Raw genomic sequence first — 72,089 nt, 5'->3', positions numbered from 1 at the left:
AATTCTATATCTTTTCTTTTAATGTCCGCGTAGCTCTTTTGTCGACTTTGGGCGGTTTTCAACCGTTGTTGAATTTGGATGATCTTCTCGGTAGTTTCTTGAATTATCTCCGGATCCGTAATTTGTCTATCCCCAACTTCATTCCAACAAATCGGAGACCTACACTTTCTACCATAAAGTGCCTCAAACGGTGCCATCTCAATACTCGAATGGTAACTGTTGTTGTAGGAAAACTCTGCTAATGGTAGATGTCGATCCCAACTGTTTCCAAAATAAATAACACATGCTCGTAGCATGTCTTCAAGGGTCGGTATCATCCTTTCACTCTACCCATCAGTTTGTGGATGATAGGCATTACTCATGTCTAGACGAGTTCCCAATGCTTGTTGTAATGTCTGCCAAAACCTTGAAACAAATCTGCCATCCCTATCAGAGATAATAGAGATTGGTATGTCATGTCTGGAGACAACTTCCTTCAAGTATAATTCGCGCCAACTTCTCCATTTTGTCATCTTCTCTTATTGGCAGAAAGTGGACTGATTTGGTGAGACGATCGACTATTACCCAAATAGTATCATAACCACTTGCAGTCTTTGGCAATTTAGTAATGAAATCCATGGTAATGTTTTCCCATTTTCATTCTGGGATTTCAGGATGTTGAAGTAGACCTGATGTTCTCTGATATTCAGCTTTGATCTTAGAACACGTCAAACATTCTCCTACATATCTAGCAATATCGGCTTTCATACCCGGCCACCAAAAAGTGTTTCTTGAGATCTTTGTACATCTTTCCCGCTCCGGGATGTATTGAATATCTGGTTTTATGGGCTTCCTTAAGTACTATTTCTCTCACATTTCCAAACTTTGGCACCCAAATTCTTTCAGCCCTATATCGAGTTCCGTCTTCCTGAATATTAAGATGTTTCTCCGATCCTTTGGGTATTTCATTCTTCAATTTTCCTTCTTTTAAAACTCCCTATTGCGCCTCCTTTATTTGAGTAGTAAGGTTAGTACGAATAATTATATTCATAGCTTTTACCCGTATAGGTTCTCTGTCCTTTCTACTCAAAGCGTCTGCTACCACATTCGCCTTCCCCGGGTGGTAACGAATCTCAAAGTTGTAATCATTCAACAATTCAATCTACCTACGTTGCCTCATGTTCAATTGTTTCTGATCAAATATATGTTGGAGACTTTTGTGATCGGTATGTATGATAATTTTGACCCCATATAAGTAGTGCCTCCAAGTCTTTAATGCAAAAACAACAGCGCCCAATTCTAAATCATGTGTCGTATAATTCTGCTCGTGAATCTTCAATTGTCTAGACGCATAAGCAATTACCTTCGTTCGTTGCATTAATACACCACCGAGGCCTTGCTTTGAGGCATCACAATATATCACAAAATCATCGTTCCCTTCAGGCAATGACAATATAGGTGCCGTAGTTAACTTTTTCTTCAACAATTGAAACGCTTTCTCCTGCTCATCCTTCCATTCAAATTTCTTCCCTTTATGCGTTAATGCAGTCAAGGGTTTTGCTATTTTGGAAAAATCTTGGATGAACCTTCTGTAGTAACCAGCCAGTCCTAAAAATTGGCGTATATGCTTCGGAGTTTTTGGGGTTTTCCACTTTTCAACGGTTTCAATCTTTGCCGGATCTACTTGAATACCTTCTTTGTTCACTATGTGACCGAGGAATTGAACTTCTTCCAACCAAAATGCACACTTTGAAAATTTTGCGTACAGATGTTTCTTCCTCAATAATTCTAGAACTTTTCTCAAATGTTCTTCGTGCTCTTGATCATTCTTTGAGTAAATGAGTATGTCATCGATGAAAACAATGACAAACTTGTCAAGATATGGCCCACACACTCGGTTCATGAGGTCCATGAACACAGCTGGTGCGTTAGTCAATCCAAACGGCATAACCATAAACTCGTAATGACCGTAACGTGTTCTGAAAGCAGTCTTTAGAATATCATCCTCCTTCACCCGCATTTGATGATACTTGGAACGTAAATCGATCTTCGAATAAACCGACGAGCCTTGTAGTTGATCAAATAAGTCGTCGATTCTCGGTAGTGGATAAAGGTTCTTGATGGTAAGTTTGTTCAACTCTAGGTAGTCGATACACAATCTGAATGTACCATCCTTCTTTTTGACAAACAAAATAGGAGCTCCCCACGGTGATGTGTTTGGTCGAATGAAACCACGTTCTAACAGTTCTTGTAGTTGACTTTGTAATTCCTTCATTTTGCTGGGTGTGAGTCTGTACGGAGCACGAGCTATTGGTGCATCTCCCGATATAAGATCTATTTGAAATTCAACGGATCGATGTGGGGGTAGTCCCGGTAATTCTTTCGGAAATACGCCGGCAAATTCTTTTGCGATGGAAACATCACTGATGTTCTTTTCTTCAGTTTTGACTTCTTCATTGTGTGCTAGAATGACATAGCAACCTTTTCTTATTAGTTTTTGCACCTTCAAACTACTAATAAGATTTAACTTTGCATTGTTCTTTTCACCGTACACCATTAAAGGTTTTCCTTTTTTGCGCATAATGCGAATCGCATTTTTGTAACAAACGACCTCTGCTCTCACCTTTTTCAACCAGTCCATGCCAATTATTATGTCAAAACTCCCTAACTCGACTGGTATTAAGTCAATCTTAAACGTTTCGTCAACCAGTTTAATTTCTCTATCCCGACATACTTTATCTGCTGTAATTAGTTTACCGTTTGCTAATTCGAGTAAAAATTTATTATCTAAAGGCATTAATGGACAATTTAATTTGGCACAAAAATCTCTACTCATATAGCTTCTATCCGCACCCGAATAAAATAAAACATAAGCAGATTTATCGTCAATAAGAAACGTACCCGTAACAAGCTTCGGGTCTTCCTGCGCTTCTGTCGAATTAATGTTGAAGACTCGTCCACGGCCTTGCCCATTATTATTCCCTTGATTATGGCATGCTTTGCTGAAATGGCCCGACTTTCTGCATCCGTAACAAATAATGGAATTATTTGTTCTATTATTTTTATATGCCTTTGGTCCATAGACATCACACTTCGTTACACTATGTTCGGTTCTGTTACACTTGGTACACACTACTATACAGAACTTATCTGGATGATACCCTCCACACCTTAGACATTTATTGTTCTTATTGTTGTTGCCATTGTTGTTATTGATTTGGTTGTTGTTGCGATTGTTATTGTTGTTAGGACGGTTATTGTGGTTGTTGTTGTTATTGGGATAGTTGTTGTTGCGTTTGTTTTTGCGAAAAATGGGGCGATTGTAGTTGTGATTGCTGTGTTGGTTGTTGCAGCGATAGTTACTGTTGTTTTGTTGGTGACTCTTGTCACTGTTTTCTTCCCACTTCCTCTTGACTTGTTTCGTGTTAGCTTCTTCAGCCGTCTGCTCTTTAATTCTTCCCTCAATCTAATTTATGAGTTTATGAGTCATTCGACTTGCCTTTTACAAACGCGTCAATCTTCTCTTGAATCCTTTCAGGTAACCCTTTTACAAACGTGTCGATCTTCTCTTCTTCATCTTCGAAACGCTCCCAGACACAATAGGCACAACCCTGTGAATCGTCGTTCGTACGTGGTAATATCAAATCCTTGTGTTTGTAACCCTCTAATCTCTACCTTGAGCTTATTGACATCATTTCTAGGACGGTATTGCTCGTTCATCAAGTGCTTAAATGCTGACCACGATAATACGTAAGCAGCATCTTATCCCACCTGCTCGAGATAGGTGTTCCACCATGTTAACGTAGTACCAGTGAAGGTATGCGTAGCATACTTTACTTTGTCTTCTTCAATACATTTACTTATGGCAAACATCGATTCAACCTTTTCAGTCCACCATTTTAATCCGATTGGACCCTCGGTTCCATCGAATTCCAAAGGTTTGCAGGCAGTGAATTCTTTGTAGGAGCATCCTACACTATTTCTTATGGAATTAGTTCCACTGCTAGAACCAGAGTTATTGTTGTTATTTTGCATTGCAGCCTGCACTGCGGCTATGTTCGCAGCAAGGAAAACACGAAAGTCTTCCTCGCTCATGTTCAAGTTCTGATGAGTAGTCGGTGCCATTTCCTTCAAAAATAGCCAAAAGAATTAAGTTAATCATATAGAATATTAAGAGTAGTCAATAGTATTTCGTAGCATAATATGAACTTATTTATAAAAGCTTTTTCTTCATATTAGCGTTTTATAATTTTCCATTCGGGTAGTACCTACCCGTTAAGTTCACACTTAGTAGCTAATATACAATTCAACTACTACAATTCTATATGAAAAACTGATTACAATAATATTTCGCGTTCAAACTTATATACAATATTTTACAAACTTACAATACCGCTATTTTACATATAGCATAAAATATAGCACACAATATCTTTGATACAAGGCAATTGTGAAGACAATTCTAGTTAATACGCAAGTCGTTCAGCAAAAGCAATAAAGACAAGTAATTCATAAGTCCAGAAACAAGTCATGCATTCGAATTTTACTAGTATTATTTCCCATCCTTGGTCTTGCGGAAAATAACCGTTGTGGTTGTTGGCAAGATAGCATGTTGTAACGTCGTCAAAAGGACGAGGGTTACGTAATGCCCAACAGTCCCGTAACAATCTAAAAACCTTATTTCTCACCCCAACTATAGAATTCGTCACTTGTGGGAATGTTTTATTTAACAGTTGCAATCCGATGTTCTTTTTCTCCATTTGGTGAGAAGCGAACATCACTAACCCATAAACATAACATGCTTCTTTATGTTGCATGTTTGAAGCTCTTTCTAAAGAACGAAGTCCTATGTTGGGATATGTGGAGTCAAAATAGGTTCTCAACCCGTAGCTTAAAATTGCATCTGGGTTTCCCGCATTTAATGCCTTAAAGAAAACACGGCGTAACTTAAAGTCTCCCCAATGTGATATACCCCATCTTTCAAAAGAAAGCCTTTTATAAACTAAGGCATGCTTGGAACGTCTTTCAAATGTTTGACAAACTGATTTCGCCATAAATAATTGTGCCGATGAATTCTGGCCTACTCTAGACAAGATTTCATCAATCATTTCCCCGGGTAGATCTTCTAAAATATCCAGTTGTCTATCCTTAACGTCCATTGTGTGTTTTATACTGTAAAATAGACAAGGATTAGATTTGTAAAAGATAGTTAACAAGCAATACAAGCAATTTTTACATATATCATCAAAGTACAAGCACACTACAATACATATATTACACAACATGATTACTCCTCTTCATTCTGACTCACTTGTTTCTTCCTCTTCAGACTTGGTTCGTTTCGCTAATTTCCTTGGGATATATGATGTTCCTCTAATACGAGCCGTTGTTTTCACAAATGGTTTAGAAAAACCTGGTGGCTTAGATGTCCCCGGGTTATAGGTAAAACTTAAGAAATACGGGTGTTGACGGTATTTCTCATCGGGATATTTCATGTTAACATAAATTTCATCGGGGTTGGAATTAGATTTCTCTATTTTGATACCTTTTCCCTTATTGTTTTCTTTTGCTTTTTCAAATTGGGTCGGGGTAATTTCTATAACATCATCGGAATCCTCATCGGGATCCGATTCATAAGAAAATTGATCATTTTCCCAATATTTTTCCTCCTCCGCGGAGACACCACAAACCATTTTTAACTTTGGACCATTTGTTGATGATTTTCTTTTATTTAATCGTTTTTATGTAGTTATTATTATTTCTTCCTCCGGAACCTCTTCTTCCGGTTCCTCTTCGGGAATTTGTGAATCTTCCCAAAGTATATTCGACTCTTCATTGTTATTAGGTGAGTCGATGGGATTGGTACTGGAAGTAGACATCTATTACACATTAACTAACACATTAGTAATATACCACATAATATTTTCATGAAAAAATATATAGTTTCTAACAAAAATATTAAGCAATCTTTTTTAAAGTAAACACGGTCGAAGTCTGGACTTACTAATGCATCCTAACAAACTCGGTTAGACACACTAATGCAAATTTTTGGTTCTCTAAGACCAACGCTCTGATACCAACTGAAATGTCCCGTCCATATCGATTATAAACGTTCCATATTAATTGATTTCGTTACGAAGTTTTGACCTCTATATGAGACGTTTTTCAAAGACTGCATTCGATTTTTAAAACAAACCATAACCTTTATTTTTATCGATAAAGTTTTAAACATATTACGACGATTATCAAATAATGATAATAAAAAATATAGCGTTTTCACATGACCATTGCATAATGGTTTACAATAATAATACACAACAATATATGTCTTTGAATGCAGTTTTTAAACAATATTCTACAAGCATGGACTCCAAATCTTGTCCTTAATTTAGTATGCAACAGCGGAAGCTCTTAACAATCACCTAAGAATAAACATGCTTTAAACGTCAACAAAAATGTTGGTGAGTTATAGGTTTAACCTATATATTTATCAATCGTAATAATAGACCACGAGATTTCATCTTTTAATAACATGCAATCTGCATAAAAATCATTCATATGATTGAACACCTGGTAACCGACATTAACAAAATGCATCTAGAATATCCCCATATATAAACATTGAAGTACTAAAGCAGTTCAAATTCTCTGACTGGGGCGTGTCAAAGCCCATAGATCTATCTTTAGGATTCGCGTCAATTGGTGGCAATTATAATAAACACCAATTTTTAGGTTACCAAGTTCAACAAGGGCGATATCCGGTATAACGATTCAACATAGAATGTAGTTTCAATTACTTGTGTCTATTTTGTAAATCATTTTAAAAACTGCATGTATTCTCATCTCAAAAATATTAGATAGTAAAAATGGGACTATAACTCACTTTTACATATTTTCACTTCGTCGGAAAATAAGACTTGGCCACGGGTCAATTCACGAACCTATAACAAATATGTACATATATATCAAAGTATGATCGAAATATATTCACAATATATTTTATTTACGTTTTTAACGATTTAAGTTGTTAAGTCAGCAGTCCACGTTAGTAGTTCACAATTAATTGTCCACAGTTAGTAGTATAGAAATAAATCAATATAATTTCTCGAATCAATCCATGACCCAGTGCATACAAGTCTCAGACTCGATCACAACTCAAAGTATATATATTATTTTGGAATCAACCTCAACCCTGTACCGCATATAGAGTGCCTATGGTTGTTCCAAATAATATATATAGATGACGTCGATATAATATGTCAAAACATTGTATACGTGTCTATGGTCTATCAAGACATGTATAGTACAATATAAGTTAGTTAAGTTATGGTTAGTATGGATTTGTTATAAAATTCACGTAGCTACAACAAGTAAAATTTTCCAATTTTGGTTTACCCATAACTTCTTCGTTTTAAATCTGTTTTGAGTGAATCAACTTGCTATGGTTTCATATTGAACTGTAATTTATGAAACTAAACAGAAAAAGTATAATTTTATAGTCAGAATTATAAGTTACAAGTCATTTTTGTAAGAGGTAGTCATTTCAGTCGAAAGAACGACGTCCTGATGACCATTTTGAAAAACATACTTCCACTTTGATTTTAACCATGATTTTTGGATATAGTTTCATGTTCATAAGAAAAATAATTTTCCCAGAAAAACAACTTTTAAATCAAAGTTTATCATAGTTTTAAATTAACTAACCCAAAACAGCCCGCGGTTTTACTACGACGGCGTATGTCCGGTTTTACGGTGTTCTTCGTGTTTCCAGGTTTTAAATCATTAAGTTAGCATATCATATAGATATAGAACATGTGTTTAGCTGATTTTAAAAGTTAAGTTAGAGGGATTAACTTTGTTTGCGAACAAGTTTAGAATTAACTAAACTATGTTCTAGTGATTACAAGTTATAATCTTCGAATAAGATAGTTTTATATATATGAATCGAATGATGTTATGAACATCACTACTACCTCAAGTTTAGTAGGTAAACCTACTAGAAGTGATAAGAAATAATCTAGCTTCAAAGGATCTTGGGTGGCTTGAAAGTTCTTGAAGTAGAATCATGACACGAAAACAAGTTCAAGTAAGATTATCACTCGAATTAAGATAGTTTATAGTTATAGAAATCGAATCAAAGTTTGGATATGAATATTACCTTGAATAAGAAAGATAACCTACTGTAAATAACAAAGGTTTCTTGATCTTAGATGATTACTTGGAATGAATTTGCAAGATTGAAAGTAAACTAGCAAACTTGAAAGGATTTTCGAAGTGTTCTTGAAGTGTTCTTCCTATGATGATTACAGCTTGATTCTTGAAGTAATTTTTTGATGAAGATGACGATTAGTTTACTGGAAATTTCGTTCCTAAGAGTGTGTGTGTATTTAGAGAGAATTAGAAAGAGAATTGGAAGTGAAATGGATTGAGTGGTGAGTGGTGAATGGTGAGTGGTGAGTGGGGTTAAAAGGAGTTCTAGTTAGTTGACTAGTTCATGGTAGAAGTTAAATTTGATTATTCATGCATGAAATAATCAAGAGTGGAATTCCATGCTCGTTCCTATTTGTATATACCCACAGTAAGTACGTCTAGAAGCTGTGTATAATACGGGTACGAATACTGAATGACTACGAGTAGAATTGTTGATGAAAATGAATGAGGATGTAATTGTAAGCACTTTTGTTAAGTAGAAGTACTTTGATATGTGTCTTGAAGTCTTTCAAAAGTGTATGAACACATCTTAAAATACTACATGTATATGCATTTTAACTGAGTCGTTAAGTCATCGTTAGTCGTTACATGTAGGTGTTGTTTTGAAACCTTTAAGTTAACGATCATGTTAAATGTAATTAATCCATTGTTATTATACTTAAATGAGATGTTCAATTGTTATGTTAACATGATAATATGATGTATGAATATATCTTAATATCATATATATATATATGTTAAAATACAATTACAACGATAATCGTTACATATATATATTGTTTCGAATTCCTTAAGTTTGTAGCCTCATCTTACTTGTGTAGTTCATTGTTAATACACTTAATGATATAATTAATTACCATTTTATCATGTTAAATATAGTGTAACAATGTCTTAATATGATACATATTTATTTAGTAAGACGTTTTTACAACGATAAACGTTATATATATCGTTTCGAGTTTTTTAACTTAGTAGTCTCATTTTTATGTATATAACTCATTGTTAATATATCTAGTGAGATACTTACTTATCATGATATCATGTTAACTATATATATATATATATATATATATATATATATATATATATATATATATATATATATATATATATATATATATATATATATATATATATATATATATATATATATATATATATATATATATATATATATATATATATATCATATAGTTTTTACAAGTTTTAACGTTCGTGAATCGCCGGTCAACTTGGGTGGTCAATTGTCTACATGAAACCTATTTCAATTAATCAAGTCTTAACAAGTTTTATTGATTAACATGTTGGAAACATTTAATCATGTAAATATCAACTTCATTTAATATATATAAACATGGAAAAGTTCGGGTCACTACATATACTTTGCTGGATAGAATGCAATAAATGCGCAACCAGTCTGTGCGCTTACCACATTAAAATGAGCACAATCTTACATAATCTGAAACATAAGATGCATATTAGAGTGCGCATGCACACATACTCGCGCTTTCGTTGATTTGTAACACTATTTGACTGGTATCCACAGATCTGAAGTTATCAAGTCAAGGCAAAGGCGAAGAAAGATGGGACCAACTCTTCTGGAGCTGGAATTGACGAGGGAGACGAGATTGCCAGTGTGGACTACGAGTTCGAAGAATACAAGGATGAGAAGTTGAGAGAGGGTAGAGCATGCTTCAACAATGATTACTGGTTTGAGGAATTTTGAAATTTGTAAGCACGTCTTGTTTTAAGCGCATGATTGAAAGTTTGTAATGACAATCCTAAAGCGCGTTACGCGCATTATTTATACATGTTTAACTAATTGTCTCCAAGTTATTGTCTGCAAAAATCTTTGTACCATTTTTTGTAAAGTAGCTCTGTAACTTGAAAATGGTTCGCACAATCTCTTAGGCAGCGCACTCCTGCCTTTGAAGGGTTGCTTTCTCCGGCACCCGTGCGGCAGAAGCTTGTTTGGCGACAAGCTAGTCTATTATAACCAGACAGTTAAGCGTCATTGGATTGACCTAACCAACTCACGCAGAACTCGAGATCTGCAAGTCATAACTATAAACGATGACGTTGGTCGTACCTGACCTCAATCCTAAGTGTTGGCGCACTTAGAAGACTCCCGATGCACGCACACGGATGCTTAACTTAAGCATATATTGTGTGTACAACAATATATATGATAGGTTAAGTGTTGACATGCCTCGAGTATAATTACGATGAAAATCGAGAAATACTTAGCCAAACATTTTAACGAACGATCTAACGCGCATGATCATACAATAATCGCTAACATCACCCATGTACTTGGCCACATTGATTTAACAATTTTAACTTAGAAAATTACTAGCAAAGGACAGATTCAAGTCTAGCGCGCATACACAACTTATGGTTGACAACACAGTACACTTAAAGTATAAATTGCTAGCGCACGTATAAACTATTAATGCGTTACAACATGGAAATTACGCGCAACATAGACAAGTAAACAAGATAAACTTTCATTATCATCAAAAGAGTAATTACATTGTTAAAAGAAAATTACAAATTTACAACGGGTCTTTTAATAAACGATCAGCATCAGCAGTGGGGTCTTCGGATAAGGCCACCAGTGAAGGGAACCTGAAGTTTGTCAGCGTCGGCTCCATAGCCCTGCTCTTCTGTGCGGAAAGAGGATCCACATCCTTGGCAATAAGAGCATCCAAGGCCTCAGAGGGTTGGACGAGAGGCTGAATATTTCTCTAAAAAATGAGTCTCTCCTCCACCTTGAAAGAGAGAACAGCGTCGACAAAAAGATCGCTCACATATTTTGAGTCAATGGCACGATCGACGAGCTCAGGGAGACCCCTCTTCAACGTCTCAAATTGACACTTGGCCGTGTCACGGTCGACCTGACAAGAAGTTAAGCGATCAGTCAAGTCCTCGCGCTCTTTTTCCCAAGCGCTCTTCTCAGACTCAAGGGGCTTGACCTTTTTAGCCAACTCCTCAACCTTAGATGCCAAGGACGCCTTCTCCTCAGCTAGGACTAATGAGGCGATGGCCGCCTCATTACGAGCCTTTTCTGAATGCTCGAGATCAGAAGTCAGATGCACAATACGGTCGTGCATCTGCTCAGCAGTCAGCGCACCCGGCGAGGAAGAGCCGACGCAATCTAGGCGCGCCTTCGCCTTCTTAAGATAGCTTTTAGCACGCATCAAGTTCAGCATGGCCAACTGAACGTTAAAACGCCATGCTGCCATGGGTGAGAGATGCCCAAAGTAGTTAGGAAGCTTGATGTCTTCCAAGTAGTCGAACTGACAGGCCGCCGTAGCCTCCGAAATAGACAACTGATCGTTCATGCCATAGAACTGCAGGAGAGCTTCTATAAATAAGAAGACAACTGGTTAGTAACAAAAAAGGTAGTGCAATGCCCTGGCACGTGAAGACAACTGGTTATTACCTTTTCCCTTTTTAGCGCGCTTGTGCTTACTCCCACCCTTAGTTGAGGGCTCACTAGCCTTGCCCCCTTCAACATTCGCCTGGCGAGAGTCCTCGTCTACATGACTCTCGCGCTGATTTGCGCTACCAGACCCATTGGCGCCAATAGCGGCATCACCTTGGTCTTGCCCATCGATGTCCATGTCTTGGTCACCCTGATTCTCCACATCAGGCGTCTCAGTATGAACGCCCTCAATGTCGCGCAAAGCTAGAAGCCTGTCTAGACCCATCTCTGCAAATAAAACATGCTAAGTTAGACACAAGTGATAAAGAGAAAACAATTGTAAAAATAACGCCCATCTGCCACCTACCATTATCATCGGCATCTACGATAACTGGAATGGCAGGCGGATAGGGACACATATTAGCAACCCTTAAAATATCGGAGCTATATGGACGGATAGGGAGTTCGCGGTAATAAAAATTATCAAGTCTCTGCTGCTCATCAGGGGAAAGGGGAGGCCTAACGTTTAACTTCGCGCTGATAGCACCGGTATGCCACACGCAGATATTTCTATATGCAAGCGGGATAAATGAATCGTCAATAAAGAAGAACGAGTTCTTCCACTTCCTGCGCACCCCAGCTTTCGTGCACCGTACAAACATAATCCTGTCATTGAAAGAATACCAGCTCTGTTGATTCTTATGACATGAAAACGTGTTCTTGAACAAGTTTAGCGAGGGAGGAAATTGGTAATGACGGCAAATCATTTCGAAGAAAATAACGCGACATGCACTGTAAGGATGCAACTGTCCGATGCTAATATTAAAGTGACTAAGAACCTCCAGGAAGAAAGAAGTAGGGGATAACGCACGTTCCCGTCCAGCATAACCTGCCTATACACAGTAACTTTACCGTCGACAACATCATTAGCGCGTTGGTCAGCTAGGGGCGCTATCGGGTTCAAACCAGCCAAAGGTGGGTACCATTCCACCAGAAGCCCAACTTTGCGTCGCGTCATAATAGACTTAATCACCTCACAATTCGGAGGCTCAGAAGTAGAAGAGGAAGACGCCATCTATTAACAACAAAAATCAAAGAATTGTAAGAAGAAAAACTAAGTAGGCGCTAACCTGAAGAAGCTAAAGTACGAGATCGAAGTAGTAAGCTGGTAAAATTTGCACGAGAACGAAGAGCACAAACGGAGTAAAAAACTGAGAGAGGTGATTATGAGGTATTTATAGGAGAGTAAAAACATGGAAGAGGCCCTAAGGGAAGTTGAAAATGGGCGGTTAAAATATCAAGGGCGGAGATTGAGCCACGTGTCGAAAGATGGAAAGGGAAGAGTACGAGGAAACAAAAGGCGGCAAAATCGGCGGGAATACAACTGTAGCATCTGACAAACCGTCGCTTCGGTTTTCCTGCATTTAATGCAACAGGACAAAATACTTTTTAAATATAAAAAATAAGAAGATGGCGGCGCGCAGTAAAAAGCAGTTGAACGACAGTTACGAGTTGAGTTCAACGCCACGCGCTGCACCTGCGCGCACCATTGAACGACAGTTACAAGTTGAGTTCAATGCCACACGCCGCACCTATGTGCACCATTGAACGACAGTTACGAGTTGAGTTCAATGCCACGCGCCGCATCTACGCGCACCATTGAACGACAGTTACGAGTTGAGTTCAACGCCACGCGCCGCACCTACGCGCACCATTGAACGACAGTTACGAGTTGAGTTCAACGCCATGCGCCGCACCTATGTGCACTAATGAACGATAGCTACAAGTTGAGTTCAACTCCATGCGCCGTAACTGCGCATACCATTGAACTGGGGGGACTTAATGATACGCATACCTCATCAGCTCGTGTAGCGTATCAAATGTGATGACCCGGAAATTTTCGACCAAATTTAAACTTTAATCTTTATATGTTTACGACAAGATAAGCAAAATCTGTAATGTTAAGTCTTGAAAATTTTGAAATATATACTCATGTAATCAATTGACCTTTGACTATTCTCGGCGATTCACGAACAATATTTTTGTTAATAGATAAGTATGTATTTAAATATATATATATATATATATATATATATATATATATATATATATATATATATATATATATATATACATATAACAATAATAAATTGTAATATTATATGATTTAGTATTTTTTTAGTACATAAGATAAAATAATATGTAATATTATAATTTCTATGCATAAACATATATAATTATAGTAACATGGGTAATTTGTAAATAATATATATATATAGAAATTTATAATATTTCATTTCACATAAATAATTATGTGGTAATATTGTTTTGTTGTATTATTCTTTTTAAGAATTAACGTTATTATTATTGTTTTATCAATTCTTATTATCATTATTAATGAAATTATTATTTCTATTAAAATTATAAAAATTATTATAATTATTGTTATTGTTATGATAAAATAACTTATTATTGTTGTCATTAATTTTATTATTGTTATTAATATCATTATAATTATTATGAAACAACACAAGTTATTATTTTAATGATTATTAATATTATTATTATTATTGTTAATAATATAATCATTATTATTATCATTATTATAATTAGTTTATTTAATATACTTAAATGTTTAATAAAATTAGTTATTTACAAAATACAAATGCAGACATATAGATACCACGAATTCAGATTTCATAATTCAACATAACTGTATATGATTGATTATCAGTACAAATCAAATCCCATTAAGAAAAAATTTATTAACTATCAGAATCAATCGTACATATTTTTTTTACTTTATTTTCTTCTCCATTTTTGTCTTTGTCGAATTTATCTGAATTCTGTTAGAGGTCATTTTCACAAATCAATTATGAACAAAGTATTACTGTATCACTTCCTCAAACACGTAATATATGTTATACACTGCAATTAGAATTAAAAAGGGAAATAGAAAGAAACCCAGTTTGGTTCCTCTGTTCTTCAACTTTTTAGCAAATATTCGAATTCGAACCAATTGTCAAAAAGTAATAATGCAAAGTTGTTAGGAATTATTCACTCAAACTACCTGCAAAATCTCAACTTCCAATTCCTCATAACGAACCCAAATTCTTGAGTCAAAGTTTTTAATTTAAAAAGTCAACAAATTTGTTCATGAGAAATTCGTGTTTGATTTTATGTTTTTGGATAAATCGATGATCCATAAGGTTACAGAAACGATTTATAACGTATTTCATGTTATAGTCATAGCCTATAACGATCTCAAAATCAAAAACCAAATTATTATTTTTTATATAGCATCGACGTACAGCAGCTTTTATTTTTATTTTTTTTATTATTTTTTTTACTTCTTTAATCCTATTCTTACATCTTCTGATTTATTTCAATCACCTTTACATTCGTTCTGCTTTAAAACCATGTCCAATTCAAATCTATAAGTGTTCATACGATTTCCAGTTAGTTATAAGAAGAAGATGAAATAGAGAGGAAACAGAAATACGGTTTAAGTAAGTTAGGATCTGATAATAATTAGAAAAATTAGTATTGGAGGAATGGCTGTGTGGGTGATAGGGTGAACGGAAGGTCCTGGGTTCGAAACCAGGTTACAGCGTAAATTTTTTTTAATTTGAAACTGTCAAACTTGGGCTGGATATAAAGCATTGATGATGGGCCGTGGGTTTACAAATGGATTTGTGTGCAATGGACTTCTAGCGTTGGACTATTGTTTGTTGGGCCGGATTTGGAAACTCATCAGTTCCTAGATGTTAATTAGATTTAAATTACAAATTAGAAAACAAATGAGGTAGCAGAGGAATGGTTTGGTTGAGTATACATTGAACGAGAGGTCATGGGTTTGAGACCGGTTCAAGGCGTTTATTTCTTAGAAATAGCTTATTTGAGGTAGTTATCCTATTTTTATTACTATCATTTCCTTATCTTTATTAGTATTATCATTATTATTAATATTAATATTCTAATTATTGTTATTATTAGTGATTGTTCTTTGTACAAGTATTATGGTTATTATTATTATTATTATTACTAAAATAAGTATTAGTTACCATGTATTATTTATCATAATTAAAAATTACAAATATGATTAATACTATTGTTATTACTAATAGTATTATCATTCTAGTTTTATTATTAAGTAGTAATGTTATTAATATAATCATAGTATTATTATAAGTATTACGAAAAAAACATGACTTTTATCACTTAGGTATTAATATCAAAATTACGATCATGATTATTATTAGTATGAAAATAGTACGAATTATTATTATTTTCGTAAATATTAGTATTAGTACCTTTCTATAAATAATAGAATTATTAATATTAACATAAGTAGTATTATTTTATTTATTATCTGTATTATCACAGGTATCATATTTATGTAATTACTAAGATCAGTAACATAGCTATCATTAACTGTACAAATTAATATTTCACAATTATAATTATTAATATCATTATAATTATCATTAAGTATTATAATTACTATCATTTTTACCACTACTAATATTATTTTGGTTTTATTATAACTACTATTATTAATAAACAAATATATATGTTAAAAAAATATATTTAATACATATGACATAACGAAAAGTAATAACAAAATAAATATATGAAACATATATGTTACTAAAGGTATATAACTAATAAAATTATATATATATATATATATATATATATATATATATATATATATATATATATATATATATATATATATATATATATATATATATATATATATATATTGTACGGTTACAACTATATATATTAATACATATACAAATGATATAAGTTCGTGAATCCGAAGCCAACCCTATACTTGTTCAACGTCGTTATATGTATTTTTACTACAAAATACAGTATGGTGAGTTTCATTTGCTTCCCCTTTTACTCTTTACATTTTTGGGGTTGTGAATACATGCAATTGTTTTATTAACTGTTTTACAATAATTATATACGTGAGTTTCATTTGCTCCCTTTTTAAATGCTTTTGCAATATATATTTTTGGGACTGGGAATACATGCGCTATTTTTATAACTGTTTTACGAAATAGACACAAGTAATTGAAATTACATTATATGGTTGAATGGATCGAAGCCGAATATGCCCCTTTTAGCTTGGTAGCTTAAGAATTTGGGAACAGACCCCCAAATTGACGCGAATCCTAAAGATAAATCTATCGGGCCCAACAAGCCCCATCCAAAGTACCGGATGCTTTAGTACTTCGAAATTTATATCATGTTCGAAGGAGGATCCCGGAATGATGGGGATATTCTTATATGCATATCGTGAATGTCGGTTACCAGGTGTTCAATCCATATGAATGATATTTTTTGTCTCTATACATGGGACGTTTATTTATGAGAAATGAAAATCTTGTGGTCTATTAAAATGATGAAAATAATTATTTATGTTAAAATAATGAACTCACCAACCTTTTGATTGACACTTTAAAGCATGTTTATTCTCAGGTATGAAAGAGACATTCCGCTGTGCATTTGCTAATTTTAAAGACAGTATTTGGAGTCGATCATCGCAATGGAACCAGTTGTTGGTGACTTCGTCCAGATAGATTAGGACGGGTCCTTTTAGTTGGTATCAGAGCGGTGGTCTTAGTGAACCAGGTCTTGCATTAGTGTGTCTAACTGATAGTCGTTAGGATGCATTAGTAAGTCTGGACTTCGACCGTGTCTGTATGTCAAAAGTTTTGCTTATCATTTTTGTCGGAAATCATCTGTTTATCATCCTTGGAAAATTACCTGCTTATCATTCTTAGTCTAGACACATCTTACTGCAATGATTGCATGAATAGTGTATAGACAAAATTCATATCTTAGCGTATCTGCTAATTCATATCTTAGCATATCTGTTACTGTAAACTTTGTCTAACATATTCCGTAGATTCCTCCGTAACTTATGGGATTTTAGTATTATATATGCATAATTATGTATTGCAGGGTACTAATCTACATCCTATAATCTATTTCTTATCGAAAATCCTTCATTTGATCGTACGAGATGAATTCCTCAACCAGTTCAAGTCCCTCAGATTCCGATAAGGTATTCCGACAGCTATTCCGACAGCTATTCCGACATGGATTTTCACTCGAGCTCCGAAAGCAGTATAACCGAAATGGATCAACCATTTAGCCATCATCTATTCTGGATGAATTGAGGATGGGTTCGTAGTCGACTTAATCCATGGAGACACGAAGAAGGCGATCCTTTCCACCAACTAAATTGCCCTCTTAACGAAGAACCTGTAGCACTTACCGGCGAATCTATCTGAAACACCATTTTCAGCCTCATTTCCAGAGTAGTTCGACACGATTATATTCTATCCACAATTCAAAAGCTTATTCATCCGCTCGTTTTAACCAACAATCATTCCGGAATAATAGAAGAAGTCAACGAACTTCGCGCTCGAGTAAATCAATTTGGAGAATATGGTGCAAAATTTACCAGCTTCAGCAACATCACCAGTACCAACATCAATACCAGTACCACCAATAATATAAGCCTCAACATCAGACGCTTCAACATCGCAATCTATACCTCGAGCATAATCTTCGCTCTACATCTTGTTCTACGTCGGTTATTTTCGTTCTTCATGATGATTATGGAATCTCTAATGTTTTAGAGATTATGTATTCTAGTTCTAAAGGTAAATCAAATGAGTTAATATTATATCTACTCATTAAATCCATGATTACATCTGAAGAAAATATACATGTATATATATTTTCATAAAGATTGTAATTGAAAATTCTTTTGTAAAAACTGTTAATGGTAAAAATATTTTAACGGGTAGGTAATATTCGAGAAATATTTAGATTTCACATTAATAAGTTACAATGTACATTCTTCGAAGCTGATTCAACCGTCGTTTACTATCCTACTTACATCTACAGACATACGAATCCGTTCACCGCATATTAACTATTTTCATTCAAATTCAATTTCATATTTGGATTTTGACCTATCAGAATCCAACAAGTGGCTTAATGAAGAAATAATGGACACAATAAAAATTGATTAGAAACAGACTAATTAACAATATGAAATTTTGTTAAGAAACTACGCTAATAAGATCCTAGCTAACTGTTCCTAGCTAACTGTTAATTCCGTATTACATTTTAATTATCGCAATTTACATTCTTGCAACTTTATTTATCGTTATTTAATTTCTGTTATTTATTTTACGTACTTTAAATATCGGGACACGTATACAAGGTTTTGACATATCATATCGACGCATTTATATATATTATTTGGAATAACCATAGACACTCTATATGCAGTAATGATCGAGTTCTCTATACAGGGTTGAGGTTGATTCTACAATAATATATATAATTTGAGTTGTGATCGAGTCTGAGACATGTAAAAGGGTCACGATACGTATTAATTAATTCGAATATTGTATATTAAATTATATATGAATTATTGGACTGTCAACTGTGGACTATCGACTGTGGACTAATAACATTGGACAATTAAAATAAATTAAAATATTGATTATAACATATGAAACTAAACATTTCTTCAAGTTTGCCACTTGATTTCATTCTAAACCTCATTTATATCTTGATGATTACAATTTGCGTTCAAACTTTTCATGATCCTTGAAAACACCTCAATCGAGAGGATGAACCAACCGCACTTCACCTACGGAAGAAAAGATTAATGCCTATAGTTATGCACCTGAAAACACTCGAAACCTGAGCAAACGTTTAACACGTATCTGTGCTAACTCCTTTGGCGTTGTTATTACCGGAAATAACTTTGCCATCTCTTTCCAAATTAGCCAATTTTGTCACAGCTCCAGCAAGTCAACTTCGAATTTTCAGTCGAACTAGCCTTATTATAACCTTGATATATACGTTGTCATTTCGCCTCCGTTACCGGAGAACCGTTTATATTCCACCAAATTAGCAGTAAACTTACCAGTAACCTTATTGATCTTTGACTCTCCGAAAAATCATTATTTTTATCAAAACCCCATCAAATACTTATCCGCATCTAGTAACAAGAATTGTCATACCAATTACCGGGATTTAGCAATCAGTACTTTGAATCTCGCAACGTTTCTACGTCAACCGTTATATGTATACATATAACATACATCTCCTAGAATTATGATTTTCTATTCCGATATTCTGAAAAGCACCATTCTACGAACCAATACTTCAAAGTTTGAAAAAGCTTAATGAAGCAACAGAAACTGCAGACAATCGTAAAAAGTTTGATGATAAAAGAACAGTATGTTGGTAAAGCTCAGAAAAGTTGGAACCGGAAAACGAATTGAGCAAACTATGAAGGATGCAGTAGGTAAATCACAAAGACTAAACCTGCCTTCAAGGAATCCAAATAATTCAGTATCTACGGAAGTCATTATTAAATACATTGCTCCTGACTCTAAATCTTTATGAATAAATCTTCATCATCATTCATCGATATTAGAAATTCTAAGATATCATCGTATATCTCATTATAAATATCCTCGATATTTCTGAAGATAATTTTATAACTAATCTTATCTGAAATCATTTATCTCTTAGCGCTATCAGTGTTACATCATATAAGAAACTGTTTTAGTTTCTATATTCTGTACATCTTTGAATTTAAATTATGAATGTTTTTGAAGTAGTGTTGGAAATTGATGCATGAGTTAGTATAATATAATGACACTTGATCAACGTGATTATATTACAGTAAGTCATGCTGAATTTCTAATGGGACGTGATGATTCACAGATCATAACGTCATCATGTGCCATGTTACATAACTCTTTCATTCTGCTTAACTTCTGAACATATCAAGAAAGTATATTCTTGATAGTTCTATTCTCAGTGATTCTGGTAATTTGACAAATCAAATCGTGCTATTACGTTCTTTCTTGTTTAGAACATTAAGCTCATTCGAAACTCCACACCTATGAATTCTGGACCGTTACTTGCAAAAAAAAAAAAAAAAACAAAAGCATGAAGCTCCGAAATAGAAAGGGGGTATAAATCGCAGCAAATAAGAGAGCGCATTAACTGTAGATGACAATAATTATAGGAGACAGAAGCAGTGACATTGAAATATAAGGGAAGATATAAAACCCAATAACAACACAGAAGTTACAAACCGTGAATATTAATACGAATAGCAATATAAAGACACGATATAATTAAGAATATTATCCCCCTAAGGCAATAATTGAAGTAAACAGATTTTCTGGTGGAAGATTGAAAAGAAGGATGACAGATACATAGATAGGAAAATATCAAGAATCAGAACTGGATGGAGCATTTCCACAATATTTTAGAAGTAGGAATAGAGGAAGAAAGTATAGGAATGGTGAAAGTAATGGAACGGAAGAAGTACATTTATAGTAAAACTACCAGACAAAGAAATCAAGGCAGATTTCCGCATTAATTATAGAGATCTTAATTTCTTTACTCGCCGAAGAATCAAATCTTTTAGATTTTGAAGATTTTCTTTAAATCCCTTGAATTTCGGAATTCAACCAAGGCAAATTCAAAAGTTAAAACGAAACTTCATTTATTCATTTCACTATTTTGTGATAGCTTCATTCGTGCTCTTCGAATAATCGAATTATTTTATCTGTATTATTCAATAATAATAAAACTCTATTTATCAGCTCATATTCGTCAGGAAAACATATTTATTGTTATCCATAACGACACCACTCAAATTTCGGGACGAAATTTCTTTAACGGGTAGGTACTGTGATGACCCGGAAATTTTCGACCAAATTTAAACTTTAATCTTTATATGTTTACGACACGATAAGCAAAATCTGTAATGTTGAGTCTTGAAAATTTTGAAATATATACTCATGTAATCAATTGACCTTTGACTATTCTCAGCGATTCACGAACAATATTTTTGTTAATAGATAAGTGTATATGTATATATATATATATATATATATATATATATATATATATATATATATATATATATATATATATATATACATAACAATAATAAATTGTAATATTATATGATTTAGTATTTTTTTAGTACATAAGATAAAATAATATGTAATATTATAATTTCTATGCATAAACATATATAATTATAGTAACATGGGTAATTTGTAAATAATATATATATAGAAATTTATACTATTTCATTTCAAATAAATAATTATGTGGTAATATTGTTTTGTTGTATTATTCTTTTTAAGAATTAATGTTATTATTATTGTTTTATCAATTCTTATTATCATTATTAATGAAATTATTATTTCTATTAAAATTATAAAAATTATTATCATTATTGTTATTGTTATGATAAAACAACTTATTATTGTTGTCATTAATTTTATTATTGTTATTAATATCATTATAATTATTATGAAACAACACAAGTTATTATTTTAATGATTATTAATGTTATTATTATTGTTAATAATATAATCATTATTATTATCATTATTATAATTAGTTTATTAATATACTTAAATGTTTAATAATATTAGTTATTTACAAAATACAAATGCAGACATATAGATACCACGAATTCAGATTTCATAATTCAACATAACTGTATATGATTAATTATCAGTACAAATCAAATCCCATTAAGAAAAAATTTATTAACTATCAGAATCAATCGTACATATTTTTTTACTTTATTTTCTTCTCCATTTTTGTCTTTGTCGAATTTATCTGAATTCTGTTAGAGGTCATTTTCACAAATCAATTATGAACAAAGTATTACTGTATCACTTCCTCAAACACGTAATATATGTTATACACTGCAATTAGAATTAAAAAGGGAAATAGAAAGAAACCCAGTTTGGTTCCTCTGTTCTTCAACTTTTTAGCAAAAATTCGAATTCGAACCAATTGTTAAAAAGTAATAATGCAAAGTTGTTAGGAATTATTCACTCAAACTACCTGCAAAATCTCAACTTCCAATTCCTCATAACGAACCCAAATTCTTGAGTCAAAGTTTTTAATTTAAAAAGTCAACAAATTTGTTCATGAGAAATTCGTGTTTGATTTTATGTTTTTGGATAAATCGATGATCCATAGAGTTTACAAAAACGATTTATAACGTATTTCATGTTATAGTCATAGCCTATAACGATCTCAAAATCAAAAACCAAATTATTTTTTTTATATAGCATCGACGTACATCAGCTTTTATTTTTATTTTTTTTATTATTTTTTTTACTTCCTTAATCCTATTCTTACATCTTCTGATTTATTTCAATCACCTTTACATTCGTTCTGCTTTAAAACCATGTCCAATTCAAATCTATAAGTGTTCATACGATTTCCAGTTAGTTATAAGAAGAAGATGAAATAGAGAGGAAACAGAAATACGGTTTAAGTAAGTTAGGATCTGATAATAATTAGAAAAATTAGTATTGGAGGAATGGCTGTGTGGGTGATAGGGTGAACGAAAGGTCCTGGGTTCGAAACCAGGTTACAGCGTAAATTTTTTTTAATTTGAAACTGTCAAACTTGGGCTGCATATAAAGCATTGATGATGGGCCGTGGGTTTACAAATGGATTTGTTTGCAATGGACTTCTAGCGTTGGACTATTGTTTGTTGGGCCGGATTTGCAAACTCATCAGTTCCTAGATGTTAATTAGATTTAAATTACAAATTAGAAAACAAATGAGGTAGCAGAGGAATGGTTTGGTTGAGTATACATTGAACGAGAGGTCATGGGTTCGAGCCCGGTTCAAGGCGTTTATTTTTTAGAATGAGCTTATTTGAGGTAGTTATCCTATTTTTATTACTATCATTTCCTTATCTTTATTAGTATTATCATTATTATTATTATTAATATTCTAATTATTGTTATTATTAGTGATTGTTATTTGTACAAGTATTATGGTTATTATTATTATTATTATTACTAAAATAAGTATTAGTTACCATGTATTATTTATCATGATTAAAAATTACAAATATGATTAATACTATTGTTATTACTAATAGTATTATCATTCTAGTATTATTATTAAGTAGTAATGTTATTAATATAATCATAGTATTATTATAAGTATTACGAAAAAAACATGACTTTTATCACTTAGGTATTAATATCAAAATTACGATCATGATTATTATTAGTATGAAAATAGTACGAATTATTATTATTTTCGTAAATATTAGTATTAGTACCTTTCTATAAATAATAGAATTATTAATATTAACATAAGTAGTATTATTTTATTTATTATCTGTATTATCACAGGTATCATATTTATGTAATTACTAAGATCAGTAACATAGCTATCATTAACTGTACAAATTAATATTTCACAATTATAATTATTAATATCATTATAATTATCATTAAGTATTATAATTACTATCATTTTTACCACTACTAATATTATTTTGGTTTTATTATAACTACTATTATTAATAAACAAATATATATGTTAAAAATATATATTTAATACATATGACATAACGAAAAGTAATAACAAAATAAATATATGAAACATATATGTTACTAAAGGTATATAACTAATAAAATTATATATATATATATATATATATATTGTACGGTTACAACTATATATATTAATACATATACAAATGATATAGGTTCGTGAATCCGAAACCAACCCTATACTTGTTCAACGTCGTTATATGTATTTTTACTACAAAATACAGTATGGTGAGTTTCATTTGCTTCCCCTTTTACTCTTTATATTTTTTGGGCTGAGAATACATGCAATTGTTTTATTAACTGTTTTACAATAATTATATGCGTGAGTTTCATTTGTTCCCTTTTTAAATGCTTTTGCAATATATATTCTTGGGACTGAGAATACATGCGCTATTTTTATAACTGTTTTACGAAATAGACACAAGTAATTGAAATTACATTATATGGTTGAATGGATCGAAGCCGAATATGCCCCTTTTAGCTTGGTAGCTTAAGAATTTAGGAATAGACTCCTAAATTGACGCGAATCCTAAAGATAAATCTATCGGGCCCAACAAGCCCCATCCAAAGTACCGGATGCTTTAGTACTTCGAAATTTATATCATGTCCGAAGGAGGATCCCGGAATGATGGGGATATTCTTATATGCATATCGTGAATGTCGGTTATCAGGTGTTCAATCCATATGAATGATATTTTTTATCTCTATGCATGGGACGTTTATTTATGAGAAATGAAAATCTTGTGGTCTATTAAAATGATGGAAATAATTATTTATGTTAAAATAATGAACTCACCAACCTTTTGGTTGACACTTTAAAGCATGTTTATTCTCAGGTATGAAACAGACATTCCGCTGTGCATTTGCTCATTTTAAAGACAGTATTTGGAGTCGATCATCGCAATAGAACCAGTTGTTGGTGACTTCGTCCAGATGGATTAGGACGGGTCCTTTCATCAAACAGCATCGCCACTAGGAATTATCAGAGTGCGCCAAGGCCTGAAGCGCTATACTTATTACCATTGCGCTAGTCCTATAAGCACGCATAGGTAGCGGCCACATGACGGGCGATGCTGTAGCTGGCAGAGGACACCTGGCAGACGAGAATCAGAGACGACAAGAACACTTTTTACTTTTGTCGGACCAGCTCGTCTGAGGACGTACTATTTGCAGGCCACGATCTGTTTAGCCTCATTACGTGGCAATAGAAGACAAGAAAGGTTATCCTATAAATACAAAACTTTGTCCACAGAACGAGGCATCTGGACTTTCCACCTTCACACACACACGTTCTAAGAACAGTAGCGCATAGCGTAAATATACCCGTGCTACCGGACTCATAGCATTACACTAGACATTCTTGATATACATGTAACGTTCTATGAACAGAAACCCTATCTTATAGCGCGAGCCATCAATGACCGGACCACTCGCTGATGGTGGGTCTAATGTTTAACCACCCCTGTTGAGATTATCATCTCGCAAGGGGTTATTCACGGTACTCTGGACCGGAGAGTTAAACTCAATTGACCCTTAAATCCCCCCTTAGTGATGTCAAGCATGGACCTCACCCGACCCGATTATTCTATGCTTGATCACTCGAGCTTTTAAAATAAATTACGAGCCGAGCTCGAGCTAAAAATCTAAACCTCGAACTGAGCCAGCTCGAGCTTTCTAAAAACCAAACGAGCCGAGCTCAAATACTACCAAGCTTGGGCTCGTTTACAGCCCTAATTATATACATGTATCAAGTATTCATTTGTGAAATTCTTCGACTCTAAAAGAAACGCAAAATTTGGTTATGGAAGTTATATTTGACTTGAAATTAGGGAAATTATATTGTGACTAAAATCCTCCTCATACATCAATCAGTTATAGTATTATTTGAAAATGTTAATGTTTTCCTTGATTAATAACAATACAAACACACACATATGTAATAAAAATGGTTATGCCAAAGGACTACTAATATATGAAGACAGTCTAAAAAATGGCTAATAGCCCCCGTAGTTGAGGCGGAAGTCACATGGACGGTCAAGATGGAACGGAAACTCCTCAAAATAGGCATGCCGATAGACCCTTAGTAAAAATGTCCACATATTGATATCGAGATGGGACATTAAGAACTCGAAAATGTCCCGTAACAACCAGATCACGAACAATGTTAATATCACGCTCAATGTGCTTTGTTCGTTGATGATAGACTGGGTTTGATGAGAGGTAAACAGCAGTCACGTTATCACAGTATACCGTAGTGGCCTAGCACATCGGACAATGAATCTCGCGAAGAAAATTGGTTAGCCAATAAGTTTCAGCAACCGCATTGCTGACATCCCGATACTCTACCTCCACACTAGATCTAGAAGGTGTGTGTTGTCGCTGAAATGTCCAATGTAGCAAGTTATTGCCAAGAAAAGCACAATTACCGGATGTAGATGTGTGTGTTGAGGGGCATCCTGACCAATCAGCATCCGAATAAGCCTCAAGGGAAGTAGTCAAGGAAACAAACAACTGTAGGCCAAGATCAAGAGTCCCTCGAATGTAGCGGAGAATCTGTTTAAGAGCTGCTAAATGGGATCTCGAGCATCATGCATGAACAAACATATATGTTGGACAACATATGTAATTTCTGACGAGTGATAGTGAGTACTAAAGTGCACCAGCAAGACTTCGATAAAATGTGGGATCTGACACAGCTAGACCATCAGTCCCAAGATTAGAATCAGTTTCTACAGGAGTCTAACAAGGTTTACAACTAAGCATACGGGCACACTCTAGTGTAACATATGCGTTTTGAGCCTACTTGAAATGACCATGGTACCCTTGGGTATGGCGTAATTAGTGACTTTAATAATTGTTTGGTTATAATTAATTGTGTATTTGGTTAAGACCAGTTTGTGACAAGGGTCACAGAAATGGTTCATTTGTTAGATTTTGGACTCCGTTAGGGTTGCTAAATTAAGTACGAAAGATATTAGATAACTGGTAAATACCCGTGTGTTATGGGGTATGGGTTTATTACCCACATAAGTGTGTAATATCTGCTTCTTTCTTCCCATTTCTATACATTTCTCAAAACTAAACCGTACCTAAACTTCATCTCTTCACAAACCCTAATTGAATCTAAGCTAGAAATTGGATTAAGAGACTTTAAGGAGTAATATTATCATCCTTGTGATCATTTATCCAGGTTTGTTAGCTTGAATTCGTGCTTTAATTCATAGAAATTGGGTTATGGGTGTAAATGGGGTTTTATGAATTTTGATCTTGAATCTTCATATTATATGTTTGTATGTGTTAATTGATATTAGAAATAGTTGTTATATAGTTTATATGATATTTTTGAAGTGGTTTTGGTATTAGAACTTGCAAAAATCGAGTTTTTGGACAAAAATGGCAAAAATCAGCGTGCAAGAGCTGTTCTTCAGCCCCCACACGAGTGACCACGTGTTTGAGGCTCAACCACGGGTTGAGGACTCACTCGCATGAGTGAGGTCTCATCCGCGCGAGTGAGCACTGGTGAGCCTTTGGTAAAATTGAAAAGGGCATAACTTTCAAACCGTAACTCCGTTTTTTATGAATCAAATATCGTTGGAATTGTATTGAAGAGTACTTTTCAATGTTAAACTTTTAAGAAGCTATATAAAATTTATTTTGATCAAAAAAAAGGGGTTTTAGGGTGTATGCCTTGTTTTGCACACATGTGAGTGTCGTTATTGATTGAATTTTATGATGTAGACTTATCATATAGTGAATACATGATTGTATGTGTTAAATTATAGTATGTATTGATGTTTGATATTGTTCATGTTGGGTTGAAACCCGTCTAAATAGTTGCTGCTACTGTTCTTCATCACTTGCACGAGCGAGCATTCACTCGTACGGTTGAGATAGTCAACCGTGTGGTGAACCGTGTGAGTGAGTGGTGATGGGTACTTATGTTTTGATTGTGATGATACGTACGGTTGAGACGTGACTCGTACGAGTCACTGGTCACTCTACTACTACATTTCGGCTCATTTAGAGCCCTCCATTTAGACGTGTTCACTATATAACACGTCTATTTTATCAAACGGAACACGTCTAATTAAGATTTTTACACAAAAAAACATGGAATACGTCTAATTAAGATTTGCAACACGTCTAATTAGATATATTCAACACGTCTAAATAATTTTAACACCTCTAATTGGTAACCACGTCTAATTAATTTTACCGGGAACACCTCTAATTGACAACACGTCTAAAAAGTATTCCAACTAACACGTCTAATTAACAACACGTCTAATTATGTATACCAGGAACACGTCTATATGAAACAACAACATGTCTAATTGGCAACACGTCTAATTAGATTTGCCAGGAACATGTCTAAATGTTTAACACGTCTAATAAGTTTCAAAACACACGTCTAATTAGTTTGTAAGTAACGCCTTTAACTGTGACACGTCTAAATAAGTTAATGGGATATATATGTTAACGATCTCCGTTTAATCAACCTAACCATTAAAGTTCTGTTAATGTTAGTCTACCAAAACTACCAAACACGTCTAATTAAACAAACAATGTAATGGGTTATTTAGGGTTCCATATTGAACGGGGTTAATAAACAAACACGTCTAATTAATAGGAAGTTAGTTAGTTACAGAAGAGTTAGGAAATAATTTAATAACTAGGAATGGATTTTGATAAGTATATATAATATAATTATAATATTATAAAATTTTATATACCTTAAATAAATAAGATTTATATTGAAGTTATAAATAATATAAAATATAAAAAATCTTTTCATAAATATAAAAACACACGTTTGTTTGTTTTTTTTTTAGGCTTGCTCTTGTTTGCTTGGGCGTTTGTTCTGAAAGTTTGTATAAATATATCACATGATTCACACATGTTTGAAGCATGCGTATAAATCAGGTTTATAACACATGTTTGATTGGATCTATAGCACAAGAATTTGACTATATAACACACCATGATTCACACGATTACCCAACACGATTGTAGACATGTAGTGCAGACTTGGAGCAGAACTGGACAAACAAACGACACACAACCATCTAACTGTTTTAACACGCCAGATTACACAACACGATTCTAAACATCATACAACACTATATTAACAATATTTAAACTTTATTAACATCATATAAACACACTATATATAACCTATAACATATAAACCCTTATTATGCAATGAACGAAAGTTATACTATATAGTAACAATAGGCAAACACAACCTGATAGTAGTAGCAGAACCAACTGGGTCAGCTTAAACAAAACCTGGATAACAACTCAACGCTATGTTTGGTGAAGTAATAACAACTCAAAACCTGGATAACAAAACCTGGATAACCTGATTATTTATCTGCTGCACACTATGGTAACCAAAAGAAAACCAAACATATAAACCTATTCTAATATATATATGCCTAATGCAGAAACCAACCTACGTTTCGTTTGGTGAAGTAATAACAACTCAACGCTCACTCCAATTTAGAAGAAAAAAAACCCATGAGGTAGCATACATGAAATGTCCCGTTCTTATTTATTAAAAACGTTCCATATTAATTGATTTCGTTGCGTGGTTTTGACCTCTATATGAGACATTTTTCAAAGACTGCATTCATTTTAAAACAAACCATAACCTTTATTTCATCAATAAAGGTTTAAAAAGCTTTACGTAGATTATCAAATAATGATAATCTAAAATATCATGTTTACACACGACCATTACATAATGGTTTACAATACAAATATGTTACAACAAAATAAGTTTCTTGAATGCAGTTTTTACACAATATCATACAAGCATGGACTCCAAATCTCGTCCTTATTTAAGTATGCGACAGCGGAAGCTCTTAATAATCACCTGAGAATAAACATGCTTAAAACGTCAACAAAAATGTTGGTGAGTTATAGGTTTAACCTATATATATCAAATCATAATAATAGACCACAAGATTTCATATTTCAGTACACATCCCATACATAGAGATAAAAATCATTCATATGGTGAACACCTGGTAACCGACATTATCAAGATGCATATATAAGAATATCCCCATCATTCCGGGACACCCTTCGGATATGATATAAATTTCGAAGTACTAAAGCATCCGGTACTTTGGATGGGGTTTGTTAGGCCCAATAGATCTATCTTTAGGATTCACGTCAATTAGGGTGTCTGTTCCCTAATTCTTAGATTACTAGACTTAATAAAAAAGGGGCATATTCGATTTCGATAATTTAACCATAGAATGTAGTTTCACGTACTTGTGTCTATTTTGTAAATCATTTATAAAACCTGCATGTATTCTCATCCCAAAAATATTAGATTTTAAAAGTGGGACTATAACTCACTTTCACAGATTTTTACTTCGTCGAGAAGTAAGACTTGGCCACTGGTTGATTCACAAACCTATAACAATATATACATATATATCAAAGTATGTTCAAAATATATTTACAACACTTTTAATATATTTTGATGTTTTAAGTTTATTAAGTCAGCTGTCCTCGTTAGTAACCTACAACTAGTTGTCCACAGTTAGATGTACAGAAATAAATCGATAAATATTATCTTGAATCAATCCACGACCCAGTGTATACGTATCTCAGTATTGATCACAACTCAAACTATATATATTTTGGAATCAACCTCAACCCTGTATAGCTAACTCCAACATTCACATATAGAGTGTCTATGGTTGTTCCGAAATATATATAGATGTGTCGACGTAATAGGTCGAAACATTGTATACGTGTCTATGGTATCTCAAGATTACATAATATACAATACAAGTTGATTAAGTTATGGTTGGAAAAGATTTGTTACCAATTTTCACGTAGCTAAAATGAGAAAAATTATCCAATCTTGTTTTACCCATAACTTCTTCATTTTAAATCCGTTTTGAGTGAATCAAATTGCTATGGTTTCATATTGAACTCTATTTTATGAATCTAAACAGAAAAAGTATAGGTTTATTGTCAGAAAAATAAGTTACAAGTCGTTTTTGTAAAGGTAGTCATTTCAGTCGAAAGAACGACGTCTAGATGACCATTTTAGAAAACATACTTCCACTTTGAGTTTAACCATAATTTTTGGATATAGTTTCATGTTCATAATAAAAATCATTTTCTCAGAATAACAACTTTTAAATCAAAGTTTATCATAGTTTTTAATTAACTAACCCAAAACAGCCCGCGGTGTTACTACGACGGCGTAAATCCGGTTTTACGGTGTTTTTCGTGTTTCCAGGTTTTAAATCATTAAGTTAGCATATCATATAGATATAGAACATGTGTTTAGTTGATTTTAAAAGTCAAGTTAGAAGGATTAACTTTAGTTTGCGAACAAGTTTAGAATTAACTAAACTATGTTCTAGTGATTACAAGTTTAAACCTTCGAATAAGATAGCTTTATATGTATGAATCGAATGATGTTATGAACATCATTACTACCTTAAGTTCCTTGGATAAACCTACTGGAAAATAGAAAAATGGATCTAGCTTCAACGGATCCTTGGATGGCTCGAAGTTCTTGAAACAAAATCATGACACGAAAACAAGTTCAAGTAAGATCATCACTTGAAATAAGATTGTTATAGTTATAGAAATTGAACCAAAGTTAGAATATGATTATTACCTTGTATTAGAATGATAACCTACTGTAAGAAACAAAGATTTCTTGAGGTTGGATGATCACCTTACAAGATTGGAACTGAGCTAGCAAACTTAAAAGTATTCTTTATTTTATGTAACTAGAACTTGTAGAATATATGAAGAACACTTAGAACTTGAAGATAGAACTTGAGAGAGATCAATTATATGAATAAAATTGAAGAATGAAAGTGTTTATAGGTGTTTTTGGTCGTTGGTGTATGGATTAGATATAAAGGATATGTAATTTTGTTTTCATGTAAATAAGTCATGAATGATTACTCATATTTTTGTAATTTTATGAGATATTTCATGCTAGTTGCCAAATGATGGTTCCCACATGTGTTAGGTGACTCACATGGGCTACTAAGAGCTGATCATTGGAGTGTATATACCAATAGTACATACATCTAAAAGCTGTGTATTGTACGAGTACGAATACGAGTGCATACGAGTAGAATTGTTGATGAAACTGAACGAGGATGTAATTGTAAGAATTTTTGTTAAGTAGAAGTATTTTGATAAGTGTATTGAAGTCTTTCAAAAGTGTATAAATACATATTAAAACACTACATATATATATATTTTAACTGAGTCGTTAAGTCATCGTTAGTCGTTACATGTAAGTGTTGTTTTGAAACCTTTAGGTTAACGATCTTGTTAAATGTTGTTAACCCAATGTTTATAATATCAAATGAGATTTTAAATTATTATATTATCATGATATTATCATGTATGAATATCTCTTAATATGATATATATACATTAAATGTCTTTACAACGATAATCGTTACATATATGTCTCGTTTAAAAATCATTAAGTTAGTAGTCTTGTTTTTACATATGTAGTTCATTGTTAATATACTTAGTGATATGTTTACTTATCATAGTATCATGTTAACTATATATATATCCATATATATGTCATCATATAGTTTTTACAATTTTTAACGTTCGTGAATCACCTGTCAACTTGGGTGGTCAATTGTCTATATGAAACATATTTCAATTAATCAAGTCTTAACAAGTTTGATTGCTTAACATGTTGGAAACATTTAATCATGTAAATATCAATCTCAATTAATATATATAAACATGGAAAAGTTCGGGTCACTACAGTACCTACCCGTTAAATAAATTTCGTCCCGAAATTTTAAGCTGTTGAAGGTGTTGACGAATCTTCTGGAAATAGATGCGGGTATTTCTTCTTCATCTGATCTTCATGCTCCTAGGTGAACTTGGGTCCTCTACGAGCATTCCATCGAACCTTAACAATTGGTATCTTGTTTTGCTTAAGTCTTTTAACCTCACGATCCATTATTTCGACGGGTTCTTCGATGAATTGAAGTTTTTCATTGATTTGGATTTCATCTAACAAAATAGTGAGATCTTCTTTAGCAAAACATTTCTTCAAATTCGAGACGTGGAAAGTGTTATGTACAGCCGCGATTTGTTGAGGTAACTCAAGTCGGTAAGCTATTGGTCCGACACGATCAATAATCTTGAATGGTCCAATATACCTTGGATTTAATTTCCCTCGTTTACCAAATCGAACAACGCCTTTCCAAGGTGCAACTTTAAGCATGACCATCTCTCCAATTTCAAATTCTATATCTTTTCTTTTAATGTCAGCGTAGCTCTTTTGTCGACTTTGGGTGGTTTTCAACCGTTGTTGAATTTGGATGATCTTCTCGGTAGTTTCTTGTATAATCTCCGGACCCGTAATCTGTCTATCCCCCACTTCACTCCAACAAATCGAAGACCTGCACTTTCTACCATAAAGTGCTTCAAACGGCGCCATCTCAATGCTTGAATGGTAGCTGTTGTTGTAGGAAAATTCTGCTAACGGTAGATGTCGATCCCAAATGTTTCCGAAATCAATAACACATGCTCGTAGCATGTCTTCAAGTGTTTGTATCGTCCTTTCGATCTGCCCATCAGTTTGTGGATGATAGGCAGTACTCATGTCTAGACGAGTTCCTAATGCTTGCTGTAATGTCTGCCAGAATCTTGAAATAAATCTTTCATCCCTATCAGAGATAATAGAGATTGGTATTCCATGTCTGGAGACGACTTCCTTCAAATACAGTCGTGCTAACTTCTCCATCTTGTCCTCTTCTCTTATTGGCAGGAAGTGTGCTGATTTGGTGAGACGATCAACTATTACCCAAATAGTATCAAAACCACTTGCAGTCCTTGGCAATTTAGTGATGAAATCCATGGTAATGTTTTCCCATTTCCATTCCGGGATTTCGGGTTGTTGAAGTAGACCTGATGGTTTCTGATGCTCTGCTTTGACCTTAGAACACGTCAAACATTCTCCTACGTATTTAGCAACATCGGCTTTCATACCCGGCCACCAAAAATGTTTCTTGAGATCCTTGTACATCTTCCCCGTTCCAGGATGTATTTAGTATCTGGTTTTATGAGCTTCTCTAAGTACCATTTCTCTCATATCTCCAAATTTTGGTACCCAAATCCTTTCAGCCCTATACCGGGTTCCGTCTTCCTGAATATTAAGATGCTTCTCCGATCCTTTGGGTATTTCATCCTTTAAATTTCCCTTTTTTAAAACTCCTTATTGCGCCTCCTTTATTTAAGTAGTAAGGTTATTATGAATCATTATATTCATAGATTTTACTCGAATGGGTTCTCTGTCCTTCCTGCTCAAGGCATCGGCTACCACATTTGCCTTCCCCGGGTGGTAACGAATCTCAAAGTCGTAATCATTCAATAATTCAATCCACCTACGCTGCCTCATATTCAGTTGTTTCTGATTAAATATGTGTTGAAGACTTTTGTGGTCGGTATATATAATACTTTTGACCCCATATAAGTAGTGCCTCCAAGTCTTTAATGCAAAAACAACCGCGCCTAATTCCAAATCATGCGTCGTATAATTTTGTTCGTGAATCTTCAATTGTCTAGACGCATATGCAATCACCTTCGTTCGTTGCATTAATACACAACCGAGACCTTGCTTTGATGCGTCACAATAAATCACAAAATCATCATTCCCTTCAGGCAATGACAATATAGGTGCCGTAGTTAGCTTTTTCTTCAATAACTGAAACGCTTTCTCTTGTTCATCATTCCATTCAAATTTCTTCCCTTTATGCGTTAATGCAGTCAAGGGTTTTGCTATTCTGGAAAAGTCTTGGATGAACCTTCTGTAGTAACCAGCTAGTCCTAAAAACTGGCGTATGTGTTTCGGAGTTTTCGGGGTTTCCCACTTTTCAACAGTTTCTATCTTTGCCAGATCCACCTTAATACCTTCTTTATTCACTATGTGACCGAGGAATTGAACTTCTTCCAACCAAAATGCACACTTTGAAAACTTAGCGTATAATTCTTCCTTCCTCAATACTTCTAACACCTTTCTCAAATGTTCACCATGTTCTTGGTCATTCTTTGAGTAAATAAGTATGTCATCAATGAAAACAATGACAAACTTGTCAAGGTATGGTCCACACACTCGGTTCATAAGGTCCATGAACACAGCTGGTGCATTAGTTAAACCAAACGGCATGACCATAAACTCGTAATGACCGTAACGTATTCTGAAAGCAGTCTTTGGAATATCATCTTCTTTCACCCGCATTTGATGATACCCAGAACGTAAGTCAATCTTTGAATAAACAGACGAGCCTTGTAGTTGATCAAATAAGTCGTCGATTCTCGGTAGTGGGTAGCGGTTCTTGATGGTAAGTTTTTTCAACTCTCGGTAGTCGATACACAACCTGAATGTACCATCTTTCTTCTTGACAAACAAAACAGGAGCTCCCCACGGTGATGTGCTTGGTCGAATGAAACCACGCTCTAAAAGTTCTTGTAATTGGCTTTGCAGTTCTTTCATCTCACTGGGTGCGAGTCTGTAAGGAGCATGAGCTATTGGTGCAGCTCCTGGTACAAGATCTATTTGAAATTCAACGGATCGATGTGGGGGTAATCCCGGTAATTCTTTCGGAAATACATCGAGAAATTCTTTTGCAATGGGAACATCATTGATGCTCTTTTCTTCAGTTTGTACTTTCTCGACGTGTGCTAGAACAGCATAGCAACCTTTTCTTATTAGTTTTTGTGCCTTCAAATTACTAATAAGATGTAGCTTCGTGTTGCCCTTTTCTCCGTACACCATTAAGGGTTTTCCTTTTTCTCGTATAATGCGAATTGCATTTTTGTAATATACGATCTCTGCTTTCACTTCTTTCAACCAGTCCATACCGATTATCACATCAAAACTCCCTAACTCTACTGGTATCAAATCAATCTTAAATGTTTCGCTAACCAGTTTAATTTCTCGATTCCAACATATATTATCTGCTGAAATTAATTTACCATTTGCTAATTCGAGTAAAAATTTACTATCCAAAGGCGTCAATGGACAACTTAATTTAGCACAAAAATCTCTACTCATATAGCTTCTATCCGCACCCGAATCAAATAAAACGTAAGCAGATTTATTTTCAATAAGAAACGTACCCGTAACAAGCTCCGGGTCTTCCTGTGCCTCTGCCGCATTAATATTGAAAACTCTTCCGCGGCCTTGTCCATTCGTGTTCTCCTGGTTCGGGCAATTTCTAATAATGTGGCCCGGTTTTCCACATTTATAACAAACTACATTGGCATAACTTGCCCCAACACTACTTGCTCCATCATTACTCGTTCCGACACCATTTGTTCCTTTCGTTCTATTAACCCCTGGTCCGTAGACCTCACACTTCGCCGCGCTATGACCATTTCTTTTACACTTGTTGCAAAATTTGGTGCAGAACCCCGAGTGATACTTTTCACACCTTTGGCATAGCTGCTTCTGATTGTTGTTGTTGTTGCGGTTATTATTGTTGTTGGGATGATTGTTGTAGTTGCTGTTGTTGTCGTTGTTGTTGTTATTGTTGGGCCGTTTGTTGTAGTTGCGATTGATGTTGCGATTGTTGGGATAATTGTTACGATTATTGTTGTAATTGCTGTTGTTGTTGTATTGGTGATTCTTATCACCGTTTTCCTCCCACTTTCTTTTGACTTGCTTCACATTGGCCTCTTCAGCAGTCTGTTCTTTAATTCTTTCTTCAATCTGGTTCACTAGTTTGTGAGCCATTCTACATGCCTGTTGTATGGAGGCGGGCTCGTGTGAACTTATATCTTCTTGGATTCTTTCCGGTAATCCTTTCACAAACGCGTCGATCTTCTCTTCCTCATCTTCGAATGCTCCCGGACACAATAGGCACAATTCTGTGAATCGTCTTTCGTACGTGGTAATATCAAATCCTTGGGTTCGTAACCCTCTAAGTTCTGTCTTGAGCTTATTGACCTCGGTTCTGGGACGGGACTTTTCGTTCATCAAGTGCTTGAATGCTGACCACGGTAGTGCGTACGCATCGTCTTGTCCCACTTGCTCTAGATAGGTATTCCACCATGTTAACGCAGAACCTGTGAAGGTATGCGTAGCGTACTTCACTTTGTCCTCTTCAGTACACTTACTTATGGCAAACACCGATTCGACCTTCTCGGTCCACCGTTTCAATCCGATCGGTCCTTCGGTTCCATCAAATTCCAAAGGTTTGCAGGCAGTGAACTCTTTGTAGGTGCATCCTACACGATTTCCTATACTGCTAGATCCAAGGTTATTGTTGGTATGTAGCGCAGCCTGTACTGCGGCTATGTTTGAAGCTAGAAAAGTACGGAATTCCTCTTCATTCATATTCACGGTGTGTCGAGTAGTCGGTGCCATTTCCTTCAAAATAGTCAAATGGAACAAGTTAATCATACAGAATATTAAGAGTAGTTAATAGTATTTCGTAGCATAATATGAACTCATTTATAAAAACTTTTTCTTCATATTAGCGTTTTATAAGTTTAAATTCGGGTAGTACCTACCCGTTAAGTTCATACTTAGTAGCTAATATACAATTCAACTATTACAATTCTATATGAAAAACTGATTATAATAATATTTCGCGTTCAAACTTTTACACAATATTTTACAAACTTACAATACCGCTTATTTTACATATAGCATGAAATATAGCACACAATAAATTTGATACAAGATGGTTGTGAAGATAATTCTAGCTAGTACACAAGTCGTTCAGCAAAGGCAATAAAGACACGTAATTCATACGTCCAGAAACAAGTCATGCATTCTGGTTTTACTAGGATTACTTCCCATCCTTGGTCTTGTGGAACATAACCGTTATGGCCATTGATAAGACAGCGTGTTGTAACGTCGTCAAAGGGACGAGGGTTACGTAATGTCCAACAGTCCCGTAACAATCTAAAAACCTCATTTTTTACCCCGATTACCGACTCCGTCACTTGTGGGAACGTTTTGTTTAATAGTTGTAGCCCGATGTTCTTGTTCTCACTTTGGTGAGAAGCGAACATTACTAATCCGTAAGCATAACATGCTTCTTTATGTTGCATGTTAGCCGCTTTTTCTAAATCACGAAGTCCAATATTTGGATATATTGAGTCAAAATAATTTCTTAACCCATTGCGTAAAATAGCATTTGGGTTCCCCGCAATATATGCGTCAAAGTAAACACATCGTAACTTATGGATTTCCCAATGTGATATCCCCCATCTTTCGAACGAAAGCCTTTTATAAACCAAGGCATTCTTGGAACGTTCTTCGAATGTCTTACAAACTGATCTCGCCTTAAAAAGTTGTACCGAAGAATTCTGACCGACTCTAGACAAGATTTCATCAATCATGTCTCCGGGTAGGTCTCTTAAAATATTGGGTTGTCTATCCATTTTGTGTTTTTATACTGTAAAATAGACAAGAGTTAGATTCATAAAAAAAATACTTATTAATACAAGCAATTTTTACACATATCATAAAGCATAAGCACACTATATTACATATATTACACCACACGAATACAACAATCTTATTCCGACTCGCTTGTTTCTTCTTCTTCGGTTTTGGTTCGTTTTGCCAAGTTTCTAGGGATATATGATGTTCCCCTAATACGAGCCGTCGTTTTCCACATTGGTTTAGAAAAACCTGGTGGTTTAGAGGTTCCCGAGTCATTGTTACAACTTAAGGACTTCGGGGGTTGACGATACATATAAAGTTCATCGGGGTTGGAATTAGATTTCTCTATTTTTATGCCCTTTCCCTTATTATTTTCTTTTGCCTTTTTAAATTCAGTTGGGGTAATTTCTATAACATCATCGGAATTCTCGTCGGAATCCGATTCATCGGAGAATTGGTAATCCTCCCAATATTTTGCTTCCTTGGCGGAAACACCATTGTCCATAATTAACCTTGGTCGGTTGGTTGAGGATTTTCTTTTACTTAACCGTTTTATTATTTCCCCCACCGGTTCTATTTCTTCATCAGGTTCTGATTCTTCTTCCGGGTCCGATTCTTCTTCCGGTTCTGATTCTTCTTCCGGTTCCGACTCTTCTTCCGGTTCCTCTTCGGGAACTTGTGAATCAGTCCACGAATCATTCCAATTTACATTTGACTCTTCATTATTATTAGGTGAGTCAATGGGACTTGTTCTAGAGGTAGACATCTATCACATAATATCAAACGCGTTAAGAGATTAATATATCACATAATATTCACATGTTAAAAATATATAGTTTCCAACAAAATTTGTTAAGCAATCATTTTTCAAGTAAACACGGTCGAAGTCCAGACTCACTAATGCATCCTAACAAACTCGATAAGACACACTAATGCAAAATTCTGGTTCTCTAAGACCAACGCTCGGATACCAACTGAAATGTCCCGTTCTTATTTATTAAAAACGTTCCATATTAATTGATTTCGTTGCGAGGTTTTGACCTCTATATGAGACGTTTTTCAAAGACTGCATTCATTTTAAAACAAACCATAACCTTTATTTCATCAATAAAGGTTTAAAAAGCTTTTCGTAGATTATCAAATAATGATAATCTAAAATATCCTGTTTACACACGACCATTACATAATGGTTTACAATACAAATATGTTACAACAAAATAAGTTTCTTGAATGCAATTTTTACACAATATCATACAAGCATGGACTCAAAATCTCGTCCTTATTTAAGTATGCGACAGCGGAAGCTCTTAATAATCACCTGAGAATAAACATGCTTAAAACGTCAACAAAAATGTTGGTGAGTTATAGGTTTAACCTATATATATCAAATCATAATAATAGACCACAAAATTTCATATTTCAATACACATCCCATACATAGAGATAAAAATCATTCATATGGTGAACACCTGGTAACCGACATTAACAAGATGCATATATAAGAATATCCCCATCATTCCGGGACACCCTTCGGATATGATATAAATTTCGAAGTACTAAAGCATCCGGTACTTTGGATGGGATTTGTTAGGCCCAATAGATCTATCTTTAGGATTCGCGTCAATTAGGGTGTCTGTTCCCTAATTCTTAGATTACCAGACTTAATAAAAAAGGGGCATATTCGATTTCGATAATTCAACCATAGAATGTAGTTTCACGTACTTGTGTCTATTTTGTAAATCATTTATAAAACCTGCATGTATTCTCATCCCAAAAATATTAGATTTTAAAAGTGGGACTATAACTCACTTTCACAGATTTTTACTTCGTCGGGAAGTAAGACTTGGCCACTGGTTGATTCACGAACCTATAACAATATATACATATATATCAAAGTATGTTCAAAATATATTTACAACACTTTTAATATATTTTGATGTTTTAAGTTTATTAAGTCAGCTGTCCTCGTTAGTAACCTACAACTAGTTGTCCACAGTTAGATGTATAGAAATAAATCGATAAATATTATCTTGAATCAATCCACGACCCAGTGTATACGTATCTCAGTATTGATCACAACTCAAACTATATATATTTTGGAATCAACCTCAACCCTGTATAGCTAACTCCAACATTCACATATAGAGTGTCTATGGTTGTTCCGAAATATATATAGATGTGTCGATATGATAGGTCGAAACATTGTATACGTGTCTATGGTATCTCAAGATTACATAATATACAATACAAGTTGATTAAGTTATGGTTGGAATAGATTTGTTACCAATTTTCACGTAGCTAAAATGAGAAAAATTATCCAATCTTGTTTTACCCATAACTTCTTCATTTTAAATCCGTTTTGAGTGAATCAAATTGCTATGGTTTCATATTGAACTCTATTTTATGAATCTAAACAGAAAAAGTATAGGTTTATAGTTGGAAAAATAAGTTACAAGTCATTTTTGTAAAGGTAGTCATTTCAGTCGAAAGAACGACGTCTAGATGACCATTTTAGAAAACGTACTTCCACTTTGAGTTTAACCATAATTTTTGGATATAGTTTCATGTTCATAATAAAAATCATTTTCTCAGAATAACAACTTTTAAATCAAAGTTTATCATAGTTTTTAATTAACTAACCCAAAACAGCCCGCGGTGTTACTACGACGGCGTAAATCCGGTTTTACGGTGTTTTTCATGTTTCCATGTTTTAAATCATTAAGTTAGCATATCATATAGATATAGAACATGTATTTAGTTGATTTTAAAAGTCAAGTTAAAAGGATTAACTTTTGTTTGCGAACAAGTTTAGAATTAACTAAACTATGTTCTAGTGATTACAAGTTTAAACCTTCGAATAAGATAGCTTTATATGTATGAATCGAATGATGTTATGAACATCATTACTACCTTAAGTTCCTTGGATAAACCTACTGGAAAATAGAAAAATGGATCTAGCTTCAACGGATCCTTGGATGGCTCGAAGTTCTTGAAACAAAATCATGACACGAAAACAAGTTCAAGTAAGATCATCACTTGAAATAAGATTGTTATAGTTATAGAAATTGAACCAAAGTTAGAATATGATTATTACCTTGTATTAGAATGATAACCTAGTGTAAGAAACAAAGATTTCTTGAGGTTGGATGATCACCTTACAAGATTGGAAGTGAGCTAGCAAACTTGAAAGTATTCTTGATTTTATGTAACTAGAACTTGTAGAATATATGAAGAACACTTAGAACTTGAAGATAGAACTTGAGAGAGATCAATTAGATGAATAAAATTGAAGAATGAAAGTGTTCGTAGGTGTTTTTGGTCGTTGGTGTATGGATTAGATATAAAGGATATGTAATTTTGTTTTCATGTAAATAAGTCATGAATGATTACTCATATTTTTGTAATTTTATGAGATATTTCATGCTAGTTTCCAAATGATGGTTCCCTCATGTGTTAGGTGACTCACATGGGCTGCTAAGAGCTGATCATTGGAGTGTATATACCAATAGTACATACATCTAAAAGCTGTGTATTGTACGAGTACGAATACGGGTGCATACGAGTAGAATTGTTGATGAAACTGAACGAGGATGTAATTGTAAGCATTTTTGTTAAGTAGAAGTATTTTGATAAGTGTATTGAAGTCTTTCAAAAGTGTATAAATACATATTAAAACACTACATATATATACATTTTAACTGAGTCGTTAAGTCATCGTTAGTCGTTACATGTAAGTGTTGTTTTGAAACCTTTAGGTTAACGATCTTGTTAAATGTTGTTAACCCAATGTTTATAATATCAAATGAGATTTTAAATTATTATATTATCATGATATTATCATGTATGAATATCTCTTAATATGATATATATATATACATTAAATGTCTTTACAACGATAATCGTTACATATATGTCTCGTTTAAAAATCATTAAGTTAGTAGTCTTGTTTTTACATATGTAGTTCATTGTTAATATATTTAATGATATGTTTACTTATCATAGTATCATGTTAACTATATATATATCCATATATATGTCATCATATAGTTTTTACAAGTTTTAACGTTCGTGAATCACCGGTCAACTTGGGTGGTCAATTGTCTATATGAAACATATTTCAATTAATCAAGTCTTAACATGTTTGATTGCTTAACATGTTGGAAACATTTAATCATGTAAATATCAATCTCAATTAATATATATAAATATGGAAAAGTTCGGGTCACTACAATACATGTCAAATCATACCCAATAACCAATATGATAAGCAATGTTGACCTTATAACCACCTTCAGTGGCAATCATAACCCAAAGTACAATCAGTACCCTAATCATAACCCTAAGTATAGTTGCATTGGCAAATTACCATAAACAAAGACAGTTATATTAGCAGATCAAAACTTCATACAAAAGGAGCATCACAAATATTCATTAGCTCCAATATAAAGTAGAGTCACAACTATACATTAACAAACATAGTTATGTTAGCATCAATAATATTCATCACAAATTACAATTTTATTGGATTGTTCTCACTCATACCTGTGCCATCTTTGACGAAAACATTTTTTGAAAGCTTCTGTAATAAGATTCTTTCAGACTTCCTTCTTCTTGGTGGAGGACTGGGTTTCATTCTGAAATTTGTTAGCCCTGCATCAATAAGTCTAATCAGTGGATCTTACTCTGTATTAACTTCTTCCATCAACATTTCTTCATCAACATCGTTAGAAAATGATGCAACTTTTTCTGCTTCATTAACCTTTTTAGACTCTCCATCTTTTATTTCTCGAACCACAAAATCTTCTTCTCTATCCACATTTTCTTCTTCGTCTTCATTCATCACCATCTGGACATTATCATATGAAACATACTCTGCATCTTCTTCAATCACTGCATCTTTTTTTTCCTTGATGTTGTCATGAACATTTAAATTTTCATCAGGCTTTTCTTTTTCAACATCCTGTTCATTAATAAACATGAATAACAAAATGTGGTAAGTAATTTAAAAGTCTAGAAAAAATAACATTTAGTTAAATCAGTTACTTTTATGTGTTTCGATTGTTTCACTATTTTTTTGGTGAATTTCTGATGTTGAACATCATTTCCATCATCAACATCCTCATCTTCATCAACATCCTTTTCACTTTCACCTTCCCCTTCATCAGCACCTTCCACTAAATTATCAACTTCCCATTCATCATCACCTTCCACTTCATCTTCATCATCAGCCCTCTCATCAACATCTTTTTCATCTTCATCATTCTCTTCATCATCAACATCTTCTTCATCATTATCATCATTATCTTCATCATCAACATCCTCACCATCATCACTCTTTTCATTTTCCTGAGGCCATTCATCAGCACCTTCCACTTCATTATCACCTTCATCTTCATTATCAGCCTTCTCACCAACATCCTATTCATCTTCATCATTCTATTCATCATCAACATCTTCTTCATCATCATCATTATTCTCTTCATCCTCTTCATCATCAAGCTTTTCCTTTTCCTGAGACTTCTCATTAGCACCTTCCATTTCATTATCACCATCATCTTCATCATCAGACTTCTCTTCATCATCAACATCATCTTCATGACCAGAATTCTCATCAACATCCTCTTCATCATCTTCTTTCTCTTCATCATCTACATCTTCTTCTTCATCATCATTCTCTTCTTCATCATCATTATCTTCATCAACAACATTCTCTTCATCATCGTGCTTTTGGTTTTCCTGAGACTTCTGATTAGCAAACATGAAATATAAAATGTAGTAAGTAAGCATTTAAATATTGTAAGAAACATAACATCAGTTAAATCAGTTACCCTCGTTCCTTTATCGTCTGATTTCTATTTCTTTGTGATTTTGTTGTATCCTATTGTGCTACTTATACCCCTTTTTCGACCACCGTGTTCCTTCCCCACATGAGTTAACAAGGCATACCCGCCTTCTTTATCTGTCCTAACCTGGAAAAAAAACACAAGTAATCAATTATAGAAAAATTATGAGTTGGTTAGTCTAAAAATTCAAATATAAATATATTACAATTTTCTCTACAAGCGGCGCAAATGTTTCTACTGTCGTCTTCCCTTTGTCATCCGACTTCATCCTGCCCAACACGTAATACCTCGCTGCAGGATCTTTGATATTGTGGTATGGTGTACGTTTATGAGGATCATTTGCTTCTGTATCCCATTGTGCTTTTTTTCCACGATATCCAGAACGACCAACTCGAGCATACTTTTCTTTTGCTTTTTTGAAAGCGTTCTTCCTGCCTTTTTCTCTTAGTTCCTACACAGTTTTAATGCGATTAAATGACTTTTTCAAAGCGTTACAATATCAAAATGTGCCTCCAAATCTGATACAAATCAGGTTGAATAGCACTTACTCGTCTAGCAGGCGTAGCTTCGATTGCACAAAATTTTTGCCATTTTTCTGGAGTTATGAAATCGTAATCTTTTACTTCCACATAAGGAAGCTTGCTTTCATCCATATATGTTCTTAACTTGCGCTTGAATCTCGTAAACGTTGTGTTGTATTTTTGCAGTGTTGTTTTTCGTGCAAAATCGTCTTCAATATTATGAAGTTCCTGTATAATGTAATCTACTGTAAGTGTTGAATGTTGTAACATATATAAATAAATAGTAATTAATCAAAATCTTAGATTTAAATACCTTTATTTTGCTCCATAAAGTTTGTTTCTGATCAGGAGACACATACTTTCAATCCTTTACAAGGAAATCACAAGTGGTCCTGGTTAAAACGCCAATGTTGGTCGAAAAAATAGTTTGTGTTTTTCCAATGGCTTGACCAAACTCGTCAAATTCAATGTTCAACTGAACAACAGCTGACTTCTTTTTCAGTTTGTTTACACTTCTTTTTTTAATTTTTTGTTGCATCTGTACATAAAATGCAATAGAAAAGATACACATCAAATGCAATAGAAAAGACACACATCTAAGCACATGCATATACAAATTAAGATCATAGTACAACAAACACAGGATTATACACCTTAAAATCATTTCAAACAAATCCAGTCTTATTATTGTGTTATGAATAACACAGCAAACATATCACACATACACAATATGCAATAACAAGGAAATTGACCGAACTCATAACCAAACCCATTTCAAAGACTAATTGCGCGACAATAATATTCAGGTTTATTTTTGAACAAAAAAAAGTAATAAATTTAGATTATCAAATAAACATAATTAATTATTGATTATAATTACTGGTAGGAATTAACCTTTGAAAGACACTCTTTTTCTCTTGTAATACGATGCTTCGTGTAAGCCATGGTAGCACAGTAGAATCGTGCAGAGTTTGAATCTAAAATAGAACAGAAATCGAATAGGGTATCGAACAATTAGGGTTTACAGATTCAAGTGATTTGGGTTGCTTGGCGGTTTTTTTTAGAACACAGACCGATAACAAAAGAGAAATGATAATGAGGTAATGGGATTATGATCGATAAAAAATCAATTGATTTTGATTTGGGGTTTTTTTTACAGTATACCATAAGTGATATTTTTAAAGAAAATAAATGTAAATTTGTCAGGTTAACACAATTGCTTAGATGGTTAGGACGTTGCTTGGTAGAGAGGAGGTCGTGGGTTCTAGTCCTATTTCCAACTTTTTAAATTCTTTATTATTAATAATGTATTAACTTTTTTCAATGTTGCTTGTAGATGGATCGGAATACTTGGATGTACGAGATAGGTCGAGCTACCGCTGAGTTTATGGATAGTGTAGATGAATTTATTACAGTTGCCGAGACTGATCAACTAGAAAAAGTAAACAACGCAATTTGTTGTCCTTGTAAGAAATGCAAAAATGCACGGTGGTATGCTGATTCAACCGATATCAAAAGTCATCTAATTGCACACGGATTTATGAGAGGGTACACATGTTGGTCTTTTCATGGTGAGTCAGTAGCTGACCTTAACCCGTCTGTTTCGGATAACGATACCGATAATGAAGTAGATTCATACAATAGTGACAATAATGTTAATTTTGATGACATGTTTGACGATTTGGATATGGAGGATAATGTTGCAGATAAGTATCATGACAGATTACAACAACTATTTGTTGACGCTGAAAAACCTTTATATACCGGTTGTATGAATTTTACAAAACTTTCCGCCGTGATACAACTGGTTAACTTAAAATCAAACAATGGTTGGAGCGACACAAGTTTCACTAGCCTGTTAGAGTTGTTGAACAAAATACTACCAGAAGGTAATGAGTTGCCAGTTTCAACATACCAAGCAAAGAAATTAATGTGCCCAATGGGATTGGAAATACAGAGAATACATGCTTGTACAAATGATTGTATGTTATACAGGAATGAAGACAAAGACCTACCTCAATGTAAGGTATGTGGTACATCTAGGTATAAACGTGGAAAACCGACTGATAATGCTGATAGTGATGTGTCGGAAAATGGACCTCCTGCAAAATTATTGTGGTACTTGCCTATCATACCACGATTAAAGACTATTTGCGAATGAGAAAGATGCAAAATTATTACGTTGGCATGCTGAAGATCGTAAAAATGATGGTAAAATGCGACATGTGGCCTATTCACTTCAATGGAAAAATTTTGATAAAGATTTTGAAGAATTTGGGGATGAGATACGTAATATAAGGTTCGGACTCAGTTCAGATGGAATTAATCCATTCGGAGATTTGAGTAGCCGTCACAGCACGTGGCCTGTTCTTCTATACATTTATAACCTACTGCCTTGGCTATGTATGAAAAGAAAATACATAATGATGTCTCTTTTGATCCAAGGCCCAAAGCAACCTAGAAACGACATTGATGTTTATTTGCAACCATTAGTTGATGAAATGATGGAATTATGGAGTACCAGCATACACGTTTATGATGCATACAAGAAAGAATACTTCCAACTACGGGCAATGCTTTTTTGCACCATTAATGATTTTCCTGCTTATGGTAACTTGTCTGGATATAGTACGAAGGTGAAAAAGGCATGTCCTATTTGTGAGGAAAATACTCACTCGATATGGCTCACAAATTGTAAGAAACCTGCATTTATGGAGCATCGGAGAGAGCTTGCCGAGAATCACCCGTACCGTAAAAAGTCGGATTTATTTGATGGTACTATAGAGGATAGAAAACTACCACCACCATTGGATGGAGAAACTACACTCTCCAAAGTTGCTAATATAAATGTTGTGTTGGGAAAGAAAGGGGTTGGTCCTCCCAAAGGTATTTGGAAGAAAAAGTCTAATTTTTAGAAATTACCCTACTGGAAGCATTTACAAGTCCAACATTGTATTGATGTTATGCATATTGAGAAAAATGTTTATGAAAGTTTGATAGGTTTACTGTTGAACATTCCTGGAAAAATAAAAGATGGAATTAAAGTTAGAAGGGACATGGAATTAATGAATATCATACCAGAGCTACAACCTAAAGATATTGATGGAAGGTCCACCATGTTTCTTCCTCCGGCCTGTTATACTATGTCGAAGGTCGAGAAAACTAAATTTTGTCAATGTTTACATGGTATTAAGGTTCCATCAGGATACTCTGCTAACATTAGGAAGTTGGTTTCGATGAAATATTTGAAGTTACTTGGTATGAAGTCACATGATTGTCATGTACTAATGACCCAGATGATTCCTATCGCAATTTGTGGAATTCTACCCAACCGTATTCGACACACAATTACAAAACTATGCTTATTTTTCAACATGATTCATTCAAAGGTGATTGATCCTGGTGTGCTGGATGAATATCAAAGAGATATCATACTTACTCTTTGCGAACTCGAGATGTACTTTCCACCTTCTTTCTTTGATGTCATGGTTCATTTGGTATCTCATATTGTAGGAGAAATAAAGGTATGTGGTCCAGTTTTCTTACGGTATATGTATCCATTTGAAAGATATATGGGTATCTTGAAAGGTTATGTAAGGATCCTTAATCAACCAGAAGGTAGTATCGTTGAAGGATATGCATCCGAAGAGGTGATCGAATTCTGCACAAACTATATGGATGGGTTTAAAAGTGTCGGGATTCCACAAAGTCATCATGAAGGAAGACTATCAGGTCAAGGGTGTAATGACCCGGGAATTTCCGACTAAATTAAACTTAATCTTTATATGGTTTCGACACGATAAGCAAAACCTATTAATCTGAGTCTCAAGAAATTGAATTGATTTCATGGATGCATTTCACCTCAGACTATGCCCAACGATTCACGAACACATGTTTGTAAATAAATATGTGTATATTAATAATATATATAAAATAAATACAAGTATAAATATACTTATGTAAATGTAAAGATATATATATTTGGAAATAATAGAACAGAATTTAAAATTTAATATGTAAAACAAAAATATAAAATAATTATGCTAGAATTAAAAATGAATCTATATATAATTAGATATGATGTCAATGTGTGATAACTATTATTAAATGAATATTATAATATATATAAAAAAAATATAGAAACAATAGAAGTTATTATGTAATATATTATATGGTTATTAAATATTACAAAAGTATAATACATATGTAGTATATATGTATAAATATAGTTATTAATATTAATATTACTTTCAATATTAATATCAAAGCTGATATTATTAATATTATTTTAATATATAATCTATAGATATGAACGTGATATATATAAATTGATATAATATCATTATTATTAATATTATGGTCATTATTAGTAATATAAATATTATTATAATAAGTATTATTTTTATTATTATTACAATCAGTAATATTAAAAATTAGTATTTGTATTTTTAATATACATATATAAAGATAAAATCTGATATATGTAATTTGTTATAATTAGTATAATTAGTTATTATTATTATTAATATAATTATTATTAACTTATTTATTTAATTATTAAACATTAATATTAATTACAAAATATATATATATAAACTGAATTATAGCGTATGAAGTTTGTTCTCCATCATTTTCACCTTTTGTCCTCCTGTCTCCAATCTTAATACCAATCCATATCAGATTACAGTATATGACAAATTCAGTTGCAAGACTTAATCTACCTTTATATTTTATTTATTTTATTTATTCTCTGATTAATAATATAAGTCGACTGATATTGCTACAAAACAAGGGAATTATTGAGGGTACTAGGCAGTATATTGTTTTTCTGTCCTTATCAGTTTTATTTTCCTCTCTCTTTATTCCCTCTACTCGTGAACATCATCAACCCTATCAATTCAATTTTTTCGGTTAGTATTGAAGTATCAATCATTCAATCACATATACATTCCATTGCTGCTACTTGATAAAAAAATGAGTTCTTCGTTTTTATTTTATTTTTATTTTTTTTCTTCTTTTTTTTCTGTCATAACCGACACCCATTAACCATTAAAATGATTTGGATCGAATTGAAGAAAAGTATAAATGGAGATGTCTTCTCTTTCAGGTCGTAAAGGTTTCCTTAAATTCTCAATCCATAACTCGTCATATCAAATTCGAATTCAATGAGTCAAATTTAAAATCTAAAAGTCAACTGAAACTTTATTTTTTCGAATTCGAATTTTATAAACTGTTTCAGGTTAAATTGATAATACATGAGTGTTATAGTTGTGATTTGAAGCAGGGTTCATGAAGAAATCAAATTCTAAAACTCCTTAAAACTCGATTTTCGATTTTAGTTCTTTATTTTTTTTTTTTTTTGCGTAACAGAGGTGCTGTCAAATTTTAGTTTGTTTTGTTGCTTTGTCAATTGATTAGTTCACCAAAACTATATTTTTTTACCTATAATTACCTAAACCCAAAAACAATCGATTAATTGTTGTTAAGAATTAAATGGATTATGGTTTAATCAGTGGTCGGTTTTCAAGTTGAAGAAGAGGAGAAAAAGGGACAAATACAAATAAGGGTTAAATGCAAATGTTTCCTGAATTATTTCGGATTAAGGGCTACGGCCCAGCTGGTACGAGGGGATTAGGATGTTTGGGAGGTCGCGGGTTCGAGTCCCGGTCTGGGCAGTTCATTTTTTTTTGCCTTTAAAGGTTCGTGAATCCGAGGCCAACCCTGCATTGTTCAATTATTCAGTATTGTCATATGTATTTTTACTACAAAATACATTAGGTGAGTTCATTTGATTCTCTTTTACTCTTTACATTTTTGGGACTGAGAATACATGCGCTGTTTTTATAACTGTTTTATTAAATGCTTTTGAAATATATTTTAAACTGAGAATACATGCAAATGCTTTATTAACTGTTTTACAATATTTATATGTGTGAGTTTCATTTGCTCCCTTTTACTCATTACATTTTTGGGCTGAGAATACATGCAATGTTTTAATAACTGTTTTACAATATTTATATGCGTGAGTTTTATTACTCCCTTTTTAAATGCTTTTGCAATATATATTTTTGGGACTGAGAATACATGCGCTTTTATAAATATTTTACATAATAGACACAAGTAATCATAACTACATTATATGGTTGAATGTTTGAAATCGAATATGCCCCTTTTTATTAAGTCTGGTAATCTAAGAATTAGGGAACAGACAGCCTAATTGACGCGAATCCTAAAGATAGATCTATCGGGCCCAACAAGCCCCATCCAAAGTACTGGATGCTTTAGTACTTCGAAATTTATATCATGTCCGAAGGAGGATCCCGGAATGATGGGGATATTCTTAGATGCATATTGTGAATGTCGGTTACCAGGTGTTCAATCCATATGAATGATATTTTTGTCTCTATGCATGGGACGTATGTTTACGAGAAATGGAAATATGAAATCTTGTGGTCTATTAAAATTATGAAATGATTATTTATGCTAAACTAATGAACTCACCAACCTTTTGGTTGACACTTTAAAGCATGTTTATTCTCAGGTACGAAAGAAATCTTCCGCTGTGCATTTGCTTATTTTAGGGATGTTACTTGGAGTCATTCATGACATATTTCAAAAGACGTTCCATTCGAGTCGTTGAGTTCATCAATATTATTATTAAGTCAATTATATTTGCATATATTATGAAATGCTATATATGACTGTCAACTGTCGATGTAACGAAAATTTGTCTTTTAAAAACGAATGCAATGTTTGTAATATGTATCATATAGAGGTCAAGTACCTCGCGATGTACTCAACTGTTGTGAATCGTTTATAATCGATATGGACTTCGTCCGGATGGATTAGGACGGGTCCTTTCAGTTGGTATCAGAGCGGTGGTCTTAGCGAACCAGGTCTTGCATTAGTGTGACTAACTGATAGTCATTAGGATGCATTAGTGAGTCTGGACTTCGACCGTGTCTGCATGTCAAAAAGTTTTGCTTATCATTTTGTGTCAAAAATTACCTGCTTATCATTCTTAGAGAATCACTTGCTTATCATTCTTAGTCTAGACACGTTTTACTGCAATGACCGCATGAATAGTGTATAGACAAAATTCATATCTTAGTGTATCTGCTACTTCATATCTTGGCATATCTGTTCCTGTAACTTTGCCTGACAACTTCCGTAGATTCCTCCGTAACTTATGGGATTTTAGTATTATATATGCATATGTAAATTATGTATTGCAGGGTACTAATCTACATCCTCTAATCTAATTCTTATCGAAAATCCTTCATCTGATTTTACGATATGAATTCCTCAACCAGTCCGAGTCCCTCAAATTCCGATAGCTATTCCGATAGTTATTCCGACAGCTATTCCGACGTGGACGTTCACCTTAGCTCTGAAAGCAGCGTCACCAGAATGAATCAACCAACCAACCATCCTCAATTCATATGATGAGTTCGTAGTTTACTTAATTAATGGAGACGAGAAGAAGGCGATCCCTTCCACCAACCGAATTCACCTCTTGACAATGAACTTGAAGCGTTTACTGGCGAACCTGTTCGAGACACCATTTTCAGTCTCATTTCCAGGGTAACTCGACAAGATTATATTCTATCCACAATTCTGAACTTTATTCACCCGCTCGTTCCGACCGACAATCATCCTGGAGTAATAAGTCAATGAACTTCGTGATCGAAAAATCAATTTGGAGAATATGGTGCAAAATGTACCAGCTTCAGCAACATCACCGGCACCAATAGTACCATCAGTAACAGCACCAGTACCACCAACAATCCATGCTTCAATATCACTATCTCTACTTCGAGTATGATCTTCGATCTACGTATCGTTCTACCTCATTTATCTTCGTTTGACATGGCGAATATGTAATCTCTAAAGTTTTAGAGATTTTTTATTCTAGTTCCAACCGGAAACTAAATGAGTTTAATGTCATATTAACTCAATGAATCCATGATTACATCTGAAGAAAATGTATATGTATATATATGTTTTTCATAAATATTGTAATTAAAAATTCTTTCGTACAAAGTGTTAATTGTGAAAATATTTTAACGGGTAGGTAATACCCGAGGAATATTTAGATTTCGCATTAATAAGTTACACTGTACATCCATCGAATCTGATTCAACAGTCATTCACTATCCTACTTACATCCACCGGTATCCGTACCCATCACCGCAGAATAATCATTTTCATTCAATTTTAAATTTGGATTTTGACCTATCAGAATCCAACAAGTGGCATAATGAAGAAATAATGGACACAATAAAAATTGATTAGAAACAGACTAATTAACAATATGAAATTTTGTTAAGAAACCACGCTAACTAGATCCTAGCTAACTGTTCCTAGCTAACTGGTTACATTTTATTTATCACAATTTAATTACCGCAATTTACATTCTCGCAATTTTATTTATCGTCATTTAATTTCTGTTATTTATTTTACGCACTTTAAATATCAGGACACGTATACAATGTTTTGACATATCATATCGACCCATCTATATATATATTTCAGAACAACCATAGGCACTCTATATGCAAATGTTGGAGTTAGCTATACAGGGTTGAGGTTGATTCCAAAATATATATATACTTTGAGTTGTGATCGAGTCTGAGACGTATACGGGTCACGACACGTATTAATTAATTCGAATTTTATATATTAAACTATATATGAATTATTGGGCTGTCAACTGTGGACTATCAACTGATGACTACCAACATTGAACAATTAAAATGAACTAAAATATTGATTAAAACATATGAAACTAAACAATTCTTCAAGTCTGCCACTTGATTTCATCTTAAACCTCAATTGTATCTTCACGATTACATTCTGCGTTCAAACCTTTCATGATTCTTGAAAACACCTCAATCGAGAGGATGAACCAACCGCACTTCATTTACGGAAGGAAAGAGTTATGCATATAGTTATGCACCTGAGAAACTTTCGGCAACTGAGTAAAAGTTTAACACGTAGCCGCGTCAGATCCTTTGGCATTTATTAGCAAAAATAACTTTGTGATCCCTCTTCAAGGTAGCCAATTTTGTCACAGCTCCAGCAAGTCAACTTCGACTTTTCATTTGAAGTAGCCTTACTATAAATCCTGATATTTACGATTACCCTTTTGATACCGGAGAATTCTTTTATATTCCACCATATTACCAGCAGACGTACCAGCAACCTTGTTGCTTCTTGGTTTAAATCTCTCTGACAAATCATTATATTTATTCATTGAAACCCTATCATATACTCATCCTCATCTTGTAACGAGAACTGCCATAACAGTTACCGAGAATCAGCAGTCAGTACTTTGAAAACTCACAGCATATCTACATCAACAGTTATATGTACGACATTTATCTCTTAGAATTATGATCTCTTATTCTGAAATTCTGAAAAGCACTTAGTCACAAATCAATACGCTGAATGTTGAAAAATCTGAATGAAACAGCAGAAACCATAGACAACCGTAAAACGACCTTAATCATCGAAAGTTTGATGATAAAGAATAGTATGTTGGAAAAGCTCAGAAAAGTTGGAACTGGAAAACGGATTGAGCTAACCATGAAGAAGACCAAGGACAAATACAAGAACCAAACCCTATATTCAAAGAATCCAGGTAATTCTGGATCCGATGAAACCTTCAAAGAATATCTTGCTCCGAAGTCATGTTAAAATCTTGCGGAAAATCTCTCTCCATCAACCATTGAACTTAGAAATTCCAAAATATCATCATCAATATTTTCGATATTTCTGAGGATATTTTCATAAATATTCTCGTCCAAAATTATATACCTCTTCGTGCTTCCTGTGTATCGTTATATTGGAAACATTCAATAGAAAATTTTATACCGAAAAGCAGATTATGCGAAACTATGAAGAAAGCCGTGGACAAATCACAAAGAATAAGTTTGACTTCAAAGAATCCAAATGATTCTGTTTCTGATGAAATCCTTAGCGAATACCTTGCTTCCGAATCTAAACCCTTACGGATAAATCTTCTTCATCATCCATCGATATTAGAAATTCCAAGATATCATCGTATCTTTCATTATAAATATCCTTCATATTTATGAAGATATTTTCATAACTAATCATATCTGAAATCATTAATCTCTTCGTGCTATCAGTGTTACATCATATAGAAACTGTTAGTTTCTATATTCTGTAAACTTTCGAGCTTAAAATATGAATGTTATTGAAGTAATGTTGGGAACTGATGCATGAGTTAGCATAATATAATGACACTTGATCAACGTGATTATATTACAGTAAGTCATGTTGTGTTTCTAAATGGAACGTGATGATTCACAGATCATAACGTCATCATGTGCCATGTTACACGACTCTTACGTTCTGTCTAATCTATAAACATATCAAGAAAATATTTTTCTTGATAGACCTATCTTTCCTTGAATACTGGTAATTTGACAAGTCAAATTGTTCTATTACCGTTTCTTTCTTAGAACATTAACAATATTTATTCTGAAACCTATATCTACGAATTCTGGACCATTACAAGAGATGCTCAATCGCAAGAAGAAGAAACAAAGGGACAAAGCTCCGAAATAGAAATTGGAGTATAAATCGCAGCAAATAGGGGAGAGTATTAACTGAGGATGACAATGATTATAGAAAACAGAAGCAAGGACTTCGAAGTATAAGGGAAGATATAAAGCCCGATAACAACACCGAAATTACAAACCGTGGATATCAGTACGTATAGCAATATAAAGACACGGGATAATTATAAATATAATAATCCCTAGAGCATAATAGAAATAAACAGATTCTTCAGGTGGGAGTTGGAAAAGAAGAACGATCATTACGATAGTTAGAATAAGAACAAGGATCAGAACAGGGTTAAGCAATTTCATAAATCTTTTGAATTTGGGAATTAAGTATAGAAGTGGTGAAAATTAATGGAACAAAAAAGGTAAATTTATAAAGAAAATATCAGACGTAGTAATCAGGACAGATCATCGCATTTAATTAAGGAGATACTAATTTCCTTAAATCTCGAAAAATCAAATCTTATAGATTTCTAAGATTTTCTTTAAATCCCTTGAATTTCGGAATTCAACCCTGACTACGTCAAAAGTTAATACGCACCTTATGTTCTAAATTCAAACCTGGTTACGTCAAAAACTAAGATAAATCTCTATTTCTTCATTTCATTCTTTCGTGATAGCTTCACTCGTACGCTTCGAATAATCGAATTATTTTATCCAGGTTAGACCCTGTGATAAAATTCTATTTATCAACTCATATTTGCCATGAAAACATTTTTATTGTTAGCCATGACAACCTCACTCAAATTTCGGGACGAAATTTCTTTAACGGGTAGGTACTGTAATGACCCGGGAATTTCCGACTAAATTAAACTTAATCTTTATAAGGTTTCGACACGATAAGCAAAACCTATTAATCTGAGTCTCAAGAAATTGAATTGATTTCATGGATGCATTTCACCTCAGACTATGCCTAACGATTCACGAACACATGTTTGTAAATAAATATGTGTATATTAATAATATATATAAAATGAATACAAGTATAAATATACTTATGTAAATGTAAAGATATATATATTTGGAAATAATAGAACAGAATTTAAAATTTAATATGTAAAACAAAAATATAAAATAATTATGCTAGAATTAAAAATGAATCTATATATAATTAGATATGATGTCAATGTGTGATAACTATTATTAAATGAATATTATAATATATATAAAAAAATATATAGAAACAATAGAAGTTATTATGTAATATATTATATGGTTATTAAATATTACAAAAGTATAATACATATGTAGTATATATGTATAAATATAGTTATTAATATTAATATTACTTTCAATATTAATATCAAAGCTGATATTATTAATATTATTTTAATATATAATCTATAGATACTGATAATGCTAAAAACGAACATATATTTCATAGCATTATTCCTCAAGAAAGACAAGCTTTTAGTTGCAATTGTTCTATTTAAAAGTGATATTCGTTTAAATAATAAAAGGTGAAGACAAAAGACAGATTCGACGAATTGAAGACGCAAACGACCAAAAAGCTCAAAAGTACAAAAGACAATCAAAGAGGTTCCAATTATTGATAAGAAACGTCTCGAAATTACAAGAGTACAAGATTCAAAACGCAAAGTACAAGATATTAAATTGTACGCAAGGACGTTCGAAAATCCGGAACCGGGACCAGAGTCAACTCTTAACGCTCGACGCAACGGACTAAAAATTACAAGTTAACTATGTATATAAATATAATATAATATATAATTAATTATATTAATTATATATATATTATATTTATAAATAAAAACCGTCGGCAGAGAAAGACTCCAAAGTTGTGAGCTGTAATTTCATTCTCCGCGACTCGCGGAGTTTGAAGGCAAAAATGTCGCGAGTCGCGGAGCCCCAAAAGTCAAAAATCCCTATAAAAGCAACCGAATTCTGATCGCAAATCATCATCTTTTTCTTCTTCTCCTCATACGTAAAATATATATATATATTTATAATTTATATTTTAATTTTAATTATAATTCTAATAATAAGGGTATGTTAGCGAATGTTGTAAGGGTGTAAGTCGAAATTCTGTCCGTGTAACGCTACGCTATTTTTAATCATTGTAAGTTATGTTCAACCTTTTTACATTAATGTCTCGTAGCTAAGTTATTATTATGCTTATTTAAAACGAAGTAATCATGATGTTGGGCTAATTACTAAAATTGGGTAATTGGGCTATGTACCATAATTGGGGTTTGGACAAAAGAACGACACTTGTGGAAATTAGACTATGGGCTATTAATGGGCTTTATATTTGTTTAACTAAATGATAGTTTGTTAATTTTAATATAAAGATTTACAATTGGGCGTCCCTATAAATTACCATATACACTCAATCGGACACGATGGGCGGGGTATTTATATGTACGAATAATCGTTCATTTAACCGGACACGGGAATGGATTAATAGCCACTAGAATAATTAAAACAGGGGTGAAATTATGTACAAAAGACACTTGGTATAATTGATAACAAAATATTAAAACCTTGGGTTACACTCAGTCGACATCCTGGTGTAATTATTAAACAAAGTATTAAAATCTTGTTATAGTTTAAATCCCCAATTAGTTGGAATATTTAACTTCGGGTATAAGAATAATTTGACGAGGACACTCGCACTTTATATTTATGACTGATGGACTGTTATGGACAAAAACCAGACGGACATATTAAATAATCCAGGACAAAGGACAATTAACCCATGGGCATAAAACTAAAATCAACACGTCAAACATCATGATTACGGAAGTTTAAATAAGCATAATTCTTTTATTTCATATTTAATTTCCTTTATTTTATATTTAATTGCACTTCTAATTATCGCACTTTTATTTATTATTATTTAATTGCACTTGTAATTATCGTCCTTTTTAATTATCGCAAATTTATTTTATCGCACTTTTATTGTTCGCAATTTCATTATCGTTATTTACTTTACGCTTAAAATTAAGTCTTGTATTTATTTATTATTTTACATTTGGTTTTAACTGCGACTAAAGTTTTAAAATCGACAAACCGGTCATTAAACGGTAAAAACCCCCCTTTATAATAATAATATTACTTATATATATGTTTGTATTTTTATAAAAGTAAACTAATATAGCGTTGAGCTTTGTTTAAAAAAGATTCCTTGTGGAACGAACCGGACTTACTAAAAACTACACTACTGTACGATTAGGTACACTGCCTATAAGTGTTGTAGCAAGGTTTAAGTATATCCATTCTATAAATAAATAAATATCTTGTGTAAAATTGTATCGTATTTAATAGTATTTCCTGCAAAAATTTAATAGTATTTTATACCACTCCGCTATTGCATCAAGTATTTTTGGCGCCGCTGCCGGGGATTCTCTTAAAAGCCGGAAGCGCAACGCTAAAAAAAAAAAAAAAAAAAAAAAAAAAAAAAAAGATATTTTTAGTTTACTTCTATTAAAAGTCGCTTTTATAAAAATACGTTTTAAATATTCGAAAATATAAAAAGAAAAACAAAAATATAAGTATTTTTAAGATTTTGTTAAATATTTAAGTTTTATAAAGTTTCTTTATTTTTATTTTATAAAAACATAAGTTTTATTTAAGTATTTTGTTTTTATTTAAAAACATAAAAAAATATATATATAAATCTAGTTTTAAGCATTTTATTTATTAAAATTATAAAGTAAGTTCTATTTTATTTAAGTTTTTAAAATTTAAGTTTTTATACACATATTTTTTTTAACAGAAAAATTAAAAACAGAAGAAAAAAAAATAAATAAATAAAGAAAAACGCGTCGAATTTAAATAACCTGTCAGCTGAATTTTGGAACCCCACGAGTCGCGGGGTTTGAAGCTTTGAATACCGCAAGTCGCGGAGACCATCTGACACAGCTGACCAGAACCCTAATCAAGCATTAATTACGGATACAACAACAACAGCAACAACAGTACCCAATACCACTTGAGTGGTGTATGGGGGAGGTGAGATGTAGACAATCCTTCCCTTATCCGAGAATAAAAACAAGTCATTTCTCCACCCAGAAAAGTAGAGAAAGTCATCCCTCTCTTTATTCGGCGGATAAAGAGATTGCTTCCGAGTGGACCTCCGGCCTTTTTTTTATTTATTTATAAAAATAGTAAAATAAAAAAAAAAAAAAAAAAAAAAAAAAAAAAAAATATGTATATATATATATATATTGAGACGCCATGAAAATGATAGAATCAAAATTTCATGGGTTTAAAAGTCTCCCTGAAAATCAATTTAGGCTCTAAGCGGCTAAAAAATAAAAATACTAATACTAGTACTAGTGTTAGTAAAAAATAGTTAAAAGCAATAGTAATAATATTAATACCACAAATAATATTAATAATTAATATTAACACACCCATAATACAATAATAGTAATAATAATAATAATAATAATAATAATAATAATAATAATAATAAAAATAATAATAATAAAAGTAATAGTAGTAGTCGTAATAGTACCAGTACTAGTAATACCAAGAGTATTATAGTAGTAGTAACAATAATAAAAATAATACTAATAGTAATAGTAATAATAATAATAATAATAATAATAATAATAATAATAATAATAATAATAATAATAATAATAATAATAATAATAAAAATAATAGTAATAATAAAAATAATAATAATAAAAATAATAATAATAATAAAAACTAACAATAATAATATAGAGATAATAATAATAATAATAAATATAGTAATAATAATAATAAAAAAGTAATAAAAAGCAAAAAAAGCAAAAGTAAGAAACCTAATGAGAAATACTATTAAAAATAAAAAATAACATAATAGGACGTAACCCTACTCGACTATTCTAATTCTAGCCCTCCACGCACCCCTATCAGAAGTCATGTCCTCAGTCAGCGAAAGCTCCCTCATGTCGAGCCTAAGTCTATCCATCCACCTACGTGTAGGTCTACCCCTTCTCCTTACGCCATCGACCGTGAGTGCCTCGACTCTCCTTACCGGGGCAATACGAGGTCGCCTCATCACATGCCCAAACCATCGAAGCCGTTCTTCCCTTAGCTTGTCGATGATGCTACAGACTCCAAGGTTTTCCCTAAACACACCATTTGGGATCCTATCTAACATGGTTTTACCACACGTCCACCTAAGCATCCTCATTTCTGCTACTTCCATCCTTCTCTCTTGGGCCTTCGTCATTGGCCAACATTCTGATCCGTACAACATGGCAGGTCTAATAGCTACTTTAAAGAATTTCCCTTTTAATTTGAGTGGGATCTTCTTGTCGCACAAGACCCCTTTCGCCGCTCTCCACTTCAACCAACCTACCTTAATACGATGAGTCACGTCTTCGTCTATCCTCCCCGATTTGTGGAGGACCGAACCTAGATATCTAAACGACTCTTGTGGGTGCAAGATCTGGTCCCCAATGTTGATAATCCCTCCACCATTTAATTCATCCTCAGTCCTACCGAATTCGCACCTAAGATATTCTGTCTTTTGTCTGCTGATCCGTAACCCATTTTGTTCTAAGGCCTCCCTCCATTGTTCTAGTCTTCTGTTAAGCTCCTCATTTGATTCTGATACAAGCACGATATCATCGGCAAAAATCAGACACCAAGGGATGTTCTCTTGTATTCCTCGAGACAGCTCGTCGAGAATCAAAGCGAAAAGGAAAGGACTAAGGGCCGATCCCTGGTGCAAGCCTACTTCTATCGGGAAATACTCTGTGTTTCCCACAGGCGTCCTGACACAGGACTTCGCCCCATCATACATATCCATAATAGCTCTAATATATCTACTTGGGATACCCCTAACATTAAGTGTCTTCCAAATCAGCTTTCGCGGTACGCTATCATAGGCCTTTTCTAAGTCTAAGAAGACCATCTCTAGGCCCTTTTGTTTCTCCCTATACTTCTCCATAACGCTTCTTAAAATATGAATTGCCTCCATCGAAGAGCGCCCTGGCATGAAACCAAATTGGTTTTCTGAAACCGTAGTCTCGCGTCGAAGTCTAGTCTCAATCACTCTCTCCCAAAGCTTCATAGTATGACTAAGTAATTTTATGCCTCTATAATTACCGCAGATTTGGGCATCCCCTTTATTTTTGTAAATAGGGATAATCTCGCTGAGTCTCCATTCCGTAGGCATTTTATAACTTCTAAGCGTCTTATTGAAAAGACACGTCAACCACCTGACACCATCCTCGCCCAGGCACCGCCACGCCTCTATTGGGATCTGGTCTGGTCCTACAGCTTTGTTTCTACCCATCTTTCGTAGTGCCGAACTTACTTCTTCCTTCCTGATTCTCCTACAGAAACTGTTGTTCCGGAATTGTCCTATTCCCAAGTCCTGCGGCACTTCTTGGCGCCCAGGTCCTTCACCCACGAAAAGAGTTGAGAAATACCCTTCCCATCTTTTCCTAATTTCTTCTTCCTTCACTAAGGTTTGACCGGCTTCATCCTTGATAAACTTGATGTTATCTATATCCCTCCTCCTACGGATAATTATAATAATTATTAATATAAAACCCTAATTATCAATTATTATTAAAATTAAGTTTTATTTTAAAATTTCTTTTTATTTAATTTGTTTTATTTAGTTTAATTAGTTTAATTAAATTGTAAAATTAGTAGTTTTATTAAATAAATAATATAAAAATAATATTTTTATAAAAATTGTACTTTTTACAACTTTTTGTATATTTTTATATTTTGTCCCTTTTTAATCGTTGTAGCGTAATATTTGTATTTTTAGCTCATATTTAGTTTTAAACTTAGTTTTTGCTATAGTTATTTTTACTCCTAGATTTTTAGGCTTTGCCGTAAAATTCCTTAAGTGCTTTTTCTTAGATTAAGATTTAGGTACTTTAGAATTTTGCGACGCCTTTTTAAGTTTTAGTTTCTTTTTAAGTTAATTCCATTTGGGATTTAGTTTTTTCTGTAAGCTTTAATATTTTTAGACACCTTTTACCTATGTATCAATTATCATTCCAATTAGTAATCTCAATTTGCGATTATAATTTTAAGTTAGTTGTAGTAATAAGGTTAGGTTAATCAAGTATTTTTAAGTTTTATAAGTTTCTTTTATTTTTCCGTCACCTTTTATTTTTCAACCATTTTTCTTTTTCAACCTTTTTCCGACGAACTCTTTTTCTTTCTTATTTCTCGCTATTCTAGTTTTAGGACATAGATTTTTATTCTACTTCTTATCTAAATTTCTTAAAATTACGAAAAATTTATTTTAAGTGGTTAAATTAATAGACATCAAAATTTTCTGGTTCGTAGTAATAGTTAGATTTGTACGTGGACCGGGTTATTGGAGCCAAACAGTCCTCAATTATATTGAGACCAAACGAATCCTGCCCCTCTGCTGCATCTTTTGGCTATTCGAAACGTGGGCAAAATCAAAAAAGTCTATTGATTGGATAACTTATTATAATTTTTCTTTCCTTTTTAAAACTAATAGGATATTCAGTGAATGCACCGAGCAAGACGTTCACCACCTTTTGTACGTTCACCACCTGTAACTAGATCAAGACATTTAGCAAATATAACCGCCGTTGATTTTTCTTTAGAATCGTCATCCAGTCGACCAAGTACTTCAGTTCAAATTTCCGATAATCTATTTTTTGAACCCGACCTTACAATTGAGAATCCGGAGAATATTCAGGAACGGTTCGTAGATCCTGAACCATTAAACTTTCCTCCGGAGCCACCAATCATTCAAACAGAGATTGTTGAGGAACGAACCATTAAATCAGAATCATCTAGTGATACCGATTCAACAAATTCAATTATGGAGAATCTGGAACCTTTAAGTATGGAAGACCGAATGAGAGCTAAACGCACTGGCCAAGGTCACGCAATTACTCATCCAGACATTAATGCGCCAGATTATGAAATCAAAGGACAAATTCTACACATGGTGACTAATCAATGCCAATTTAGTGGTGCGCCGAAGGAAGATCCAAATGAACATCTACCTACCTTTAATAGTATCTGCACACTATTTAAAATCCGAGAAGTGGAGGATGAACAGATATATCTCATGTTATTTCCCTGGACTTTAAAGGGAGAAGCCAAAGATTGGTTAGAATCGTTACCTGAAGGGGCGATTGATACATGGGATGTTTTAGTTGACAAATTTCTTAAACAATTCTTTCCTGCATCTAAAGCCGTAAGACTTCAAGCAGAAATTGTTACGTTCACACAAAAACCGAATGAAACTCTATATGAGGCATGGACAAGATATGGAAAGTTGTTAAGAGGATGTCCGCAACATGGTTTAGACACCTGTCAAATAGTACAAATATTCTACCAAGGATGCGACATCACTACAAGAAAAGACATAGATATAGCAGCTGGTGGTTCTATTATGAAGAAAACCGAAACTGATGCTTACAAAATTATTGATAACACTGCTTCCCACTCACATGAGTGGCACCAAGAAAAAGATATCATTAGATCATCTAAAGCAGCTAGAGCCGATTCTAGCCATGACTTAGATTCCATTTCCGCAAAGATAGATGCTGTGGAAAGACGAATGGAAAAGATGACTAAGGATATTCACTCAATACGAATTAGTTGTGAGCAGTGTGGAGGACCACATTTGACAAAAGATTGTCTTAGTATTGAATTAACAATGGAACAAAGAGAGAATATTTCATACATAAACCAAAGGCCTGGAAATAATTATCAGAATAATTATCAACCGCCAAGACCGATTTACAATCAAAATCAGAATTATAACAGAAATATTCCATACAACAACCAACAAGGTCCTACCAATCAACAAGTATCCAATAATACTTACAATCAGCAAAGACCTAATTTTCAAAACAAACCACCACAACAAACAGATGATAAAAAGCCGAATTTAGAAGATATGATGACGAAGCTAGTTGAAACTCAAACGCAGTTTTTCACATCTCAGAAACAAACCAATGAACAAAATGCTCAAGCATTTAGAAATCAACAAGCTTCTATTCAAAATCTAGAACAAGAAGTGAGTAACCTAGCAAGGTTAATAGGTGAAAGAAAATCGGGAAGTCTACCTAGTGATACAAATGCTAACCCCCGGAATGAAACAGCTAAAGCCATTACCACAAGAAGTGGTACAACACTTAAACCACCTGAAATACCTGTAACTTCTGATGAAGCTATTCCTACTCCACAAGAACCACAACCTGATCAAGATAAGGAAAAAGAACCGGTAGTTGAAAAGGTTAATGAAGATAACACAGTTAAGGCTAAACCTTATGTTAAACCATACCAACCACCACTTCCTTACCCGAGTAAAATGAAGAAAGAAAAACTTGAAGCCGAGCAATCCAAATTCTTGGATATGTTTAAACAGATAAATGTAAATCTTCCTTTCATTGATGTGATTTCAGGAATGCCTAGATATGCTAAATTCTTGAAAGATCTAATCTCAAATAGAAAGAAAATGGAAGAACTCTCGGCTGTTACCATGAATGCTAATTGTTCAGCAGTACTATTGAATAAGATACCAGAAAAACTATCTGATCCAGGAAGTTTCACAATTCCATGTTTTCTGGGTAGTCTTAGTTCAATAGAAGCATTGGCAGACTTAGGTGCTAGTATAAATCTAATGCCGTATTCACTATACACTAAACTAGACCTTGGAGAATTGAAACCAACCAGAATAAGCATACAACTAGCCGATAGATCAATAAAATATCCTAGAGGGATAATGGAGAACATGCTAGTTAAAGTTGGTACTTTAGTATTTCCAGTAGATTTTGTTGTTTTGGACATGGAAGAAGATTCTCAAGTTCCTCTCATATTAGGAAGACCATTCTTAAACACGGCTAAAGCAATGATAGACGTGTTCGGTAAGAAACTGACCCTAAGTATAGAGGATGAGAGTGTTACCTTTTCAGTTGATAGAGCAATGCAACAACCACAATCTGCAGATGATACATGTTATTATATTCAAACTATAGATGTACATGCAGAATTATTAGAAGAATTTCCAGAATTACAAGGAACATGAGAATGTTCTTTAGGAGAAGGTAATGAACCAATTGATGAAGCTGAAATGTTAGCTACACTTATAGCTAATGGATATGAACCAACAACAGAAGAAATTCAAATGCTAAAAGAAGAAGACAGATATCGATACAAATCATCGATAGAAGAACCTCCGAAATTAGAGTTAAAGCCACTTCCAAACCATTTGGAATACGCTTATTTACATGGTGAATCTGAATTACCTGTAATAATATCGTCTTCTCTTACTGAAAATGAAAAATCACAACTCTTTTCTGTGTTGAAAGCTCATAAACCAGCCATTGCATGGAAGATTCATGATATTAAAGGAATAAGTCCTTCGTATTGCACACATAAAATCCTTATGGAAGAAGGTCATAAAACGTATGTGCAACGCCAACGAAGACTAAATCCTAATATGCAAGATGTAGTTAAGAAAGAGATTATTAAACTGCTAGATGCAGGTTTGATATATCCAATTTCTGATAGTCCATGGGTAAGCCCAGTTCAATGCGTGCCTAAGAAGGGTGGCATGACTGTCATTACAAATGAGAAAAATGAGCTTATTCCTACTAGGACTGTAACAGGATGGCGTGTGTGTATTGATTATAGAAAATTAAATGACGCCACCAGAAAAGATCACTTTCCCTTACCTTTCATAGATCAAATGTTGGAAAGATTAGCCGGAAATAGTTACTATTGTTTTCTAGATGGATTTTTCGGATATTTTCAAATTCCAATAGCACCCGAAGATCAAGAGAAAACCACATTCACGTGCCCTTATGGTACTTTTGCTTACAAACGCATGCCATTTGGACTTTGTAACGCCCCTGCAACCTTTCAAAGGTGTATGATGGCGATTTTTCATGACATGATAGAAGAATGCATGGAAGTTTTCATGGATGACTTTTCAGTCTTCGGTGATACATTTGAATCATGTCTAGTTAATCTTGAACGAATGCTCATTAGATGCAAACAATCAAATCTAGTTCTTAATTGGGAGAAATGCCATTTCATGGTTAAAGAAGGCATCGTTCTTGGACATAAAATTTCAAAAGAAGGAATTGAAGTGGATAGAGCTAAAGTAGATGTAATTGCTAAACTTCCACATCCCACCAATGTTAGAGGAGTTAGGAGTTTTCTAGGGCATGCCGGTTTTTATCGACGTTTCATAAAAGATTTTTCTAAAATTGCCACTCCTATGAATAAACTCCTAGAAAAGGATGCTCCATTCATCTTTTCAGATGAGTGTATCAAATCTTTTAATATTCTTAAAGAAAAACTCACTAATGCGCCGATCATGATAACACCAAATTGGAATCTACCATTTGAACTAATGTGCGATGCAAGTGATTTTGCAATGGGAGCCGTTTTAGGACAAAGGATTGAAAAACGATTTCAACCTATATATTATGCTAGTAAGACGTTACAAGGAGCACAAACGAACTATACAACTACTGAAAAAGAACTCCTTGCTATTGTCTTTGCTTTTGACAAATTTCGATCATATCTCGTTCTAGCAAAAACGGTGGTCTATACCGACCATTCTGCTCTTAGATACTTATTTTCGAAACAAGATGCTAAACCAAGATTAATCCGTTGGATCTTACTCTTACAAGAGTTTGATATTGAAATCCGAGATAAAAGAGGAGCAGAAAATCTCGCCGCTGATCATCTTTCTCGTCTTGAAAATACCGAATTAGAAGTTCTAAATGAATCAGCCATACAAGACAACTTTCCTGATGAATATCTATTGAAGATAGATTATAATGAAATCCCATGGTTTGCAGACTATGCAAACTACTTAGTTTGTGGATTCCTTGAAAAAGGACTATCGTACCAAAGACGAAAGAAATTCTTCAGTGATATAAAACACTATTTCTGAGAAGATCCACATCTGTTTAAAAGTTGTCCCGATGGAATAATACGCCGATGTGTATTTGGAGATGAAGCTAGTAAAATTTTAAACCATTGTCACACAGGACCAACAGGAGAGCATTATGGGCCTCAACTAACAGCAAGAAAAGTTTATGAAGCTGGATTCTATTGGCCTACAATTTACAAAGACGCACACCTTCTTTGCAAATCCTGTGATGCATGTCAAAGGGCCGGAAAAATAAGTCAACGTGATGAAATGCCACAAAATGTCATCCAAGTATGTGAAGTATTTGACATTTGGGGTATTGACTTTATGGGTCCATTTCCAAAATCTCATAATAATCTATATATACTCGTAGCCATTGATTATGTATCTAAATGGGCGGAAGCACAAGCTCTCCCAACTAACGATGCACGAGTTGTAGTCAACTTTTTAAAACGTCTTTTTGCAAGGTTTGGAACACCGAAAGCTTTAATAAGTGATCGGGGTACTCATTTCTGTAATAATCAACTTGAGAAAGTTCTTAAAAGATATGGAGTAACTCATAAAATCTCCACCGCATATCATCCACAAACAAGTGGACAAGTTGAAAATACCAACCGAGCTTTAAAACGTATTCTAGAGAAAACCGTAGGATCAAATCCGAAGGAATGGTCCATTAAATTGGAGGATGCACTCTGGGCTTTTAGAACAGCCTACAAAACTCCAATTGGAACCACACCTTTTAGACTTGTTTATGGAAAAGCATGTCATCTTCCAGTAGAAATTGAACACAAAGCATTTTGGGCTTTGAAGACATGTAATCTTGATTTACATGAAGCTGGACGTCTATGATTAAGTCAACTAAACGAATTAGAAGAATTAAGACATGAAGCATACGATAATTCGTTAATCTATAAAGAAAGAACGAAGAAATGGCATGATAAAAGAATCAGAAGTTCAAAAGAATTTAAAGAAGGAGACAGAGTTCTTCTTTTCAATTCACGATTCAAGCTATTTCCTGGAAAATTGAAATCAAGATGGTCTGGACCATTCATAGTCAAAAGAGTTTTCCCATACGGAACGATAGAATTAATAAATTCAAATGGGATTGAATTTAAAGTTAATGGTCACATAGTTAAACATTACATACATGGTCCGATGGAAGTCGACAACGAAGTTAATCACAATTTCGACACCACAGCTAACTAAGTGTGGGGAGAATCAAAGGGGTTTATGTATTTCTGTTAGAGTTAGATTGTCTGTTTTCGTGTAGTTCTCGAAAATGGAACCCGAATGGTCTTTCCCTAGCAGACCCTAAAGAACTAGTCTTCTCCCCCCATTCTGAATTTTTATTTTTTTTAGGTTTTTACGAAATGAAGACTGCCTGTGAACTAAACCATGGTCTAATGCTACACGCTTTGATCACTAAACGTAATAATGACATACTACCGAGTGAAATAGTATCAGTAATCAGAGAAAGAATGGACGGAGTTAGAAAAGAATCCAGATGCGAGATAATAAGTTACAATTTGGTAAAGGAAAATCAAAATCCACAGCAAAAAGAAGAGCACGACACCTAGAAAGATGTCACAAATGCGGAAAATGGTCACATGGAGGTAAATGTTCAAATAATCAAACCTATTCAAATACCGAATTTGTTACTTTATGCAGAGACGAACCGTTCATATGTTTAGAAGAAAAGACACTGAATGCTCGAGGTTACGCCTATGTAGCTATGGAAAACCAATTAAATCGACTATCTTATGAATGGGATAGATCATATAACTAAGAAATCTATTTCACAGGTAAGTCTGTACAGTTTTTATTTTATTTTATTTTTAACCTTTTGATAATAAACGCTAATTTGTTCGCTAAAAAGTATTAAATTGGTATTGAATAAAATTAGGTTTGGCGACCGAAATTATTGATATCATTCAAAAATTTATTACATCACTGCGAAATTTAACGTTTATTCTTAAGGTATAAATATCTTTAAACAATCAACCCAAAATATTTCAAAAATTCGTCATGAGTTAAATTAGGTCTTGGAACCGAAATTACTTTACCGAAAAGAGGGGCGCATATTTTTGATAATATTTGATTGATTAAAGTGGGATAAAAAGACAAAAAGATTTTTAATTTTATTTTTACCATGTTTTTAAAATTAATATTTAAATCTTAAATTAATATTGTAAACTTTGTAAAAACAATATATTTAAAATTGTAAATATTTGAAAAATTAATATAAGTTTGGTGTGAATTTATAATATGAATTTTTAATTTTATGCATTTCAAATTTTAAGTTTGGTGTGAATTTTTAATATTAATTTTGAATTTTATATTTAAGTTGTGTGAATTTAAAAATAAAAATTTATTTTATCTCATTAAGTTAAAAATATGATTTTTAAAATTCGTCGTAAGTTGAAGACTAGGTATTTGAACCGAAATTGCTTTACCCGAGGGAGGGACGAGAACTTTTATTATCATTATTTTTAATCTTATTGAATTAAAGTATGCCAAAAACATAAAAAAAACCAAAAATCTTAGCTTTTAAAACAATCGCTACAAAAAGACAAATTTTAAATTTTGTCGAGGGACGGACTAGGACATCGATCCAAAACGACCTCGTCTTAAATAACAAGGGAAACAAAATTTTAAAATTAAGTACTTAATTGTTTTATAAGTTAATGATTATAAATAAAAAAAAAAAAAAAAAAAAAAAACCAAACTCCGCGACTCGCGGAGTTTGAAGTGTCCAAACACCGCGAGTCGCGGGAGGACCAATTTACAGAAAAAAATAAAACGCACAAACTGATCAGTCCACACCCCCAAAACAGAAAATAACTGCGAAATAACCCACGAAAAACCCGAAAAAAACCCCCAAAAATCACAATTTTTAACCGTTAATCATCAAATCTTTTACTAAAATCATGTTGAGAAGGATGATATCTAGGAATTACTCAAGAAAAATGGTAAATTTCTACACCTAAACACCATTTAATCCGAAATTAGTGTTCTTGAGCAATTTTTTTTCCCAATTTGATTTTGATGCTTTTTAGTGTAATTAGGCTTAAATTGTTTATGTATTATGCTTGTATAACCTAGATTGATGCTGTTTAACATGATTAGAAGCCTTAAACTTCAAATTTTGAGTAATCTAGGGTTTGTGTTCTTGAGCAAATTTGGGGCTTTTTGATATAAACAGGTTATGGCCAATTTTTGTCATGAATTGTTGCTAAATTAAGTAGTGTAACATGTTTAGGTAGTTAAATGATCCAAACTTTGAGCCTAAACATGATTTTGAGAATTAAAGTGGACTTTTTCAAGTCTAAAATTCATGAACTTGATTTTTGAAAGATAATGTCATTTGAAACTTGTTTAATTGATAGTAATGATTATTTTGACATGTTATTTGAATTGAATGCTTATGAACTTGGCGAACATTTTCATATATGCTTATTTGAAAAAGTGTAGATTTGATAAAAATGTGAAAATAAGCTTAAGTTTAATATAAGTTGATAATGCCATTGTAATTATTTTGATTGATGATTTTGCTGACACTAATGCATATTTGGATGCACAAAAATTGTGTTTGATGTGTTTTGCAGACTGAAAGGGGTGAATCTTCATCCCAAGCTCGCAATGCTCCTGCTGAGAATGCGGAACAACAGGAGGAGGATAACTACTACAAGCAGGATATACCTCATCCAGTCATGACCTTTTCCGATATGCACTTGGAAGAGTTGCACCCGAACCTGAGATTTGACAGACTTTGGATAGATTATCCAAAATATCAAAGGGGTTTGCATACTCTTCATTCTAAGGTTGTTGAGGTACCGAGGGTCATAGAATGGGGACCCTTAGAAGCTGTAGAATTGGCCGGGCCAATTAGGGAATTACTTGTACAGAGGTATGGTAATTCTACTTTTAATGACTGGGTACGTTTATTCACCATGCGTAGACCTGTATATAAAGTATGGTGTGAAGAATTGTTGTGTAGTATAGAGTTGAATGATCGGGTAGCTAGTTTAACCGATCGTTCTTTTATTAGATTTTTGTTAGGCGGTTCGATGCGCCACATGTCTTTACTAGACATGGCTCAGGCTTTACGTATATATACGCCTGAGGAGTTAGCATCTGCTGATTGTAGAGGGTTGATACTAAACGGTAGAAAGATAGATGAAAATTTTGATACACACGGTGTGTGGAGTCAAATGACAAGCCATCACCGTTTCAAAGGGGGAAATTACTCTTATTTGGATATAGATAGAGCCGAATTAAGAGTGATTCATAGGTTTTTAGCCAATTCGATTACACAAAGGGGTAAGAACAAGGAAAAAGTAAATGAACAGGATTTGTTTTACCATATGTGTATTCGAGACCCACAAAGCGCTGTAAGTATACCATATTGTGTGGGTTATTATTTATCAGCTATGGTTCGGGGGATGCGACCGCATAGCATAATAGGAGGTGGTATTTTTATTACTTTGATTGGTGAATATCTCGGTGTGGATATAAGTCGGGGGGGATTATTAATAGAAGAACCAGAACCCCGCGATACTATAGGTTTAAATGTATACCATGGTGCGAAAGTTTTGAAGAGGCGAAATAACGCCGCAGTACCACACCATGGTAGACATCTACAGGTTGAGAGAAACCAACAGCAAGGTAATGTAGGAGGGGGGAATGAGATGCAAGAAATGCAGAGGTTTATAGCTTCTCAGGAGTACGAAAATGCTAGACAGAGAGCATTTGAGG

The 72,089-nt window shown here is 33.5% G+C and overlaps 1 protein-coding gene across 1 annotated transcript; it reads left to right on the top strand.

Moving 5' to 3' along the window:
* The first annotated feature begins 47,086 nt into the window (after positions 1-47,086).
* Positions 47,087-48,637, top strand: LOC139886600 (uncharacterized). The gene is made up of 2 exons (XM_071870455.1): positions 47,087-47,756; positions 47,871-48,637. Exons 1-2 carry the CDS (start codon positions 47,087-47,089, stop codon positions 48,635-48,637), a joined length of 1,437 nt encoding a protein of 478 aa, XP_071726556.1.
* The last annotated feature ends 23,452 nt before the right edge of the window (positions 48,638-72,089 follow it).

The sequence above is a fragment of the Rutidosis leptorrhynchoides genome, chromosome 1 (genome assembly GCF_046630445.1).
Source record: "Rutidosis leptorrhynchoides isolate AG116_Rl617_1_P2 chromosome 1, CSIRO_AGI_Rlap_v1, whole genome shotgun sequence".
NCBI classification, from domain to species: domain Eukaryota; kingdom Viridiplantae; phylum Streptophyta; class Magnoliopsida; order Asterales; family Asteraceae; genus Rutidosis; species Rutidosis leptorrhynchoides.
Note: the sequence above shows the minus strand (reverse complement) of the source record. Positions and strands in the feature narration are given on the sequence as shown.

What these genes read in the sequence shown, in the direction of transcription:
- LOC139886600 (XM_071870455.1), top strand. Translation starts at nt 47,087, where the DNA reads ATGCGACATGTGGCCTATTCACTTCAATGGAAAAATTTTGATAAAGAT. An exon ending in AGGGGTTGGTCCTCCCAAAG is followed by an intron (nt 47,757 to 47,870) that starts GTATTTGGAAGA and finishes AAAGTTTGATAG; the next exon opens with GTTTACTGTTGAACATTCCT.